Here is a 72089-nt window from a genome sequence, read left to right as displayed (position 1 = left end):
TCTATGCTGAACAAGTTTCTGTTTAAACTACGCTTGGCTCTATTGTTGGCTTTTATAACAGATCAATCGCAGTACATAGCTAAAATCAACTATAAATGAAAAAGGATCAGTCGAGAATGTTAAGCAGTCAGGAATTTTCCTTTTTTGCCAAGATTTAGGCTAATCTGAAGTTACTGAATACCACTGCTGCTATGGTTGCATCTACACACATCACACAGTCTTCAAGACAGCGAATAGTGAAGTTGAAAGAGTGCTATAGAAAAAAAATAAAGAAACAGAGGATTAAGGTACAACTAAAACTAAGCTAAATTTGTATATACTTTTCTGTCTTGGCCTTCTTTAGTAAACCATCTGTACCACTTGCTATTTTGAGTAAAATAACAGTGGAGGCCTAATCTTAATGGTTGCATACAAAAAGTATGTCAAAATTGTAAAGGATAAAAAACCACAATGGTTTAATAGCCTAAAAAGATGACATATTTTTAGTTGAGAGCACAAATGTTTCTATTAGGGCTTAAAGTACCCAAAAGCTATTAACCCAGTGAATTTTACAATAAATTAAGATATATAGAAATGACAACTAATAATATTTTTATACAATAGCATTTACTTGTATCAAAATTTGCCAATATTTAGCAAAGACAACTTTCAATATGACTGATGCCAACCACATCATGAGTGGTACTAATAATACCTGCTAATAAGTGGCATTAGTGGTCCAATCTAAACCACTCATTTCGTGATACTAAGGCGCGGAATGACCTCTTGTATCAATATTTGCCAGCGTTCAGCAAAGACAACTGTCATGTGAGAAAAATAAAAATGATAATAATATCATATATTTATATATTTAAATAATATAAAATATCTTAATATGTACAAATATTTTTTTGATATAACGTATTTCTAAATTACTTGTAGTGTGGTGCAAAGCTACAGCTTTGTCACTGGAGAAAATTTAATAATATTTTATAAATATGTATATAATTATTTAAACTAAATGAAAGTTTCAAAATTTAATAAAATGTAACTTATAAATGCAATCGTGTTTTTGTGTTGTTCTATATAATGTTGTGTAAGGTAGCACTCCTGACTGATTTTCTCACGTAACAAATAAATTTTTCGAACTGGCAAAGTGGCTCTTGCTGCCAGGCAAATAAATGTTTTCTATATCAATCAACTGTCAAATCAATTCTGCGAATTTGTGTATGATCTGTTACCGTATTTGCAATTCTGACACAAGTTGTCTTCTCCTGAATATTTTATACTTATCTGCCAGCTCAGTAGTTGTTTTGCCTCGCTTGGGCACCAATGTATGTTTCTCTGTAGAATGAATGTTAGCCACTGTTGTTTTATCAGTATATAGCCTCTCTCGGGCGTCAATTTCAAATGCTGGTTGCAACCTCAAATATCGTTGTTGTATCAATATTAGATTGGCCTATCTCAGGCTTCGATATAAAGTATATTTATCAATAACAAGCTTCACTTGGGCATAAAACAAATGAAGAAAATCGTTCAAATAGTTCGTAATATAATAAATGTATATCTCGTCAAAATGAGCGATAAAAAGAGTGTCCTCAGAAACGTACAAGTATATTATCGTAGTATTCAACCAAATGGTTTTATCTCCTCGAGGTAAAACAGTAGTAAAAGGGGTATACAATTTCACCCACTTGGCCTCCCTGGCCCGCTCTCTCTGGCCTGTCCTGGCCTATCCTCTCTCTCTCCTCTGTCCTGTCTTAATCACTTTCAGAGGCTCCTTATATACAAGCCGTCTGAGAATAACAACTTTTAATTGGCTTCTAGTCAGCATTTTGCAAACTTTGTGCAATCGCTGACTGTGCATATCGCAACAGATCAGCTGTGGTGGAGCGTCTGAGCTCATCTTTCTGGGAAGACCATGATGTTTAAAAAACTTAGCCAATTTTCTAAGTATGGAATTTATAAAATTGTCCCTATATCTTTTGTTTTTAGCTTTGAAAATCTAGAAAAATTCTGGAGTATGTATTTTGCTCTAATCTTTCCATTACTATAAATGTCATATTTTTAAAAACATTCTGGCTGTGAAATTTATTAAAGCTTATTTTTTGAGGCTCTGCTTGCTGCTAGAAGCCAGCTCATTGGGAAATTCCATGATTAAATGGAATCCCATGGAGATATAGTTGAAAGGACTGTTTTTCAGGAGTTTGATAGTTTCTGAGGACTGCTTTGACATTGCTAGTGTATAATAAAACAAAAATTAGCTTAAAACAAAAAATTTAAAACTAACATAAAGTAAAAGCATAAAATACAAAGATTAAAGTGTAAGCTCAAATCCTGCAGTTATTGTTTATGTAAAATGCTCAATATTTTGTTGTAGTTCGAGGATGTACGCATGGAGGCTCTCTTCTACTCTGTACACGCTCTTTATAGAATTGGATGGCTGCTCAGCTCTAACGTATCTCCTTCCAATGTTTATGCAATATTTTGATGAGTTGCGTTGAACCTGAATAAGTATATAAATAAATGTATATATTATGGTGAGATACAGTGATTTGTGGTTTTCCCCGTCCAGTTAGCATCTGACATCCTGGGGTGGTTAGATGAATAGGTGATTAAATTTCCTTTCTGCGTGTATTGTTGTTTTCATAGGTCATAGTAGTTGCTGGTTTCCTTGGCAAAATAGGTTCTCCTGTTTTCTTCCAGAACTCATATCTGACACAACTTTCAATTGGACTGATGCCAACCAGAGATGTCCATGTACCTAAACAGTGTGGTGCTCATATTTAGGACATCAAACAAAATAGAGTTTCGCAGTTGAAAAAAACTATATTTTATTATTTGAATCAAAATATCAACTTGAAAATTTTTTGAATATATTAAACTACTTGAATGTGCAGAGGGGATTACACTTTGCTATCAATGTAGCAAATTGAAGCTTCAAAAATGCTTGCTTATTTAATTTGTACTGTTGATACACATTGATATGTATTCATGAGTTAGGTTTGTAGCAGAGTTCTAGACTAAGATATTCTGACATTAAAACGAAAAATATAATGTGGAAAAGCTGAAATCTACAAGAATGTATTTGGTAAACACAGCAGATGTGCTTGACATATTAATTACACATTTTTCCATACAATACATACATTGCATTACATTACATACATAAATTCCATACATTGTTTCACACATTGTTGGATACTATTGTTCCTCCGTGTCAAGTTTGAATGAGATTGAACATGGACTAGAGCCAATGCTGTTGTGCGTGAGGCAGCACAGGCTAGTTACTTTCAACTTTCCTTTTGGCGTTCACAAATCTTTGGAAGGTCTCTGAGTCAGCTTTTTTTATTTCACCAGTAAAGTTGGACTACATAAAAATAACAAGCAATTAAAAGTATAAAAAAATATACAGTGAAACCTCGGTTCTCGAACATAATCCGTTCCAGAAAGTTCTTCAAAAACTGAGTTGTTTGAGATCCGAGACAATGATTCCCAAGGGTTCGCTAAAGGGTTAAAAATAATGTATGTAAATTTTAATCTGTTCTAAGCATAGATATCAACTTCGGCAAAGTATTTTTTAACATTTTACACCATAAATTGTACTGTATACTACATACTATAAACAAAAACGGGTAGATATAAATCATGTTTAACTTTAATAAAAGATCTTCTATCTATGATGATGAAAACAGAAAACAAAAAGTAAACATTTTGTATGTTTTGCTCTTGAAACATTGAAAACATTCTAGATTAAAACACAATACCAAAAATTGCAAAAGTTGATAACAAAACAGCAAAAAACACAACAGATCAGTTACATCAAAAATTGTGAAAAAAGAGCATATAAACAGCAATGTCACGTTAGCTTCACGTCTTTGAAGGAAAACTTTCCTCCAAAAAAATTTAGGGTAATTCGACTGGAATAGTTGTCGCTCTAGCAAATCTTTTCGGTAGAGGGACATCGTCCTAGATTGTTCCTTCTTTTTTGTAAACAATTTATGAAGCGTAACTTGCTTCTCCCTTTGTTACCAAATGTTTCCATGCTGTTTCCGGAGCTGTTCCAAAAGTTCAATTCTTATGAGCATGCTCCGATTTGGTGGAGAACCGAATTTATGTTCAAGATCTGAGACGAACAAATCTAAATTTTTTTGGTCGAAAACCAAATTGGTCAAAACCCGAAGTGTTCGAGAACTGAGGTCCCATTGTAATAAAAAAATTAAATGGTTTAAAATGACTTTTTCAGCATAAAAAGACGAGTCATAGAGAGATGACTCATGGAGAAAGTTTACAAATAAACGAAATTTTAGAATATTGCAATGAAAAAAATGTGTTTTGGATTGTTCTAATTAACCATCTATAATCACAAAGTAACAAAAACCTATTTAGTGGCTGTGATCTGCAGTAAATGTAACATCATTATGTACTGAACGGACAGATTTTAGCGGTTAACGAGGGTCTTAGAGAAGCTTGATGGCAACACATTCGGCGCGCTAGATTTTTGTGATGCTAACATGACAAAAACTTTTTATTTAGCTTATATAAACTTAACTTTTTAAACCCATGCATAAAAATAAGTTTTATTATCACACTAAACCTAATTCTAACTTGGTCTTTTTAATAGCATATAATCTCATCACAACTTGGAGCAAACTGCCCCAATATATATCTTATCTACATGTACATGTAGCTTTGCAACTTTTGCTATAATGTATTTTTAAGGCTGATGAAACCCATATCTTCATTTTCAGCCAACAAGTGGAGGATGCCAGATATATTATGATTAGAGATAAAGCTAGCATCCATTTCCAGAATTCCTTCTCTAACAATTGCCTGTGTTCATTTGATTCTCAGTATTTATTTTTTGTCTGAACTGCATATTTGTAGAGAAGGCACGTCTGGTGATCATACTCAGCCATGTTTCAGAGAGCTCCAACACTGTGTTATGAACTGCTCGCCTATATAGAGTATTATATTCCTATTCTGTTTATCTTTCATTGATACAAGATTTTTTTAACAAATGAAACAAATTTATGTGTAGGGTGACAGTCATCTTGCTATTTACTGTGTACATCTAAACAATCCAAATGGAGTTCTGTTATCATTGATGGTTTTCTGCTATATATGTATTTCATAGCTTTCCCTGACCAGTTTTTGGAAAAACTCTCATGAACTAATCAGTTTACATTGTGGAAGGTTGCCACAGTTGTTTAGTTTCAGGAAATTTCAAAATACACTTTTCAATCTCTTTGCTGGATTTTTTATTATATTGGTTTGAGCACCATCAGCAACTTGTGATTTTCAATGCGTTTGTATAACCATGTGAAATAATAAATTTTTGTTTCAGAAGTGTAAAATTTCCTTAATGAAAGGTCAGCTAAGTTCAAAGATAGTTTTGACTCTTGAAATGAATCAGATTAGAAAAAAATGTTGATTTCCAACAGATTTATTTACTTGATAGATACTTTAAATAGATATGAGGTTTCACGAACAACTGCAATTTGCACCGGGACACTCATCCCAACTAATTTCGGGTTCAAAAAACAATGAAGAGAACATAAGACTTCTCAGCAAACCAGTAGAGTGCACACATATCTGTTACCAGTACCTATAACATTTAAAGACAAGCAGGCTGGTAATTTTGCATGTTATCGACCTTTATACTGTTTTTAGTGTAAGCCGTCGCAATGCACTAATGAAATAACATTACCTTAGGTCTGAGCTAGTGTTTGAAGGCTGTGATTACCAACTACCTGAAGTATAAAAGACAGACACACTGATTGAACGTCAAAATATTTTCATAAGATTTTCCAACAGGACACCATTTACTTAATAGGATTGCTGTTATGTCTGAGAAAATGTCATTTTAATAGCATATGTTTTTTAGACATTGTACTTTGGGAACTCCACCTAGCTGGTTGGCCACTTTTTTCTAGCCATTTACTAGTATGGCGGCTTCAAATTCGTTAAAAAATCAAAAAGAGAGAGACAAAAAATGCTCTTTTGCACTACTTTTTTGTCACAGGGCAGTTTTATTGCACTGATGAAAGAAACACAACTCAGTCAGTAACAATTAACTTAACTTGTTTAAGATTGAAACAATTGTATAGCAGACTACGGGCTACGGCATCAAAGCCTCAACGTTTTTTGCCTACGTACAGCATTTTCCACACAATAAAACAGCTTTTTTGACAGATTAGTTTAAAGTAGTAAAGGTTTTAATAAAGTTCTTTTAAAGTTATAATGACCGCAAGACAAAAAGCCCCAAACCAGTTACAGATAATAAAAAGTTGAAATAATAAAATTTAAGTAAGTTTCCTACTAGAATCTAACTTCACTTGTTGAATATTGAAATGGTTGCATAGCGGACTACAGGCTATGGAATTAAAGCATCTAAGTAAGTTTCCTACTAGAATCTAACTTCACTTGTTGAATATTGAAATGATTGCATAGCGGACTACAGGCTATGGAATTAAAGCATTTAAGTAAGTTTCCTACAAATATTACAAACTAGCTTCATGTTTTGTTTAGTAAACTAGATTCATTTGGGTTAAGTTAAAAACTTCTGTTAAATTCCGTCACAAAGGTTTACTGTACCGAATGCATGGTTGTCAAGTCTTTCTCACACCGCTGTTAGCCTATGTCTCTTTTGAAGCTAGGAAATTCCTACAGTACTGTACATAGTAATGTTACATTTTATACGGATTGTAACCACGGAATATATAACTATAGTTACTAAAATACTTTGTTAATGACTTTTGATATGTACAGTACGCTTATATCAAGTTTTGATGCGCTTTGCATTAGATAATTGCTATAGATTCCTGTGCCCCTCCATATGACACGTGGGTTCTCTATATTATTGATCGAAATATTGCTGCTAACTTATGGTATAAAATAACGCTGAAAAAATAAAAGCTATTGTGAGGTCTATGCTCAATAGGTCTCGGCTTATTGTTTGCTTTTATATCAATAGCAGTATATACTGTAGCTAAGAGTAAGTATAGATGGAAAGGAACAAACAGTTAGAATGGTTAAGCAGTTGGGAATTCCCCTTTTTGCCTATTAGAGAGTTATTGATCACAAGTGTTGCTATGGCTAGCTCCAAACATAACGGAGTGTTCAAAAGAGCAATTATAGCGCAGTTGAATGTGTGATGTGAGAAAGGAGACTTGGAAACAGAAGAATAAGGTATGACTAAGCGCTGCTTTTTGATAAGTCAGCTTTTACTAACAGACAATAAAGCTAATTGAGTAATGCTCTAATTCAGGTTATAGTGCATTACATTTATTTGCAACCAAAATTGTCAAAAACCTCATTGTTTTTGTTTTATTGTTGAAACTAGAATTGGTTTTTATGTTGCAGACTGAAAAAAAAACACTATGGGATTGCAAGAAGATTTCCAAAGTTTCGAGTATATCAGCGTTTACATGATTGTTGGCACATTCTTGGACATCTGCTGTGGATGTATTCTTTTTATTCTGGAGTGGATTAAAGATGAACAGGTCGAGCACGGGTTCATGCAGGCATTTAGTATCATCAGTGCAGTTGTCGTGCTTGCAAGCTATTTTAATGTTTACAACAAATTAGAAGAGCAGCAAGCACTGGTGTTATACTCTTTGAAGGGATCAAGTTCAACTGCCTACATACAGATGACAATAAACATTCTGGCGCAGTTTGTTTTCGAGGATGTAGTCCCATCACTTGGTTTAACAGATAAAGACTTCAATCCAATCTCTAGTGGATTTCGGCACCTTGGAGTGTATATTCACTGTTTTAAATGCTTTGGTCATATCTGCAGCATTTTTTATCGATTCAACTACCAATTTGGTTATCGAACTCTCTGTGATATTTTTTGTTTTGTGTTTGGAATTTTATCAATCTGTGTGTGCTTCACTCAAAATACTTTTGTGTTTTTTAAGTTATTTCAGCTTCTTGAGGATGTACGTTTCTATTTAGTGTCTTCCACATGAAATCTTTTTCTTTTCATTTTGGAAGCTGTTGATGTCAGCAACCAAACTAATTTTTTTCAGCAAAGCAAGAACTTGTATCTGTATCCATTATTACTACTTTTCACCAAGCGAAAGAGAACTTCAAGGAATCCAGACAAATCATGGATGCTGAGCACAATTACTAGTTTTACAATAGTAGTAATGATTTAATTGTAATTACGAAAGCTAGAAATTAGTCGTTTCTTAAATAAACAAAAATATTTGAAAAGATTTGTAAATAAGAAAATGCACATTGGCAACAAAGCTATTGGTGCGATGGCGCAATTGCTTCCCCTTGTATAGCTGTTATTAATACGCTAAATGTTCAAGTTTCATTTACCAACAGCAACTATTTACTGTGATCATTCAGCAAATGTGCATAGTTCAACAGACGTACATGACTCAGCAAATGTACATAGTTCAACAGACGTACATGATTTAGCAAATGTACATAGTTCAACAGACGTACATGATTTAGCAAATGTACATAGTTCAACAGACGTACATGATTTAGCAAATGTACATAGTTCAACAGACGTACATGATTTAGCAAATGTACATAGTTCAACAGACGTACATGATTTAGCAAATGATGCACTATCATTAAAAGGAAAACAGCAAAGTTTAATTCATACTGTCAATTGGTCTACTAGATTAGCAGAGAGTTAGACTTGTGAAAAAAAGTGTTTAAACATGTTCAAATGTACTTATTCATGACGAGATTCACAATGAGCAGTTTTCTTATTAATGGCTAGCTGCATTATCTGCGTTCGGGCACAGATTTACGTAAAGCGATAGTTTTATTGAGAGATGTCTTTCATAGTGTAAAACAACTCCAAATATGCAATCTAATAAAAATTTTTTGCCACTCAGACTGCATACACATATGCAGTCGTACATGTCAATAATGTTAGAGAGAACAATGGAGATATGCAATGTGTTTTACAGCTAGTCTACAATTCATCAGTCTCGAACCACTCAAATCGGAGTTGTCCTAATTTTGTACAAAGAACTGATAATGAAATTAAGATTGCTAGGCAAACTGAAGTTCTTCAAACTGGCAGTATTGAAAAGTTTTGCATATGTTAAGAAATTCTAGAAAATATTTTGCTATTGCACTGCTAAGCTATTGCCAGCACTTATTGAATTGAGACTTTTACATGCTTAAAACACTAATCATGACTCACCAGTGTTTCGTCTATAGCCCGTGTTTTGACATGGTATATACAAACTGTGCAGCAGTAATGTGGTTGTGTTGATAAAATTTATTATCAATAAAATCTACTATATAAACTACATATATGGCCTCTCGCCTTTCCAATGTAAGGCATTAAATCTGGGGCATTTTTGGACATTCATCCCATAGAAAAATTTGGCCCTATACTGCGTTGCAGGACTGTAGTCAAGTGCGAATTTTTCTGCCCATACACGGCGCCTGGTAGCAGCTGCTGTAGTTAATGCATCTTGCTCTTGTCGCCGTTTCATCTGCTCTGAAAGTTCAGCTCGCCGAGCAGCTGTTGTGGCTAGTGCATCATGTTCTTGTCACCGCTGCATCTGCTCGAAGGATTCTGCACGCCTGGCCGCTGTAGCGGCTGCTCTGAGCAGTTTGAGTCGCTGCTGGGTCGGCTCAGCAGTATCTGCACTTCTAGCAGCTGTAGCATCTATTCTGGCCTGCTCTCGATGTAGCTGTGTTTGTTCAGCGGTTTCTGCTCTTCTAGCAGCTGCTATTCTGTTTCGTTGTAGGCGTAGCTGTGTTTGCTCTGTAATTTCTGCACTTCTAGCAGCTGCAGTAGCAGTTCTGTTTTGTTGTGGGCGTAGCTGTGTTTGCTCTGCAGTTTCTGCTCGTCTAGCCGCTGCTTTGTGAATTCAGTCTCTTTCTCTACGGGAATCAATCTGTTCTTGCGTTTGGGCAGTAGGCTTTTTGGGAGGCAGTGTACTGCTTCAAGCGTTTCTAAAAGTGAATGAGATAGTGTGCTTTTTTGTACTTAATATACGCTGCTCATTTTCTTTTCACCGTTGCCTATCACAATGCTTGGAGTGCCCGTGCAAGTTCTGTAGTAGCTGTAGTTCTGTACTACTCGTAGCTAGAAGAAAAGTAAAAGCAAATCAGCTACGGAAAAAATGAACATGCTAACTATCACAAACAGTGGCAAATCCAATGTTTTCAACCCTTTCACTGAAGTAGACTCATTTATGCGTTTTCTATGGTTGACCGCGTAGACGCATTTTTGTGACTTTACCAGCAATTGCTAGGAACTAAATTTTATTATTTGTTGATAACATAACCAACGGTCTTTAGGACTTTTATGGTAGCGACAATGTTGTCATAAGTGTAGAAACCTTTGAAACACACCTATGTGCGTTGGTGGTGAATTCCATATGTTTATACCATTGGCCCATTGCGTTGGCCCGTTGCGTTGGCCCGTTGCGTATCCTGACGTTGATTGGGCTGTAAAGTGCACTCGCAGAGAAATTGACCAATCCGAGGACCCTTTTGGTGCTCTAGTTTATATTTCTTTAAATTCAAATAAGTCAGCCGATTTCAGAGACAGTTAATTGGAAGCCTTAGTACTGGAAACAGTTAATTTAGCAGCCTTAGTACTGGAAACAGTGTTTACTACAGAACAATGTTATTAAACAAAGGTTGTTAAAAGGAGACAAAGACTTCATGGTAGTCTAAATAAAACAAAGACTTGTAGTAAAACTTATTCCTTCTCCAACAACCTTAAGTAATTATAAGCAGGACGTAAAAGTCTCCACAGTGAAGTCTTTCCTAAAAGAAGGTAAAGAATAGCAAGCGAAGGCACGGCTACAAAATTATCTCAAGAGAAGACGATTGCTGTATGACCGCAACTCTGAGCACAAGAAGCAAAGGCACGGCTGCAGAATTATCTGAACAGAAGATTATTGCTGTATGAGCGCAACCCTGAGCACAAGAAGCAAAGGCACGGCTGCAGAATTATCTGATCAGAAGATTATTGCTGTATGACCGCAACCCTGAGCACAAGAAGCAAAAGCACGGCTGCAGAATTATCTGAACAGAATATTATTGCTGTATGACCGCAACCCTGAGCATAGCTCAAAAGCTAAGTAGCAGTTGACATCATTAAGTGGCAGCTTGTCAAATTACATTACATTTGTATGTAATAGCAAATGTAATGTAATCTTTCTTACACATTCTCACATGTTCACTAGTAACTGAGCGAACTGTATTAGGACAAGCGTACTTGTTTTCTACGCTTGATACACTTTGTCACAAAAACTCTGATAATTCATTAGCAATAGCCAGGTACGTGTTTTATTTCGACAGGTAGCTCACGCTGTATTTTCAATAGACTAGACTGGAATGTCAATTCATTATTAGTATTCAGTACATTTCTTATTTTTCAATAGAATCTTATTATACTTATACGCAAGTGTACATATCTTGAGTTTTGTCTTTTCAGTTATTCTAAAATTGTCTGCTTCCAAAATTGGCTGAAATTTAAAATCATTACTCAAGGTTCAAAAATATTTGCTACGCTAGAAATTAACTGGTATTGGCTTAACTCATTTGTGGTGCTGCTTGCGCGTTTGGTGCTGCGCCGGGATGGCCGATGCTGAGCTGAGTGAGGAAACGGTGGAGTCACGCACTGACACCTCATACACTGACAGCGAAGGTACACATTTGCAAAATCAATTTGAAACTGAAAAACTGAGCAGTTCGGATAGTGCCAGTAGTCATCAGCAAGCAAGTAATGCTGACAATAATGTAGATGTTGCGATAATTAGTGAAAGCACTGTTAGATGCTCTTCAAGATTGGCTGCATTAAGGAAGTCCAATGGCGCTATGCAGCTAATCAACATTATCGGCACAACAATTTTAGATCACCAGAATGTTACTGATATGGTTAGGAAAAACCTTGATGGTGTTGATGTTAGCATTGAAACGTTACAAATTGATGTGACAAAGCTAAATGAGTTTCGTAATCAATTTGATTCAATGTATGAGGAATTGCAAGTTATTTCTGATAATAAAGTTGATACAACTGTTACAAGCATGTACACTGATCATATCAGTGAGCTTCAAACAGTGGAGCAACACTTACAGCAAAAAAGAGAGCAATCAGAAGTTCAACAAGATGAAGAGAAAGAGCTGCAAGATGAAGAAGCAGCAATGCAAGAGATGGGGAAGCAGCTGGAGGAAAAAATGAGACTGTACAACAAGAGAAAGCGAAGCAGGCAAAGATTACCACATATTTCAGTTCTTTCATTACAATCTTCATACAGTTCAGTTACCAGTACACCAACAAAGCCTGAGAATCGCCTTACAATGGATATAACAGAAGGCACCACAAGAAAAAGACTAGAGCCTGGCAACGCACGTTCACCACAACCTCTGCTTTCCAAACGAGTTATTTCTAGCAGGACTGCAGTGCAGATCCATGATCTCACACTTCAACAACTACCTGGAAGGCGCAATATCTTCCAAAGATTGAGAACCGGCCAAAGTGGGAGACACCCCAATGAAATATCAAAGTGGGAGACCTGCTTGTCATGGTTGACAATAACGAACCTCGGAACTCCTGGAAAACTAGAGTAGTAGTGGCCGTCCATCAATGATCCGACGGCTTGGTAAGGAAGACCTCAATCATGATTGGTACAGCTGACCTGGATACCTCTGGCAAGCCTAGACACCCCAGAGTTCCTGTATATAGGCTCGTTCAAAAATTGATCAGAATTATGAGCGCTGAATGAAAATTAGATCATTTCACGCTTACCTATTACATTACGTATGTTACATTATATATTACAATAGCCTTGATTTATCCTGATATCAATTACAACATATTATTTACTGGTTGTAAATTTTTGCAAATTCAAGTGGGAGTGTAGAAACCTTTTAAACGCACCTATATGCGTTGGTGGTGAATTCCATGTTTTTACCGTTGGCCCGTTGCGTTGGCCCGTTGCGTTGGCCCGTTGCATGTCCTGACGTTGATTGGACTGTCAGGTGCACTCGCAGAGAAATTTACCAATTCGAGGACCCTTTTGGTGCTCTAGTTTATATTTCTTTTAATTCAATAAGTCCGCCGATTTCAGAGACAGTTAGTTGGAAGCCTTAGTACTGAAAACAGTTAATTTAGAAGCCTTAGTACTGAAAGCAGTGTTTACTACAGAACAATGTTATTAAACAAAGGTTGTTAAAAGGAGACAACGACTTCACGGTAGTCTAAATAAAACAAAGACTAGCAGTGAAACTTATTCCTTCTTCAAGCAACCCCAAGTAATTATAAGCGGGACGTAAAAGTTTCCACAATAAGATTTCTCAATAAAATTAGCCTCAAGTTTAATATTTTAATCTTTGTTTGGGATTTTCCAACTTAAAAACAAATATTTTGGTGTAAGTTCATCAAACGCGTCCGAGTTAGAAAACTAATAACTACTTATGTTGATGAATTTTAGCCGATTCGAATTTCTGTGATTACACAGATAATTAAAATAGCAATAGCAGCACTGACTCTGATGGCGGTGAAAGTAATGGTTTTGTAAGAGTAAGGAACATTGTAGAGGGTCATTTTGCTTTGTAGCTTTACATCCCTCTATCAATGCACAAAGTATAAATACAAGGAATTTTTTGCATAGCAGTGCTTGCTAACATGTTGACAAAATAAAATATATAACCAAAACAAACGTTGTAGATGTAGTTTAAAATTGAAAAACTATTGTATACATATGAAGCAGTATCGGCAAAATGGCTGACAGTAGGCCGATATCTGAATTTGTACACGGACACAAATGAAAAGGTTATGTAGTGGAAGTGTGGCAATTCATAGACAATACAACATTGAATGAGAAGTACTCACCTTTTTTTCACGTATAAATTTAGTAGGTGAGAACAGCGTTTTTCTAGTGGCCCCAAGAAACAAACGTTCACATGACCTCGATACACGTTGGTAGTAAATATTAATTACATTTAGATTACTACTCATTAATTTATTTTATTTAGTGAGTAGTACATTTGTATAGCTGTATAGGCACCTTTTTGTAGGCTGCACAACTCAGAACGGGGCTTTTTAACACGACAGCAACTTTGCTGTTTAAAACGGAACGGTGCCATTAGGCACTGTAAAGAGGCGCACTAACCGGAGGTTTCGGTTAATGCGCCTTAGTGGTGAGAGAAAAACAACAGAATCGCCGCACCGTCATATAAACCGCTTAGCTCAAATCATCAGAAAAAAGCAGCGGCTAATAGTCCCAAAGTATGGTATTTACTACTCATATTAATTCAATTGGCTTCGTACGACCAAATGGAAAAAGGAAGACCGCTCTATAATTTATTTACTGTTACTACTCATATTAATGCAGTTCGCTTCGTACGACCGAAATTCGTACGACAAAAAAAGGAAAGACCGCTCTATAAGGTGGATACACAGACAGACAACGATTGCCGTTTATATAGTAGATAAATACAGATAGAAGTTATGGGGGAATTCTATCAAAAAAGATGAGACTCCAGATGACAAAGTGCAAGTAAACTATCATTTTATTAGCCTACCGGCAATCAGTTCTCTTGGGCGGTATTATATCACAAAAGAAAGAGTGGGTAGTTGGGTTTGAAAGCTCTACCATTGCTCATGATTAATATTATAATTGTTACTTTAGATTACTAGCCTTTGTATTCTTTCCCTTCTTGTATTGTAAACTGAAACCTACAATAACTCCTAGCAGTGCTTCAAAATGATATTTGAATTGGGAGCTTCAAGCTATGTAAATTATTCTTTACCACACTCAATGCTTGGGTTATAAGATTATGGACCTTTTGTAGTGCATATCCCAGTATGTGAACACTATAATGGGACTTCTGAGGATGGCTCATACAAAGTCAGTGCCAGGGGCAGACGATTTCCTTCCTGTGTTCAGCTACAGTATGTTCTTATCATGGCTAATCCACCTAACCTGCTCTCATCTATACAAGTAAGGAACTGTTCAGTTAATTGGGTCAAGCATTAACTTTTATTACTCATTATAAATAAAAGGGCATGAAATAAATGTTGAAATTGATAAAGATATAACATGAAATAAAAAACTCACTGTAGTCATAGCCTTAGAGAAGCAGCAATTTGTTGTAGAACTTTGATGGTCTTTATGGTGAGAGGATGGAGAGCTAGGAAATGTACAACTGGACACAGCACAATACGACAGCCTCCTTTATCAAGAGTCACTTGGTCAGACGGAAAGGTTATTGGCATTATGCCAGATCTACATTGTGCTTTGCGTAGTGCAAACTGTATAGTTGTTCTTTGAGAAGTTAAACTAACTTTACCTTTGTTAGCACTAGTCATCATCTTGATTTAGTTGCAAGTATAGCTATACATTGACATACAAACATACTTAATGTGTTCTTTAATACGTCAATTCTCTATTACCTCAGATAAATCTTTCCTATATAGCTTAACTTAATACAAATTAATCAGCTCCCAATCTTTAAAGCAAATACCTGAAACATAATATTGCAACAAACATAAGTGATTTTCATTGTTATAATTCACTATATTTACACTCATAAAGTAACGAAGGCATATCTAGTAGTTATGGTGTCTCATAAAATGTTACCTTATTATTAACGGTAGACTAGGGAGTTTTTACCTTTGAGACAGTTTTTAGTGACTAATGGTGGTGCGACAGAGACTTGATGGCAACGCATTCGGTTCGCTACATTTTTATGACACTAACATGACATAAACTTTATATTTAACTCACCAAATATGGATTTAACTTTCTAAATACACACATAAAATAAATTTTATTCTCACACTAAACTTACAGTAATTATAATTCAAGTGTTTAGGTTTCATTGTTTAAGAGCATATAACAATTATCATTACGAGTTGGAGCAAGTTGCTACACTATATATCTTATCTAGCTTTGCAAATTTTGTATTTTGTACTTTTAGAGATGATGAAATGCATATCTTCATTGTCAGCCAACAAGTGGGGATGAAAAAAATCTTCATCAGGAGAAATTAGCAAGCATCTATTCCCACAATCCCTTCTCTAGCACTTCCTGTTTTCATTTGATTCTCAGTATTGATATTTTGTCTAAACTGAATATTTATAATGAAGGTATTTATGGTGGTCATACTCAGCCATGTTTCAAAGAGCTCCAACACTGTGTTATGAGCTGCTCTTCTAAATAGACTAATATATTCCTATCCTGTTTATATTTTATTAAATTCAAGTTTCCTGGAACAAATAAGACAAATAAATTTTTGTGTAGAGTATCAGTCACCCTGTTATTTGCTGTGTACATCTAAACAATCTAAGTAGTGTTCTGTGATCATTGTAGGTCTTCTGCTAAATACGCATTTCATACCTTCCTCTTACCAGTTTTTGAATATATTCTAGAACATTAATTATTTTACATTCAATTTGATTTAGCTACTAACTAGCGTTGCAGCAGATTTGTACAAAATCAAACAAGAGAAAGACCAAAAACATTCTTTTGCACTTTCTTTTTATCACATGATAATTTTATTGTACTGCTAAATAAGACACACAGTCCAGTCAATTGCATTTAACTTTTCTTGCTGACAATTGAAATATTTGTACAGTGTACTCCGTGCTATGGAGACAAAGCCTTACGGGTTTTTGCCTTGCGTTACGGCGTTTTCACCACAATACGATATCAGCCTCTCTCTATGTATTTAAGTTAAGTTAAAAGTTTCTAACACCTATCGCCCCAAAGGTTTAGTGTACTGAATGCATGGCTGTCAAGTCTTTCTCCCACCGTCATTAGGCTACATATGTTTTGAAGGTAAGAACTTCCTATAAAACTGTACACAGTAATGTTACATTTTATGCGGATTATAACAACTGAATAGGTAACTATAGTTACTAAGGCTACTATAGTATTTTGTTACTAGTTTTTGATATGGACAGTACATGTATAAAATTTAGATGCTTTTACAGATGGTTTGCATTGGATAACAACTATAGATTCCTGTGTCCCTCCATACGACATCCGGGTCGACTGTATTAATGGTTGCAATGATTGTGCTAACTTATGGTATAAAACATCTAGGAAAAATGAAAGATATTGTGAGGTCTATGCTCAATAGGTCTACGCTCATGGTTCATTTGGTTTCTGTTGTTGTCTTTTATAGCAGATCAATGGCAGTGTATATCTAAGAGCAGCTATAGATGAAAAGTCAACAATTACGATAGTTAGGCAATAGGGAATTCCCCTTTTCGCCTATGCAAAAGTTTGTGATTACAAGTGTTGCTATGGCTAGCTCAAAACATAACAGAGTTGTCCAACGAGTTTATAGTGCAGTTGAATGTGTGATGTGAAAGAGGAGACTCGGAAACAGAAGAATAAGGTATGACTAACGCTGCCTTTTAAATAAGTCAGCTTTTACTAACAGACAATAAATCTACATGTAACTGAGTAATGCTCCAATTAAGGTTATAGTGCATTACACTAATTTGTAACCAAAATTGTCAGAAAGCTCACAGTTTTTGTTTCATCTTTGAAGATAGAATTGGTTTCTACATTGTAGACTTGACTGGAAAAACAAACACTATGGGGTTGCAAGAAGACTTCCAGAGTTTTGGGAATGTTAGCTCTTACATGATTGTTTCCACATTCTTGGACATCTTATGTGGATGTATTCTTTTTCTTCTGGAGTTGATTGAAAATGGACAGATAGAGCACTGGTTCATGCAGATAATTGGTATCATCAGTACAGTTGCCGTGTTTGTTAGCTATTTAAAAGCTGGCAGCGAAGTAGATGAACAGCAAAGGCTGAGGTCATACTCAAAGGGATCAAGCTCATCTGTCTACATATGGATGACATTAAATCTCCTGGCGCAGTTTGTTTTCGAAGATGCAGTCCCAACACTTAGTTTAACAGACCAACACTTCAAATCAATCTCTAGTGGATTTCAACTCTTTGGAGTGTATTTTCATCGTGTGGAATGCTTTGGTCATATCTGCAGCATTTTTTATCGAATCAACTGCCACGACGGTTGTCATACTTTCTGTGATTTGTTTTGTTTGGTGATTGGAATTTTATCATTTGGTGTGTGCTTCACTCCAGATACTTCTGTGTTTTTTCAATAGGTGTTAAAAAGTTACATGCTGTCCAGCCACTATGTGTGTCATTCCTGATGCATTTAATATTCTGATTGCAACCCCTAAAGCAAAACTTCTGAACAATACTAAGTAAAGTTTTGGCACCAGCGTCAAAGAGAGACTGATACAAAGTGTTGTATCAGTGTCTTAGGTTCTCACTTTTAAATCTTAGTTCTCATTTATTTGCTCAAATGTAGGTGCAAGATCGCGAAAAGCCCTTATTTTGCTTTTTGGCAAATGTCCACAGTTTAACGTATTCATATATATATAATTGATATTGCTCTTTTTCAGTTGTACTATGTTTACTTCTGCGGTGTTTTTTGGTTGTTGCTTTGAGAAGTTGAACTATTTAAACTTTTCTTATAACTAGCCATCGGTTTGATTTGATTGCAGATGGAGGAATATCTCTAATGAACTCTTCTATATTCATTATTCTCTTTAATGAAAGTTTACTAGATTAACAAAATCTGTGCCTAAAAACCACTTCTTTTACTCCGAAGGTACAAAAGAGTTTTAATATTCTAATAAGCAATATTAAAAACTTTTCGTTAAACATTTTTGTGGATTGTGTGTTATTGAAGAAAAATAAATGAAGCTGAATGCGTTATTACTAGTTTCAGCAGCTAGATCAACCATTCAACTAACATTAGGTAAACTGAGCATACAAACAGCTTTGTTGAAGTGACTGTAGGCGATCCCTTACACACAAAATATGGTATCTGCTTTACTTGCTGAGGGCGGAGGCCACGTTTTTAAAAATACTAACGCCATTAGAGATGCTCAGATGTTCAGATAAAGCACAGGTAATAAGAATGTACACAGCAAATCTGAAATACTGCTAACTGGTCAGTTAGCATAGGCCAGCATGCCAAGTTTAACGTTTTTAAATCCCCCAAAATACAATATTTTTCTTGACCTTCTTCAGGCAGACAAATCAATAGGGCTCTCATTATAATGCAGATTGTTGCACAGCTAAATGGCTATAATTTTAGCTATTGACCATAATATGCTAGATTTCCATCATGCAGCAACACACATTATTTACTTTTGTTCAAATTTCGGTCTTAAATCAAGCTACTAGACTCACTAGCAGATTCTGTGCTGACCTTCAACCTCCATGTTTGATTTAATCTACCACTTTACTGAAATAGTTGTGAGCAGCCACTAATACCTCATTAGTTGTAGTCTTGTGTAGGTGTCTTTACCATAAAACAGCATTACAAATCTTAGTAAGTTGACCTAATAATCATATTACTTTGCAGTGCTAGCTTAATTGTGATTCTATGGCTGATGTAACGCAAATCTTTATTGATGCACCACAGGTAGAATGTCAAAAATCCTCATATTGGTAGATAAAGCTAGCATTCATTTCCACAAATTTTTCTAGCAACTTGCAGTTTGATTTGGTAATCACTGTTTATATTTTCGTCTGAACTAAATATTTATAATGAAGGAATCTTTGGTAATCGTTCTCTGTCATGTTTTAGAGAGCTCTTACGCTGTGTTATGAACTGCTCTCTTAAATTGAGTAATACATTCCATGTCTGCTCATCGTTCTCAAATTCCTTCTTTTCCATAACGAATAGAACAATTAATTTTCTCTATGGAATATCAGTCACCCTCCATTTTATTGTGTACCTCAACATTGCCCAAGTAATAGTTTATGATCATTGCGAGTTTTCTGCTAAATATTCCATATTTCTATCTTACTAATTTTAGGATATACTGTGGGGGATGGACTCAACCTGCAGCAAAGCCAAGCCAAAGCCAAGCCAAGCCAAAGGCAGTCAAGCCAAAGCCGAGCCAAGCCAAACCGAGTCAAGGCCAAGCCGGGCCTAGTCAAGTAAAATGAGAGGCAGGGCCTACCCGCTATATAAGCCTGAACATTTGTGCTAGAGAACAGAGCTGTTCTGGGCCTGTTCATTGCAAGTGTTTGACTATTCTTGTACTCTTATAAAGGAAGCAGAAAATATATGTGTAAACTCGTGCACCGAGTCCTGTACTTGTGGAGGAAAGTAAGGGTGGCCCAAAACCTTTAGAATACCGGAAAACCTCTAATTGAACGCCACCTCAATTTGAACGCCACTCTTCAATTGAACGCGACCCGAATTTGACTGCCACTTTGACATTAATTGATCTTTTTGAGCCCATAATATCAACTGATAAGTAGAAAAGTGTCTACAAAATTGTGTTAATAGTGAATCATTTGCATTAATAACAGTCAATTCTCTTGTTGTCCAACTCTAAAACTTTTCGCTTTCTTTCATTAAAACTTTGCAAGCAACCCCATAGAAATAATCAATAACGGTCTCAGGCTAGTAGCAGTTCTCTGTTGAACGTGGTCTTTCAACTTTGAAGTAGCCTACACACCAAAACTGGTGTAAATATATGATAGCAGATAAACTTTCAAAGCAATGTCATAGAAATAATTACCGTCTCAGGCTAATAGCGGTTCCTTGTTTAACACAGTCCTGATACTTCGAAGTACGTGTACATATATTAAAACCAGTTTAAATTTACGACGGTAGATGAACTTTAAAAGCAACGCCATACAAATAACTAATATCACAGGCTAATAGCAGTTTTTTGTTTAACGCGGTCCTAATACTCCGAAGGACATGCGTATAAAAACCGGTTCGCTAGTTTTGGACCAAAGGTTACGTTTACTAAGCAATCTTTTACACGTTGCATTAGTGCAAAATGCAGCACGTGAAAGTTTTGCTCTGCTAAAAATTGTTTAGACGCTAATATCGACTAGTTCAACTGTGCAAAAGAAGAGTTAAGGTCAGAAGATATTGTGGAAGGTATTGAACAACTAGAACATGTTCGCTCCACCAAAAGCAACAATCAGAACGCAGCTATCCAAGCAAATGAGGAAAATATTTTTGTTTTAAAAACATTAATTTTTGTTTCTGCATGTAATATAAATATGATTCATTTATGTCGCTTGTTTATACATGTAAATATATATTTGCATCATTTGATAGATTATTATTGTAGAACTTATAAATATGCAGGTTTATACCATGTTATTTAATAACATCCTTGTGGCTATCTTAACACGGCTTACAATGGATCGTTGCTCACAACATCACTTCTATTGCACATAAAAAGCTAGTTTTGGTTGCAAACTGTAGCAAGCATATCAAAAAGTAAAATAAGCTTTTACTCAACAATGTCAAATATAAATATAAAATAAAAGCATGTTTTCAAATTTTGAATAAAATAAAAATTGAAAACGCCAACAAATTGCGAAGGACACAGGCTATAATATCATTGCAGGTTCAATGCAAGCAATAGATGTCAACTGGTAGAAATATTTCTCGGTTTCTCAGTTTTTCGATGCACATTTATTAAAAGATCTTTGACAAGTTAGAGGTAAGTTAGCATATTTATTGCATCTTAAAGGTTTAATATTGCTCGACCGAATCAGAGAGCAAAACATAGGCGACATTTTCTTTGCCCGCAGTAGGGCTAAATTATCTTCAGAAAATTCTGGCAAGTCATTTGAAAAATAGGCTGCCAGCTTTTATGTGAACACCACCTCCTATTGACCGCCACTACAGACAGAAGGTTAAAAAATAGAGCGCCATGGTGTTCAGTTAAAGGTTTTACGGTAAGCTGAAGTATTACATATTTTACACTGTCACATCTGATGGCAGACCATGAATGTTGTTTAGCTGTTTTAAACTTCTAACAACAGATGCAGGTTTACTCAGTGCATCCTTAAAAAAGTTGTATTGCTTGACTTACTAGTAGTAAATTCTTCGTTGTTGTAAAAAATGGAACAAAACCGCATTTAATATGCGCAATTTTTATGTACATTTCAAAACTCGAAAACATGAAGAATGACCTCGTTTGATTCCAAACTTTTTATTTAAGAAGATGGCTGCCGATCGCAAAAAAAGTGTCTTTACATTGTACAAAATATGTTCCATATATTTTGTCTCATTTAAGTTCTGAGTTATCATTTTGTAGTGGACTAGCAGTGAATCTAATCATTAAGGTGTTACCTCAATTTTGTTGTAGCTAAAATCTCAAGAAAGAGTAAAATAAATGTTTCACGTCAAACTTAAATTTTTTTTGTTGAATTAGAAAGACAGATAACTGATTTTAAAATTATACTAATAACTTTCATTTTTAGTTTGTTGCAATTTGGTTCATAATTCTCAATTTATAGTAAAAAATGTAAGCTCAAATTGAAAATAGTAAATTGTAAAAAAATTTCATTAGGTCCCGATTAAGAAATATGTAGGAAAACAGTTATGAGTAAAATTAGGCATCCAAGCGGATCCAAGAGGAATTTTGCTGTAGCTAAACGTTAAAGCTTTTCAAAAAATAGTTTATACGTCTTAAAGCTGGTTCATATTACATCGTGTATGATGCCGTTTGTCTTTTGTCATTTTTTCATTGTCATTTGTCATTCCGTTTGTCTTTTAGTCAATTATGTAAACCATAAACCGATGGCATCAATGAAGCAACAGGGATACGGCGGGAAAATTTGCAGCTGTCAAACTTTCTTGATATTTCGCCGAGCATCGACGACCGCCTTTTCGATGTGAACCATTTCAACAATAGTAATTCTCGGCCGCAAATAGCAAAATTTATATATTTCTATTTATTATAGTTGCTGCAAGTTTAGTATTTGATTCAATCACTTGAATACGAAAAGGTTTATTCATGGAAATTCAAAAAGAAAAGGAGAACGCTATATCTCGGAGTATTAGCTGATGCCAATGCAGATGGGTTTGTGATAGGGTAAACACCGTTGTCAATGACAACTACCGAAGTATTGGGGCATCAGTGCCGAGATACAGAAATATAGTGTGAACCAGCTTTTACTAACCATAAAAGAAAATCTGTGATGAACGGCAACTCTTATTGACTTTATTAGAGTTACATCTTTGTATATAGCCAAAGAGGTTTTATGCGTTATTTAGTAATAAACTTCTTGTTTACAGCTCTAGTTTTAACTGACGTTCTCTTTTTGCTATGGAGACTTTATCAAATACCTTTATACATATTAGACCTTCATTGCAAAATCAATGGCCAGCAAAGCTGACACTTTTGATGCAACGACCATGTTAAAGAAAGATATGCATTGAAAGTAACATAAGGTGGAAAACGCCAAACTGTGTTCACAAAGTTGGTCCACAAGACATTTTCAGCTGAATGAGATTACTAGGCTACCTCTTGTTACAAAGAGATCTTTTAAAATTCCAACTCTTAAATTAACGGTATTATATTTTTATTGCTGACTTTCATAATTTACCTTAAGAACACAATAGGAGTATCAATTAAACAAAATGGATGATCAAAACAAATACAGTAGCTATGAATGCTTGAAGGTTCAAAATTAACTTTTTTGCTTGCTGATTATTGTACTAGAGTTAATGATTGCAATCGTCACAGCAATTTCTCCTAAACAGACACCAGAGTGTTCAAGTACAGTTATTATATTATGATGAAATGATAAGTACATTATATACGCTGTTACGGCTTCACTTTATGGTAGATATAACTCTATGGTAGATATTACTTTATGGTAGGTGTTACGGCTTCACCCCCAGATACTCGAAAGAATTTCAACTAATTTCCACTCATAAGATTTATCGAACTACGTGGAAACTCAAATAACATAAAGCGTACTATGAGTAGATATAATGAAAGGTTAAATTTCCTAATTTGCGCAATATGCTTTCTAGACATGAATATAAATGCACTGATAGTAACATGAGACCCAAGAATAGTAAATGGTAAAACACAAGAATAATAAATGAAATAAAAGTAATCATTTTTACCTTGAACGACCTGCTGGGGATTCTGTAATAACTTGATTCCAAATTTTGTATTTGATAAGTATAGAATATGTGTATGTAAAGTTAATAATTAAGCAGTAAATGCTGCTTAGCAGATATAAATATATATATATATATATATACATATGACAGGACAGTAGATATGTAGACAGGACAGATAGCGCAGTTGGTAAGGTATTGGGACTGTGATCATTAGGTCCTCGGTTCAAACCCCAACAACTGCACTTTTTTGGTGGTCCTTAGACAAGACCCTTGCTTGTATAACGTCTACAACCTCTATGATGAGTGCAATACCCAAAGCCATGCCGGCTCGGATGTCGCCCGGTCAAACAAGGTCCGCGCTGCCTGTAGCTGAACCAGGACAAGGCAGCGAAAAATGGGCTACTGGTTCAAAACGGATGAAATAGACTCGGACTGATAACACGGACTACTGCAGTACTACTTTATGAGTGAACCTCAAAAGTGGGGCTACATGGGAAGGATGCGTCAACTGTGGATAAACATGCGCCCTGAATTGCCACTAACCGCTAAGCAACTCAGAGGAGTAACATAATCAAGCGGCACCTCATATCAGAACTTGAGGTAGATGAAATTAGGGAACAGTTCACCCAAGTAACCGCGACCAATGAGGAGTGCAAATCAACACACACTGTCACACATACACGATCATGTGTTGACTCACGGGTTGAAGAAAACATGCACTTGGACCTTGACTCAAGGGTGAAAGAGCTTGCAGAAAATTTCATCAACAGCATGCCAGCTGCTAATGATTATGGAAGCAGGGTACCACTACGAAGAGTTAGCAAGGCCATACCTAAGAAGCTGTTAGAAGACATTAACTTGGCACTGGAGTCGATCTCAACTGGATCAATCAGTGAGACTAATGCTCTAATCTACAGTACAGCAACCGTCATATTGGAGGAGATGGGTATTAAGTCACTGCCAACAAGGCTTCAAGCCATTCTATCCTGGCAGCTGAGGCTACAAAATAAGATCAAGGACTTGCGTAAGAAAGTTAGTAGGCTCAGTGAAAGATCTAACCACGGTTTGGAGCGTCCAAAAAGGGAAGCCACAATAGAAGCTCTAGAATCTGCCAAACAGCAGCTAGTAGCACTCTCGGCACGACTGAAGCAGTACACCAAAGAGCGGGATAACAAGAGAATAAACAAACTGTTCATCAATAATCCATCTAGAGTGTATTCCCAGTTTAAAGGTGAACTGCAAAAGCCAATGTCTGAGCCTCCCCGATCTAGCACTTCAAAGTTCTGGAAGGACATCTGGGAGAAAGAGACTACTCATAACACCACTGCAAATTGGCTGAAGAGGCTTAAAGAGAGCTATCAACGCACTGTGGCTCAGCAAGGACTCACCATCAGCGAAGAAGACATCAAGTGCAGAGTGCAGCGTATGAAGAACTGGGCAGCACCTGGCCATGACATGATTCAAGCCTTCTGGTTAAAGAAATTGACATCACTTCACACTAGAATGGCTAAGCAGATGGAATGCCTAATAGAACAAGGTGACCATCCAGAATGGCTGACCAAAGGACGAACTGTACTTCTAATAAAAGATCCAAAGCAGGGGCCGATTCCCAAAAACTATCGACCAATAACGTGCTTGCCCACCACCTGGAAACTGCTCTCAGGAATAGTTGCAGACAAACTGGAAGAGCACATGAGTCACTATATGACCAGTGCTCAGAAAGGAATTGGGCGCAACACCCGAGGAGCCAAACATCCGTGACTGGTGGATCGGACGGTCTGTCAAGACAGCAGGAGAAGGCAAACCAATCTTGCCATGGCTTGGATTGACTACAAAAAGGCCTATGACTCAATTCCGCATAGTTGGATACTTGAGTGCCTCAGTATGTACAATGTTCACCCTGCTCTTGTGGCATTCATCAAGATGTCAATGACCAAATGGAAGGCGGAACTGGAGGCTCATGGCAAAAAGCTGGCGAGTGTAAAAATTAAGCGAGGCATCGATCAAGGTGACTCCTTATCACCGCTGCTCTTCTGCATATGTCTAAACCCTCTAAGCAATATGCTAGAGGAGACTCAATATGGGTACCAGTTTAAGAGTGGCATCAAGATAAACTACCTCTTCTACATGGATGACATCAAGCTGTACGCTAACAAAGAAAGGGACATTGATTCGCTAATACACCTCACTCAGGTATACAGCAAAGACATCGGAATGACCTTCGGTATTGAGAAATGTGGAAGGCTAATTCTTAAGAAAGGCCATTCTATGCTCACAGATGGCCTAAGAGTGCCAAATGGTACCATCAAAGATATAGAAGAAGGGTACAAGTACTTGAGGATTATGCAAAGTAACATCAACCACGAAGCCGAGGTACGTCACAAAGCCATTACCGAATACAAGAAACGCCTTCGGCAGGTCTTATGGAGCCAGCTCAATGCCAAGAACCAAGTCATGGCAATAAATACCTACGCACTGCCAGTAATAAGATATCCAGCAAACATAATAAAGTGGACCGAGGAAGCCATCAAAGAAACAGATATAGCAACTCGTAAACTGCTGACCATGCATGGAGCACTCTACCCAAAATCTGATACTACTAGATTGTATCTCGATAGGAAAGATGGCGGTAGGGAACTCAAAAGTGTACAGCAGACAGTGAAAGAGGAGGAGCAAGGCATCAAAGCATATGCAACCTCCATGGCCACTTCAGATAAGTTGCTAGCTGAATTTCAATTGGCTGCTCTTACAACGGACCTACGCCCTGATGATGAGGAAATTGACTGGCACATGAAACCTCTTCATGGTGCTTACCACCAACAAATATCTAAGGTTGGCGATCTTCACCAGACATATATGTGGCTGAACAAAGGAAACCTAACGGCCAATACAGAGTCGCTAATCATGGCAGCCCAGGAGCAAGTGCTCCCAACAAGGCAACTCCAAACAAAAATCATGTCGCAGGTCAAAATGCATACACTGAGCGGCATAATCATGTCGCAGGTGTTGTGTATAGAAGTCTATGTGATGAGTATGGCCTTAATAAACCACAACACTGGTGAGAAGCTCCTGGCAAGGTCAATGAAAATGACCGCGCAAAGATTCTCTGGGACTTCTACATCCGAACTGACAAGCATGTCCTAGCAAACCAACCAGATGTAGTGGTGGTAGACAAGGAGAACAAGAGGGCTACTATAATAGATATAGCAGTACCCAATGACTACGCTATAGCCAGCAAAGAAAAAGAAAAGGTAGAGAAATATCTCCCTCTTGGAGAAGAGATTGAAAAATGCTGGGATGTAAGAACAACTGTAATCTCAGTAGTCATTGGGGCACTGGGCGCAATAACACCGGCGCATAAAATGTGGCTTGCCCAAATACCAACAGCAATCAACTCAGGTGAGTTGCAGAAAAGTGCGCTACTGGGAACAGCTAAGATCTTGAGGTGAGTGCTCAAACTCTCAGATCTCTGGTAGGAGACCCGAGTTAGAGCAGCAACTACCACCCATACGGGTTAACCGGGGTGAGGAAACAATTTTTTATATATATATGTATGTATATATATATATATATATATGTATATATATATATATATATATATATATATATATATATATATATATATATATATATATATACAAGAGGTGTATATATATTTATATATTATATATATATATATATATACACCGAACTTTCTTAGTTGACAAAAGATACCGAAGATGGTAAGTACCGAGGATAACGACACTGGGTAAACCGATAAAAAAGTGTAAGGATATCCGATCCGGCACTAAATTAGATACCAGCCCAACACTAATCACTACCAACACTAAAGTCAAGTAATTGCCATTCTAAGAGTTTTAAGTTCAATTGCATAACCGTACGTTCGGAAAACCGCATTGGTTAAATAAATTCATGGATTTTTGTACAACGCACCCTCTATCCACGAAATGCTCTGTTCAAACTGTCAGCTTGTGAACGTTATAGTTGGGCGCTTTTATCAAATATCATACTTATAGATATAGCCCCTGTTTCTGCCTGTCTGTTTTATAACGCTTCACCACCGTTACTAAGCGCTTTCAAAACATAATTGACCGGATATTGCTAGTGCGCAGGGCTCCCCTGTAACTTCCGAGTTCGCGGACGGCAGCGTATTCACGGTAAATATCTCACTTTGGCGAATTTGATAGTGAGTATTATGTTTCATTGTGTGTTAAGCTGTGAGATTAAATTGTATGCATTTAGTGGAGCTTGTTTACCCAGTGGAGCGTGCATTAGGCTCATTTTGCGACATATATAATGTTTAATCAGCGTTAACGTAAGCCATTCCCTTACGAACACTTTTGCTCGCTGACAATGTAGGCGCACGCCTTGGCCCGAATCAAAAGGCACTTTTGAAAACAATGGTCTATTGGAGCCTTTTGTTTGATATTGTAACAAAATTTCAACCAAACTAATTATTATCAGGAACAGCAGATTGTGTCTGAAGCAATGACTAACTTTAATGAGCTCTGTCTGAAGTTATCCTAAATCGCTCGATTGCCTAATTTAATAGGCGATACTTGCGATGAATTGCCTGAGATCATAGAAATGTGGTTACTATCTGGGTAGAATATTGTTGACCACAAAAGGGCCACGAGGTGTGGATAGAAGTTTAATAAGATCTTTGTTATTACTTTTATTACATCACGATGCTAGAAGATGAGACAGACTTTTAAGCAAATCAATCAGTGATAATATCAAGTATAAACCATGTTATTAGCATAACTACCAGTCAGCTAAGCGACACTATAAACTCATGATAAATACAATTGTCTCTCAAAGCAAAACTTTGCACTACTAATGAGCCACTGCCTCTGATCTAGGTGTATATTACAGTATTATGTAGGAGAGGGTGAACAGAGAAGTGGAAACTTTATTTGAGCCTCATTTTAGAGACATTGATCAATTGGCACGTTTGAAAGCTATGGGATTCTTTGAGCCATAAACTTGGTTTTATCATGTGGTGAACCGATCATCAACTTCTTAACTGCTGAATGAAAAGTCATCACAGGGCTCTGCTTATTTTACAAATAAAAAAATTATTAAAAATTCAAAATTATTCAAAAGTTTTTTTTCAAAGTAAGATTATATTAAATGAGATAATAGGCTTTTTTTGACGCACTGTAATGTATGCAATGCCAAATAGTGCTCTTGTGTTTAAGCATTGGCTAGTCTACCACATGGATACTGTTATCACTTTACATTGTAAAAGTTAACTTGTAATTGTGTAGGTTAAAAAAAACTCCGAACTTTATTCGTATCACATATTTTTTATGATTTCATTGAAGCAATGGCTTCTGCACATCATGATATAAAGTGTGAATTTTGTGGGTTGAGGAATGAGAAGATAATTGATCCTAAACAATTGCCTTGTGGCCACATACACTGTATGCCGTGCCTCAGATCACACTATGAAAAGAACAAGATTTGCTGGTGCGGGCTTCAAAGCTGCAGGTAAGTAATATTTAACGGTAGTCTGATGCTAACATTGTAAATATTTAAAATATTAGGGAACAAGCTATTAAGAATTGTTCATCGATTGAGCCCTGCTATTGTTCTAGAAGGCCATGATTATTAAAATTGTCTCTCATATATTTTAAAGTTAGATGACGATTATATTAAGTCTATGTTATTACACCTTCATAATTGACCAATAAGAAATAACCCATTTAAATTTATTGAAGTAATTTGTGTACATTTCATTCATTGGAATGAGTAGTCATCATCATATCGACTACTTTCTCCATTGCACCTCTTGTCTGCAATCGATTTTAATTGGTATTCAGTTAAGGTCACTAACATATTCATAATTAATAATACGGGAATTATGAAGCAAAGCTAAATTTTCGAAGATGAAGAAGTGGATCATGTATGTCAGTAATTTTAGTATTAGGATAACATGTGCTTTAAATATGCAGGTTATCACAAAGTTATTTACACACATTTAATGACATGACTACAATTTTGGTCAATACATGGTTAAAATTTGTTTAATTCAGTTTCTTAGTCAGACTCTTTTACCAACAAACTACTCAATAATAATTGCGCTTATCTGATAATAAAGAGTGCTTTGTGTGAGATATGTCTATCTCGACATTGAAATATTGCGATATCTCATCTATATGACAGCTATTATTCCATTCAAAAGATTGTGTAACAGATCTACATATGTTTTATTAGTATTCATTTCTTAAGACACTCAATTACATAATAACTGCATTGATTCCACCATTTCACCTGGACACGATATTGTAAAGCACTCAGTTGCCATCTGTGTCAATGTTAACTTACATTGTCTGACCATTGTGCCTGCAACAAAATTATAATAGTATTATTTATTATGTGTGTCCTTTTTGTATCTTGTGCTTGGCTCATTATACGGTATTATTAATGACTATTATGCTACCAACACTATATAAACGAATGCTGACTTTTTTACTAGGATCATTGTTTGTCTTGTTAGCCTGTCAGAACTTATGGTAGTTTTGCTAATAAATGCCTATAAGACCCGAGTCTCTCTCTCTCTCTCGATCTCTCTCTCTCGATCTCTCTCTCTCGATCTCTCTCTCTCGATCTCTCTCTCTCGATCTCTCTCTCTCGATCTCTCTCTCGATCTCTCTCTCTCGATCTCTCTCGATCTCGATCTCTCTCTCTCGATCTCTCTCTCTCTCGATCTCTCGATCTCTCTCTCTCGATCTCTCTCTCTCGATCTCTCTCTCTCGATCTCGATCTCTCTCTCTCTCTCGATCTCTCTCGATCTCGATCTCTCTCTCTCTCGATCTCTCTCTCTCGATCTCTCTCTCTCGATCTCTCTCTCTCGATCTCGATCTCTCTCTCTCGATCTCTCTCTCTCGATCTCTCTCTCTCGATCTCTCTCGATCTCTCTCTCTCGATCTCTCTCTCTCGATCTCTCTCTCTCGATCTCTCTCTCTCGATCTCTCTCTCTCGATCTCTCGTTCTCTCTCTCTCGATCTCTCTCTCTCGATCTCTCGATCTCTCTCTCTCGATCTCTCTCGATCTCTCTCTCTCGATCTCTCTCTCTCGATCTCTCTCTCTCGATCTCTCGATCTCGATCTCTCGATCTCTCTCTCTCGATCTCTCTCGATCTCTCTCTCTCGATCTCTCTCTCTCGAAATCTTTAGGCTTTAGGAGTTAAAAGCCACCTTAGAGCAGCATAACGCGCTGTTACATTTGTGACAGAACAAGTTAACTGATAGATGGACAATTGCCAATAAAACTCTAGATAATTGAGAATATTTCATCATCTAAATTGAAAATAAATTTGCTACCCTGTATTATTTTATAAAGTTAGCATATTTATGTCAGCACTTACTATATATGGGAATACTAGACGGATGCCTGGTGTAATAGAAAGGTTGCATGGGTGATATAAAATTTTTGTGCAAAAAACTTACTTTTAAGCAACGTATTCAATATCAAGATTTTCCATTCTAACTTTTAAGTGAAAGTGTTGGTTTATTTCTGTGTATTGTGCTATTTCTGTAAACTTTATTTTATTTCTGTTTAATTCATACCGACTTCAATGCCTACTACAAATCTATACTGATCGAAATAGGTTTGTTGGCTCTATGCGTTTACGCATTTTCCTTCATTTATGAGATGCACTTTTCTTCTTGTATGGCTTCAGTAATTTTCTATTGGTCTGGCTTTACGCTTAACATTAGCTGCCATTTTTGATGTGAAGCCATGAAAGGTCGGCTTATTCTCAAAGTATCGGCCAAATCTATTTATTTGTGTACCCAGTTGGACAGTGTAGGGTATTGGATAAATGGATGCCTGCAGGCCTGGAGGTTGTGAGTTAAAATTCTGTTTGAAGCTGTTATCTTGTTCCTCAAGCTTTATCGCTATAGCTGGACAGAGTTAAGGATAGATGGACAGATACTGAGATTTATATATAGATAATAACATGACATGTAATCTAATTCTTTGATAATATTTATATGTAGCCTACATGTTATTATATTTTTCACGTTTATAAACTATGATTTTTAGGAAGGTGTATAAGATGTCACCTGAATCATTGGCCGACTTTGATTTTGATGCTGCAAGGCTCTGCAACACTTGTACCAAGAGAGGACAACACAAACGTCAAGCCATCTCTTACTGCACAGATCGTTGTAGAAATCTTTGTAAAGAGCACATGAAAGTATGTCAGACATATGGTTGATTTTGTTGTTACTGCTGCAATTCATAGCTTCAGAGTTCAGCTGGTCATTTGCAGGTTTATTTCACATGGCAGCATAGTTACTGCTGTTTCCCTCTGTTATTCATTAGATATAAATATGATAGTCCAGTTGTTTACTTGTATCAATCAGCTGCAATGCCTCTCTCTTCGAATATCTACATTTATATGGCATATATCTATTATGGTAATAGGGAGTGATGCTTGTGGCGGATCATCTAGCACTGAAACTTTGGAACGCAGGCTATGTAGTTTAAGCTTAATCATCCCATTGAATGCATGATAGTAGTATATAGAGAGCAGATCTACACACAAAAGTGACGGATCCAGCGGGGGGATAGAAAAAGGGGGTTGTGAATTAAATTGGCTAGGCGTGTAGATTGAATCGTGTGGAGTTGAATGAGATGTTGGGGTTTGGGGGGAAATTGTGGTGTAGAGTAGGGGGTTGAATTCGAGGGGTTACGGATCCGCTCCTGGCGTAATCGGCGGATTATCTGTGGATGAGTCATCCGATTAGCGGGGGATGAGTCATCCGATTAAACGCGGATTATCGCGGGATTAGTCGGGGGAATCGTCGCGGATTAGTCGGGCGAATCGTCGCCGATTATCGGTGGAATAGTGGGGGTGAATATCTGGGACATCGAGGGCTGGATGGTTTTCCGGAGTGGATCTCGCGGATTATCGAGGAGAGCGAGAGATTACCTACCGGATGAGTGAGGGGGTTAATATCTGGGACACCGAGGGGTTGATTTTCCGGAGATTGTTATATATTTGAAACATGGAATATATATGAGAAAGTGTTTATGTACAAAGTTATTTTTTTTGAAGATTTGATGTTTTTGTAATGTTGAAGCTCTTGAATGGTTAAGAATTTTAAGGATTTTTATTTTCGGTTTTTTTTTTATATATGTTGAATGAAAGATCAGTTTTATTACAAAATTATTCACTTTAAAAGATATATTTATATGTATTATTCATTATTTCCATCATCATTTCGTTTCAATAAAAATAAAATAGTTTATGTTTAACTTGAAATATATGAAATGTACAAGTAGATAAGTCACAATAAAGATAATATAGTATAAATGGCAAAACTAGGATTGTGCTAGGCCATGTTGATATACAAGTGAGCAATGATTATAAATGTATATATAATAATAAAATGTGAGTAAGATAAAAGCTAGGGTTGTGCTAGTCCATGTTAATATACAAGTGAGCAGTGATTATAAATGTATATATAATAATAAAATGTGAGTGAGATAAAAGCTACTGAAGATACAATAAACAAAGCTAGGATTGTGCTAGGCCGTGTTAATATACAAGTGAGCAGTGATTATAAATGTATATATAATATTAAAATGTGAGTAAGATAAAAGTTACTGAAGATACAATAAACAAAGCTAGGATTGAGCTAGTCTATGTTAATATACAAGTGAGCAATGATTATAAATGTATATATAATAAAATGTGAGTAAGATAAAAGCTACTGAAGATACAATAAACAAAGTTAGGATTGTGCTAGGCCATGTTAATATACAAGTGAGCAGTGATTATAAATGTATATATAATAATAAAATGTGAGTAAGATAAAATCTACTAAAGATACAATAAGCAAAACTAGGATTGTGCTAGGCCATGCTGATACACAAGTGAGCAATGATTATAAATGTATATATAATAATAAAATGTGAGTAAGATAAAAGCTACTGAAGATACAAACAAAGCTAGGATTGTACTAGTCCATGATGATATACAAGGGAGCAGTGATTATAAATATATATAATAATAAAATGTGAGTAAGATAAAAGCTACTGAAGATACAATAAACAAAAAACTAGGATTGTACTAGTCTATGTTGGTGTACAAGTGAGCAATGATTATAAATGTATATATAATAATAAAATGTGAGTAAGATAAAAGCTACTGAAGATACAATAAACAAAGCTAGGACTGTGCTAGTCCATGTTAATATACAAGTGAGCAGTGATTATAAATATATATAATAATAAAATGTATTATTATATATACTCACATTACTTACTCTCATTTTATTATTATATATATATTTATAATCACTGCTCCCTTGTATATCAACATGGACTAGCACAATCCTAGCTTTGTTTATTGTATCTTCAGTAGCTTTTATCTTACTCACATTTTATTATTATATATACATTTATAATCACTGCTCACTTGTATATTAACTCTTTCGCTACCACGTTAATTGTTGACCAAACGATTATTCTGCCCAAGTTAATTCAAACGGATTTTCTAAAAAATCCGATATACCGTTAGTATCTAAGCAATATCTCAAAAAATGAAAACATATATCGTTTTACTTTTAAATGTATCTTATTCAGAACAAAATTCTCCACAAGATAGGTGTAAAATTGTTTAGCAACTCTTACTCTCACAAAATTCCTGACGCTTTTCTTTGCGTTGAACAAACTCGGTGTGTTTCTTATTGTCATGACGATAACGGTCTGGTTTTACCGTTTTTGAAAAAATAATTAGAAATGGAATTGTTGAACCAAAAATTTAGTTGCACGTCATTGGCAACAAGGTTGTTTCATTGGAAACAAAATTTGATTGGCCTAGCTGATGTGTGGGATTTGTAATTAAAAGAAAAAGTGAAACCCTATTGATGAGTCGATACACCGTCTGATTGTCTGTATTTATATTACCGCGAATTGATGGAAATGCTCAACAAAAAAAAACAAAAAAAAAATTTTTTTTTTTTTATTGGTTACACCTGATTGGCACAAAGGTTGTTTTATTGGAAACAATTCTTTCAACAACATGTGGAGATTACTGTCTTCTCTTTGCAATATTTTGGAGCAGAGGATGTTCAATAGAAGATTTTCTAACAGTTATGCTAAAAATTTCTGAAACAGATACACGAGATCATGTAGTTCGAAAAACTATACTAGATAGATATGATTGGAATGAAAAAAAATTAGTAAAAGTCTTAATAACGAAGAAAATGAAGGTGTTGACAATGTACATATTCAAGGAACTTCCCAAATTGTTAAATTACTAGAAGATCTGACATAAATTTTTTTTTCTATATTTTACAATTGAATATACATATATACTTTATATCGAAATAAAGTTGGTAACAAATACAACCGATTATTATTTACTTTTTGATATAAGTTTTATATATTGATATACTCACACTGAGTTGGAGCTATCCTCAAAATAATCCACATATTAATCCATGTATGCCCCTTTACTAGTTCATCATCTTCATCTATTTACTGGTCGAGAGACTGTTATGGAATGGTTAAGCCAAACCAAACAGGAGAATTCCATAGGTAAACCTAGGAAAACAATCAGGTCGAATGCCAAGGCGCTTGTCCACACAACAGCCCCTGAAAACAGCGACACTCAACGAACTTAATCGCGAGTAGCCGGCTAACAGAATTCTAGCTGAAGCATACAAGCCTTATGGTATCAACACTCGATCGACCCAAATTCTCAAATATAAGTAGGCATCAAGAGATGGTTAATGAGGCAGAATATTCCATCAGATTATGCAACGCTTATATAGTGAATTGAAGAATGATGGGTGTGTCCAAAGGAATTAATGAAGCGAAAATAGTAAACAGATTTTCGCGAAATTGAATTTCGCGAAATTGAATTTCGCGAAAGTGAATTTCGCGAAATTACACATTATATATATTATATAGTCAACTTTCGCGAAAGTGAATTTCGCGAAATTACACATTATATATATTATATAGTCAACTTTCGCGAAATTACACATTATATATATTATATAGTCAACTTTCGCGAAATTGAATTTCGCGAAAGTGAATTTCGCGAAATTCAATTTCGCGAAATTACACATGATATATATTATATAGTCAACTTTCGCGAAATTGAATTTCGCGAAATTACACATTATATATATTATATAGTCAACTTTCGCGAAAGTGAATTTCGCGAAATTACACATTATATATATTATATAGTCAACTTTCGCGAAATTGAATTTCGCGAAATTCAATTTCGCGAAAGTTGACTATATAATATATATAATGTGTAATTTCGCGAAAGTTGACTATATAATATATATAATGTGTAATTTCGCGAAATTGATTTTCGCGAAATTCACTTTCGCGAAAGTTGACTATATAATATATATAATGTGTAATTTCGCGAAATTCAATTTCGCGAAATTCACTTTCGCGAAATTCAATTTCGCGAAAATCTGTTTACTATTTTCGCTTCATTAATTCCTTTGGACACACCCATCATTCTTCAATTCACTATATAAGCGTTGCATAATCTGATGGAATATTCTGCCTCATTAACCATCTCTTGATGCCTACTTATATTTGAGAATTTGGGTCGATCGAGTGTTGATACCATAAGGCTTGTATGCTTCAGCTAGAATTCTGTTAGCCGGCTACTCGCGATTAAGTTCGTTGAGTGTCGCTGTTTTCAGGGGCTGTTGTGTGGACAAGCGCCTTGGCATTCGACCTGATTGTTTTCCTAGGTTTACCTATGGAATTCTCCTGTTTGGTTTGGCTTAACCATTCCATAACAGTCTCGCGACCAGTAAATAGATGAAGATGATGAACTAGTAAAGGGGCATACATGGATTAATATGTGGATTATTTTGAGGATAGCTCCAACTCAGTGTGAGTATATCAATATATAAAACTTATATCAAAAAGTAAATAATATTCGGTTGTATTTGTTACCAACTTTATTTCGATATAAAGTATATATGTATATTCAATTGTAAAATATAGAAAAAAAAATTTGTGTCAGATCTTCTAGTAATTTAACAATTTGGGAAGTTCCTTGAATATGTACATTGTCAACACCTTCATTTTCTTCGTTATTAAGACTTTTACTAATTTTTTTTCATTCCAATCATATCTATCTAGTATAGTTTTTCGAACTACATGATCTCGTGTATCTGTTTCAGAAATTTTTAGCATAACTGTTAGAAAATCTTCTATTGAACATCCTCTGCTCCAAAATATTGCAAAGAGAAGACAGTAATCTCCACATGTTGTTGAAAGAATTGTTTCCAATAAAACAACATTTTTGCCAATCAGGTGTAACGAATAAAAAAAAAAAAATTTTTTTTTGTTTTTTTTTGTTGAGCATTTCCATCAATTCGCGGTAATATAAATACAGACAATCAGACGGTGTATCGACTCATCAATAGGGTTTCACTTTTTCTTTTAATTACAAATCCCACACATCAGCTAGGCCAATCAAATTTTGTTTCCAATGAAACAACCTTGTTGCCAATGACGTGCAACTAAATTTTTGGTTCAACAATTCCATTTCTAATTATTTTTTCAAAAACGGTAAAACCAGACCGTTATCGTTATGACAATAAGAAACACACCGAGTTTGTTCAACGCAAAGAAAAGCGTCAGGAATTTTGTGAGAGTAAGAGTTGCTAAACAATTTTACACCTATCTTGTGGAGAATTTTGTTCTGAATAAGATACATTTAAAAGTAAAACGATATATGTTTTCATTTTTTGAGATATTGCTTAAATACTAACGGTATATCGGATTTTTTAGAAAATCCGTTTGAATTAACTTGGGCAGAATAATCGTTTGGTCAACAATTAACGTGGTAGCGAAAGAGTTAATATACAAGTGAGCAGTGATTATAAATGTATATATAATAATAAAATGTGAGTAAGATAAAAGCTACTCAAGATACAATAAACAAAGCTAGGATTGTGCTAGTCCATGTTGATATACAAGGGAGCAGTGATTATAAATATATATATATATATATAATAAATCGTGAGTAAGATAAAAGCTACTGAAGATACAATAATCAAAGCAGGATTGTACTAGTCTATGTTGATGTACAAGTGGGCAATGATTATAAATGTATATATAATAATAAAATGTGAGTAAGATAAAAGCTACTGAAGATACAATAAACAAAGCTAGGACTGTGCTAGTCCATGTTAATATACAAGGGAGCAGTGATTATAAATATATATATAATAATAAAATGAGAGTAAGTAATGTGAGTATATATAATAATACATTTTATTATTATATATATTTATAATCACTGCTCACTTGTATATTAACATGGACTAGCACAGTCCTAGCTTTGTTTATTGTATCTTCAGTAGCTTTTATCTTACTCACATTTTATTATTATATATACATTTATAATCACTGCTCACTTGTATATTAACATGGCCTAGCACAATCCTAACTTTGTTTATTGTATCTTCAGTAGCTTTTATCTCACTCACATTTTATTATATATATATTTATAATCATTGCTCACTTGTATATCAACAGGGTCTAGCACAATCCTAGCTTTGTTTATTGTATCTTCAGTATCTTTTATCTTACTCACGTTTTATTATTATATATTCATTTATATTCGCTGCTCACTTGTATATTAACATAGACTAGCTCAATCCTAGCTTTGTTTATTGTATCTTCAGTAACTTTTATCGTACTCACATTTTAATATTATATATACATTTATAATCACTGCTCACTTGTATATTAACACGGCCTAGCACAATCCTAGCTTTGTTTATTGTATCTTCAGTAGCTTTTATCTCACTCACATTTTATTATTATATATACATTTATAATCACTGCTCACTTGTACATTAACATGGACTAGCACAACCCTAGCTTTTATCTTACTCACATTTTATTATTATATATGCATTTATAATCATTGCTCACTTGTATATCAACATGGCCTAGCACAATCCTAGTTTTGCCATTTATACTATATTATCTTTATTGTGACTTATCTACTTGTACATTTCATATATTTCAAGTTAAACATAAACTATTTTATTTTTATTGAAACGAAATGATGATGGAAATAATGAATAATACATATAAATATATCTTTTAAAGTGAATAATTTTGTAATAAAACTGATCTTTCATTCAACATATATAAAAAAAACCGAAAATAAAAATCCTTAAAATTCTTAACCATTCAAGAGCTTCAACATTACAAAAACATCAAATCTTCAAAAAAAAATAACTTTGTACATAAACACTTTCTCATATATATTCAACGTTCTCAAATATATAACATTCTCCACTTTGCACATAAACACTTTCTCATATATATTCCATGTTTCAAATATATAACAATCTCCGGAAAATCAACCCCTCGGTGTCCCAGATATTAACCCCCTCACTCATCCGGTAGGTAATCTCTCGCTCTCCTCGATAATCCGCGAGATCCACTCCGGAAAACCATCCAGCCCTCGATGTCCCAGATATTCACCCCCACTGTTCCACCGATAATCGGCGACGATTCGCCCGACTAATCCGCGACGATTCCTCCGACTAATCCCGCGATAATCCGCGTTTAATCGGATGACTCATCCCCCGCTAATCGGATGACTCATCCACAGATAATCCGCCGATTACGCCAGGAGCGGATCCGTAACCCCTCGAATTCAACCCCCTACTCTACACCACAATTTCCCCCCAAACCCCAACATCTCATTCAACTCTACACGATTCAATCTACACGCCTAGCCAATTTAATTCACAACCCCCTTTTTCTATCCCCCCGCTGGATCCGTCACTTTTGTGTGTAGATCTGCTCTCTATATACTACTCATGATCATTATTATTATTACTCACTGGGACTGTAACACTCGGGCCAAACTGTTCACACTCAGTTATGCTCTTAATTACATTAGGAAACAATTTGGAGCTTTTCATAGGTTTACTATGAATATTGCCTTTTCTTATTTCCTTGCCCTATATGTAAATCAGAGTGATTATTGTTGTCTGAGATTGCCTTGATCAGAGATATATTGCAGAGGATTCGCTAGTCATTGCATGTCACAGTATTCTCTGCAACTACAAGTATAACATATGGCCACTTGCCCAGTACGGTAAAAGGTCAATGTTTTCTAGTTCTGTTGAGCACTGTCATTTTCTATATGATGATCACTCTCTGTAGCAGTTTGGATATGCTATTACTTATAATTCTTCTTTCTATCAAGCCAACTTGCTCATCCTTGTGCTGCAATATTTTGCTGTATGCAATTACTGCCGGAATTTGGATGGTAATACTAGCACTATGACTTTTAAGAATGCAGCAACATTCACGCTGGTATCTATTTTACAAAAAAAAAACTTCAATTTGTTTATTACCTCATGGGATTCCCAATTACTTCCCTTCTACGTGTAGAATAACAAAAAGCCTATATACCACCCTTAGATGGTAAATTTTGAGAAGAAAGGCCTTTCCTTAAATTTTTATTTTTTGCATTGCCAGATCAACCATAAATGGGGCAGAGATTCTGTTGTAACTATAATTAGTTTTATTTTGAAATCTTACTGTAACTGTGTTTTACCTTTTTAGCGCCACGGTAATGTACTAGCTGATCATCATGCAATAACCATGACCCAGTATATGTCAGATGCTATACTATACAAGCTCATATCCGCTCTCAACTGACCATACCTGACTTGGTTGTTTTCTCATGTGGGACCCAACCTCTACCTTTATAAATATAAAAATTCTAAAAGCCCCCTTAACATCAACATATGGTAATCTACCATACCACAAGCCTGGCAGCATTCTCTTGAATCTTTTCACTCGTTTCACCAATTACTATGGCAGGAATTATATTTGAACCTTGTTGTCTTTCTTTCAGCAACATGATGTTCTGCTAGATAATCATCATACAGTCTCCATGACCCAATATATGTCAAATGAGAGCCAACATAAACCAGATATCTTTACAAAACATGATAATCAGCCACTAGTGTTGGGATGTGAGGTCTGCCATACCATCAGCTGTATGAAATGTGTAGTAGATTCATCTAAATGTGAGAAAGGTAAGTTTATTGACTAAACACGGTACTTACCTTAAAGGTTGACTTTCAATAAAATTCACATTTCAGTTATTTGGTATCAAAAGATTCACCATGTCTAAAGGCGTGGTCACACGAGCACCGAACCGACTTAGGATCGGTTCGAAGGCTAGTTCGGTTCGTGGAACATGTCACACGGCATCCGGAGTCACTTCGCTTACTAGATACCATACGTATAGAGACAGGACACGGTTTCATTAGTAGTTTTTATGTATTTGAGTTAAATGTTTCTATTGTAATCAAAAACCTTTGAGGAACAATTATAAATTACAATTACACAGCAGATTTATCTGATGATCGTTCAGGTGCTTAAAATAAATCACTCAATACAAAGACTGTGCTAACCCTTCCCATCAAGGTAATTATATTTGTTTGTTAACATATAAATGTTTTTCTACGCTGAGTACATAACAAACAAAAACAGTCTTTATCATAGTACTGTGGTTTTACATAAATAAATCAGTCAACGATACTTCATCAGGATGAACATGACAAATTACTTATACTACACACAAAAGAAAATCACAACCATTCTCTTACGTTTATGCAAAACTTAAGTGCAACATATCTTACATTTATGCAACACAATCATAAGTCCAGAGGTACCTTGTCGTAAATTGCTTCATGTTGTTTATTTAACAAAATAAAAGTATTGTCCCGTTTCTTTTTTAACTTTGCTCACACGCACATAAGGAGAAATGTGATGCGTGCTCAGTAGAATTTTAACCAGCCAATAAGAGCAAGGGTTCAGCCACAAAATTTCAGGCCGGATTGAAATGGTTCGTTTGGGCCGAACCTTTTACAGCTGACAGCGACGTCATTTTGCGTCATTTAGTTCGGTTCGGTGCACGTGTGACCACCCCTTTACTCTGTTGTGTTTCAAGTGCCAAATATGTGGAAATGTGATTACAAGCTGTTAAAAGCTAAAAAACAAACAATTAATCGCAGCCACACGAGACTGCCGTAGTTTGGATTCTTTTTCTAAAATGGCTCACATGTGACGTACTTGTGAGAGATGGTTTCTGTTTACACTTCCATGCAACCTCATTCGTCGAAATATTTTCACAAATATACTTCACGCATTCAATAAAACCATGTCAATTGTTCTTACGCGTTTGTTTTATCGGCATTGTAATGCTGCTACTTTTAGCACTGATATCTTATAACTTACCGTAAAAATTTGTGAAACTTTTTAACCTTACTTCGAAGGAGTATATATCATTGTCTGATAATCCTGACGAGCCTGTTGGTCACCTGTGATAATCGAAAAGTGCTGCAAAAATTATTTTCGAAGTATTGGTTCACACGATCAGATTACCACTTGACGATTAGATAATGCTGAAACAGAACTGTAAACTAGCGAGCATCTATATTTGATACAGGTTCTTCGGTAAAACCTTATTTATTTATTGGCCTTTCAATTCACGTGAGAACATCACGTGACAAGTCAATAACCAATTTTCGTGGCTACGTCATCGAAATAAAGAGATTCCATTCTACAGCGGCTTTTAGTTTTTGAGCTTTTAAGAGCTTATTCAAGAGCTCATCAACTTAGTCATGTTTGGCAGGCTGATCATCCAATAGATAATTCCAGATGAAGACATGAATTCATTTAATATAATACATTGTAATTCCTAATGAAATTATTTCACGATTAAAATTATTAAAAGTCTCAAAAATTTGCAAAGGTCTATGAAAATGTAGCAACATCAGGCAGGTGGGATGCTGAGTGCAGGTACTTTCCCTGATATAATGAGGATAGTAAGGGAAATGATTAAGTGCAAAGTGATTGTTGCTGACCAGTTTGTGCTATTCCAAAATTGTTTACGAGGTCTTTATGAAATCAAAATATTTCTCTTTTCTTTTGGCACCTTGTTTTATCTCATAGATAATCAGCAGTTCAAGGTCATAGCTCAATGTATACAATGTTACTTTAATACTTGGTTTTTGGTCTAAACATGCATATGGTTTGTATCAAATTCAAATTTGCAACAAACCCCTACTGATTCGTATCGTTGTATTAACAATTAAATATGATTGTACAGGTGTGTCACATGACTTCCATTTGCTGAAAGATCTGGCATCTTCCATGCTGAACACCATAATACCAGAAGAGACTACAACCAAAGATGAGGAATATGAAAAACTCTTTAAGGAAGTGTCTAAAGTACAAGCAGACTTTGATGATGAAACACAAGCCATGCTTCTAATTATTCACAAGACTAGAGATAGTCAGGTTTGTAATTATTGTTCATGTTGAAATACCCTTTCTGCCTTCTTTATTTTGTTCTACCTAACTAGTTGATGTGACGTAATGACATTTGCTGTAATACGAGAAAGAGGCTACATTTGATGTAATATAAAAAGAGATCACGTTGTCCTACTCCAGCTATTGTTTTTCCTAATTTTATATCCAAGTAGTTGCTATGACATTTAATTACTAGTTTTAGCAAGATAAAGAGATTACAACTTCTGAATGTAAGTTTGTCTAATATTTCCATTTACTCTACTATTTCCTGCTACAGCTAAATGAGATTAAACTTAAGTACGACACACTAGAGAAATATGTGCTGGAAAATCGACAGCAGTCACAGACTAAAATTGCTGACTTCATAGAAACGGAGCTGCTCAAGCGGTGGAATAGCCTGAGAATCAATAATGAGTTGCTAGAAACTGGGACTAAGAGCCATCCCCCGGTAAGCTATTGGCCAGGATTGTTACTCAGGAAATCAATAATGTTCAGAATTTCATGTATGTGAGTTTGTGAGAATATTGTGGATAGATGGGTATACATACCTGTGCGTGTACAAGTGCATGTGTCGTGTGTATGTTTTGTTATACATGTGGGTACTAGCGCTTGTGTAGTGTGTATATTTTGGTATACCAGTTTGTACTAGGGCTAGAGTTACGTATCTATTTTCGTTTACTACTGTGTACTGGTGATTTGGTATTGTATATATTGTTGTATACCTTTGCGTACTAATGGTGGTCTAGTGTATATTTTTGGTCTACCTTTTTGTACTAGTGTTTGTGTAGTGTATATATTTTGGTAAACCTTTGTGTACCAGTGCTTGCGCAGTGTATATATTTCCATATACCTTTCTGTAGTATTGTTTGCGTAGTGTGATTTTCTCATATGTTGGGGCACTCCTATTTAGAGATATGACTGTATACAATTACCATACCCTTAGATATTAGCACAACATACAAAATTTCATTGTCATTTTCCATGAGTTTCTCTATTAGGATCACTCTATGTGTAGGCTGCAATTGTGAGAGGATTCAAAGAGTTGAAGGCAGAATTGGACAGAATTGCTATAGAAGATTTACCAAAACTCAAACTCACAGACCAGCTACAGTTAAAGCAGACAGGTACGAATGATTATAAATGGATATGTTTTCTACCCTTATAAAGGGCTGGCTACACTGTGTGTCTCTGAAGCCTGGTTCCGTCATACGCCGCAAAGCACCGGTTGCAGCACCACAGGCTATCAGTGGCGAAATATGAACCCATGTGCCTGGTACCGCTGGTAGTTGCCGGCGGCAATGCACAAGTTTAACTCTGTTCAAGTTTTGTGAAGAGCCCCAGGCAAAACATTCTCAGAATGCATTTTACAGGTGAAGCTTGGCTTTACCAAAACCGCATGGCAAGCAAAAAATTGTCATGTGGTTATTAGTGATGCAGCTTTATGTGAACAGAGCCACCAAACCTAAGGTAGCGTTTTTTTGCACAAGTTACCGTCAGGGTCTCACAATTTATATGGGAACCAGGCTGTAACGATGCTGACACTGATTTAGTTAGCAGATGAAATGTAGATTCATCAATTCAATGTTTGCTGGAAGCTAAATGATTGTAAGGTTAGAGCTTTGATTGAAGGTAACTTTTTTTCAGATGGTTGTGATTTCCTATTGCTATCATTCCCTTGCTACCAGGAGATAATTAATCTTAAAACTTTTGGTCAATAGTGGCTAAGTAATGTGCCATTTGATTAAACTCCAGAGATTAGCTTACATCAAATGACATTCAGTGATGATATCATTTGAAGACTACCTAGGAAATGTCATCAAAATGAATCGCTTACATGACCAATGTGCTATGTTGGCAATGTGTACACGATGCCTTGTGAATGTGTTGTTTCGCAACAAATATATTGGTCACGATCGGTAGAGGAAAACTGGCATGTATGTAATTGAATGAAATAGTCAATTTTACCATATGGATTCTACTTCATTAATTTCTGATGCATGCGGGTTGCGTTCAGGATTGGCTTCTGATGGATGAAGGCAAAAGGGTTTCTTTGACACAAACAACTTTTCATATATGAACAAACCTATTTCCCTGTGTAAATATCTTCAGAGGTCATTAATATTAACTGGAAAAAGTCATTCAGAGTAATTCATTTGATAGAACCTTGTGTAAACATTTGATATAAATATTCCTTTGGCACCGTAAATCCTTGTGCAAATACCGCCACCATGTACAAGCCTCATACTAAACTTTGGAGGTTGTTTTTGATTACAGGAATTCAGCATATGATGTACATATAAGCCACACTCACCATTTTAACAGTCAATTAGCTTAACCTAACCACAATAATCATTTACCAAGTTTACTGTCTGTGTCCCTTTTTACACTTGTGCGTTGACTGACGAAGGGGCGATCAGCCAATGAGTGTTCTCACCTTAGCGTGGGTTTTGGTACTTTTTCAGCGTATTATAGATCAGCAAACAAGTACTACAGCAGCGAGCAAATGTTGTAACACATATCATCAAGAAGAAAAAATATCAAGTCATGCTTAAATTTAAAGCTTCAAACGTAAAATTGGAAATTACCAACGGAAATGCTGCTGCAATTCTTGCATTAATGAAAAGCAACCTAATGATTGTAGTCAAGCAGTGTGCTACATTGATAAAGAGAAAGTTTGTATCACTGCCTTACCGACATGTAAGATAGTTGTGATAAATTTCCTTGATTTTGCCATCTTGGCACCAATTCATAGAACAGTGTTAGTCAGTGGTTTCGCGTCATCAATTCCGAACCAATTCTGAACCCAGTCACAATTTAATGTTAATCTCTCATTGATCTCTAAAGGTTGGTTCACACTGTATCACAGTATGTCTGTGTTAATCCTACACACTATATGGCGATCATTAGTTGTAACGTCATTCACACTTTCTCTAGCACTTCAGTATTTACATCAACATGAATATTCCCTGACACGATGTTCACATTACACAATGTAGTGGCTGAAGTTATGAAATACTAGTCCTACAGCAACTATAGAGAATGCAGTGACTAATGTTTGAAATATAGATGACACAATCTGTGACAGTCAATTGCTGTTGCTGAAGTAGTGCCCATGCATCAGGCTGTCATGGATGCTTAGCAAAATACGAGGCAACGTTGACAGCTGCTGTGTTCCCTAAATATCCTTGTTGATGGCATCAGTCTACTATGTACATAGTCGACAAATGATCACTGAGATGACAGTGACTACATACAGTGGTATAGATTTTAGCTAACTGGCCTTTATGGATCTCTGTATTGTAGGCGTTGTATGCAATTTACTATACAAGTGTTCTCCCCTGTGCAATGAGGAACATGTACATGTACTTACATGTATGATAATTGTGAGAGTTTAGGAAGCAGTCTAAATGTTCTGAAGTGTTGAAGTTATGGTTCGTACTTAACAAAACTCTATTTAAAAGTTTGAGGTAATTTCTGTCCTATGATGGTCCTATAACATAACCTATGGGAAACAAGATCGATTACTGGGTATGATGAACCACTTCTTTAAGTCTGATATTTAAAGATTATTGGGTCATAAACCATATTAATAATTATTAACTCTGAGTATTGGTTGAAAATAGATGGAAAATTCAATTGGTTACTAAGACTGATCAGTTATACCTTTAGATCCAGTGTTTAAAATATATCTCATGTAGGAGTTGAATATTTGGTTGCGTCAACTAGGTCGATTTAATGAACTTGAGACCAATAAAAGGGTAAAACATCAGCTACAATTTGATGTCATTTTTGTCTTTGTAGACCAATCCTGTACAGAGATATATGTGTTTGAATGAGGTCCTTTTTTTTTAAAAGCTCACATTCCAGCGGGTGCTTCATTCGTGACGCTTGAGGTTTGCTTGGCTTTGCAATGGGCAACTTTTTTAGGCGTAAGGCCCCTCTTAAATAGTAATTTTATATAAGGCCACCATTATCAATGACCCATAATTTGAATGACCAGTATAGAGAAAAGAATGTTTACTTCTCTATATCACAATTTTTCAAAATGTCCGTGCTGAGAGCAAAAATTTTTAGACAATGCTCCACAATTACATTTTTTAGAAATTTACAGAAGTTGGAAGAAACTCGACTCTGATCAGTTATTGCAATCGCAGTTGTATTAATCACAATTGTATTTGTCATCTTTAATTCTCCTTGAATGCAAATAAACATGAATTAATATACATAAAAAGCAAAAGTAATATATAATTATCATGATAACAGAAGTTAATGTTTACACATGACTCCTTTAATGAGACGCTTGGCATTGAATGTCATCCAAGACTTGAGTGTACCATGCCAAAATGTTTGTGGAAAAGAGGTGAGCATCTTCGTTGATGTGCTCATCTGCTTGCCTTGTTCTGTGTTTATTTTCTACATAATGCAGTTGAGAGGAGAGTTTTTCACACCTGTAAGTGCTGCTGAGCGTTCTCATGATTCGCTCTGCAAATACCTTCAGTTGCGAATATTTCAGAAGGGGAGCCATAGGATACGCGTAGATGAGATGTTGGGCAGGGTTGAACAGCGTTGAGCAGACGACATCATGTTTTAGGGTCAATCATTTCTAGTTGAAAATGAGGTTGAATACCTTCTGCAATTAGCACTGCTGAGAACAGACAGAGCTCTATTTTTACATTATTGAAATCACAAATTCCGGGCTACAAGACTAAAACATCAGCTACAAGTTGATGCCATTTTTGTCTTGGTAGACCAACCCTGTCCAGAGATATATGTGTTTGAATGATGCCCTCTTTTAAAAAGCTCACGTTCCAGCGGGTGCTTCTTTCGTGACATCACAAGCAATATATCTGAATAGAAACCACGAGCGATAAATATGAGGTCGCTTCCTTAGCCAATCATCAGCGCAAATTTTTTATATTGGCTGTAATAAATGTTATCACTCGTAAAACGCGTTGTCTGTGATCTCAAATTTAGGGATTTTACTCTATTATTAAATCGCATGGACATCGATATTTACTAAATTAATTAACATCGTTACTTCAATGAATTACTTGATCGATACGTTTTATTGGCGAACAACATACATATAATTGTAAAATTGCTATAAAGTTACTGCGAAGATGACTCCGAGTTTTCTTGGCATCAGGTAGTTAAAGTTCTACGGAGGAAGCACGGATAATGGAGGTAAATTTATCTTTTACTTTGAGTCTCCTATAGAGTTTCCTGTTGAGTTTACATTCAGATTATATTTCCCTGTTTGAGACTAAAATGTAATTTCCTGCGCGTGTGAGATACGTATGTACAGTAAATTCTTGATGGCTTCTTTTTAATCTTTAGCATCTAGCAATACAATGGCTTAGATTGATGAATATACTAAATGTAATGTTTTAGTACTGATTAACACATGTACTAATTAATATATTTATAACTTTTTGCTATCACCAATCATCTTTTTGTAATTTTTATCGTTTAATCGAGCTATATTTGCTTCAAACTTTCTGTGGCAGTTTTATCTAGTAAATTAGATTTATGATTTGACTTTAGATGTTCACTTCTCACTTGTAGAAAGTGAAGAAAATTCATTGATCAATGCCAATTTTTAACTTCCAGAACCAAAGGTTTGAACCGTTGGCTTGGCGTACTCATGCTTTTGTTAAACATTCATTTATTTTTAAAATTACACTCGCGATCTATCTAACTCCCAATCGGAAAGCTTTCATTAGATACACATTAAAATGACATATCTGTGAAGGACATATATTTATTGCAATTGTTTTACTGATTACAGGATGTTTATGTGGTCCCGCCAGCCGAAGCAGCTTTGTCAGTGTAGAAACTGCCATAAATGGGAAAGAGAGATTTGAATGTGTGCTGCATAAACCATGATGTTTTGTTTGAGTTTGTTGCAGTAGATGAGTTTGTCATATTGTGTCAGCTGAAATTATGTGTGTGGCCACGGCTGGATGGATATTTTTTAACAAAAGCTTTATGCCGAGATCAAATTTGTTTTACTTGTGAAATTTTATAATATGTAATAAAGTATTATTGTTGAAGATAATGCAAAACATGATTAGCAGAACATTGAATATATCATAGCCCCGTTGACACCTGTGCTGAAATCTTTTCTGATAGATGGATTTATGAAGTGCAATCAGAGTTGCATGGCCAGGCACTTTTGCATAGCTCAAACATTGGTTTAGTAATTGAATCAACTAATCGAATGTGACCAGTGAATTTTTTTCTACACGTTGATACCAATAATGATTTCATAATGTTGACAGTCGACTATACAATGTACATGACCTTTTTGGATGTAGCTGGTTTTGCCACATATTATTTTGAAAGACGCAGCTTGCTTACCCTATTTTACTTACGGTAGTAGGAAACTTGGTTTTTGGTGTGGGCAATCATATACAGCCCTACACCCAGGATAAGCAAAGGGTAAAATGTTGGCTGGATTCTTTGGGAGGCTGTATATCTATATATGTGTGGGTAGCGGTGAAACTGTGCCGATATACTGTTACGCTGAAAATGTTATTCTACATAGTTTGATTGGCAGAATTATCGTTGACCGATAGAATTGGTAGTTAGTACTAAGATGTTCGCACAGCATTTAGAAGAGGCTAAAATAACATTTTTTTAATTTTCTTTGTTTGAGGTCTTTGAGACATTGGTAATGTAATGTATCTGTAGCTGGATTTAAAACTTTGTTTTAGCCAACACAAGCAAATACAAGATGAAATATATGCCAATAGAGCCGCGTAGGACTAGACTTTTATCGCAATAGCCAATGTGAATACGAGATAGAGACAGAATGTATCACATGTTACATCACTTTTGGCAAGTCTGGGCATGTTTTTAAGGCCTTAGCGTTTTACCGCGATCAAATTTTTTCGATTTTAATCTTCAAATATCTTGACAATGAGATTGCCTAACACAACAAACAACATATCAATTGATAGACAAAGTAAAATACTTTCTTTTAAAATCAACTCAAATTTGACACAACCACATTTTTAACTGAGTTTGGTGGTTTTATTGTCAATATAATGTGCAGTTTCAGTATATGTTATACTTCATGCTGCCAACCAGGTCCTACTGTATGAGCTGCCACCAACATATTCGCAACATAATTATCATTGTTATATCAAATGAGAGAGCACCTTTAGTCGTATCAAAAGTTAAATTTTTGCTTACGAAACTTGTCAAAGCCCTTCAAACGAGCATTTTCTCAGCATACGAATCCCGAAAATTCCTGAAATTATTTAGTCTTTGATAGAAATTTGTAAAAATATATTATTTATTGAAAAAACAGCATTGATATTTAAAACCAGTGTCTTGATAACTTTTTGTAGGCTTTGTACTACTGTATTGAGGCTATAAATGATGCCTAATTTGCATGTGCAACAATTTGCATAATATGCAGTAGTATGCATATTATGCATAACATGCAATATTACGCAATATTCAAAATTATCGGCGATGAAACAGGGAGTATTTAGAGATTTCAAAGAGGAGCCGACTTTAAACCAAAATAATTACATTTTGCTGACAGTTTGGCAAGAGTAAAAGATTGAATTGTTAAACGGGTAGGTGCTTTTTATTATTCAAAGCTTTTTATAACATCGGTCATTGTGTAAATCTTATATTTAACGAAACCAATAAATATGACCTTCAAAAACATTGTGATACGTCAGAACCTGATGATGGTAAATATGTTAGGTGAGTAATTGATTTAGTTTTGCATATAGGTATTCTCAAAAAGCCTAATCTGTTGTCTAACCCGTCCACAATTCTTTATTATCTACACTGATTTTTAATAAATTTAGAAATTGCAAGAAAAATAGAAGCAAATTTACTTTTTACTCCGCATTTTGCTGACAATTTTGAACAGCCTGCTGGCAATAAATTGATCAAGTTTGAATATATTTTTGCCATGATATGTGACTGGTTATATTATGTTTAGTTGTATCGTAAATTTATATATATGAATAAAAGCTTGCAGGCTTAGAGGAAAGGACAGCTCAGCTTCAGACAGTATATTCCATCTAACAGATATAGATTTAGAACAAAGTTATTTGCTCTCCGCGAAGCTGTCTCTGGATATGTGCACAAGTTGTCTGTATACATCAGTGATGAGCGAGAGCGAGCTGAAGATTGAGTGGAGTCACTTATGGAGTATCTTTGTGCAAGTCTTGTATAGATACTTGCCATGTTAACCAGATTTATTTACAAACTTTATTTAATTTAGTTTTGACAAATGCTTCATTGCTTCATATTGCTAGCTTGTACATTGTTACATTTGCTGAACTGTCATAAACTATTGTATTTGTTGTGCATTGGTGTGTTGTATTTGTTGCCGTCCTCATGGCACACACCTGATCAAAGAGTTCAGTTCTTATATGGTTTTGCAATCGGGCAGTCCATGATTACCTGTTTCTGCTCATAATAAATGTTGCTTCCCGTCTTTTGTTGCTGCACAAAATGTGTGAATACAGGCTCACATCTCAATTCTTATTGTACACAACTGGTTAATCTTTGCTGCAGCACACATGAATCCGTGCAATGAGTTTATATACAAAATTGTTACTTAAATCTGTAGTTTCAAGAAATACATACGATTCTGACAGCAAAGAATCATAACTGTGAATATATAGGTCTCAAGTTGCAGTCTTTGCAAGCTGCCTGGAAGAAAAAATCTCAAACTTGTTGGAAAATATCTCAGCTTTCAGATTCATGATCATTTGCAGCTTTATACCAAATGACATGATAGTTTGAGCAGCCATGTCGGGTAACTTTCTTGCACTGCTTAACGACATGGTGTCATGAGCATTTCGAAAGTCTGCACCCGCAATGCACAGGAGCTCTTAACTCTACTTTTGATGCACCTGGACAGCCAATTTTATTTTCAAACTTTTGCAAATGTATATGAAACCGTGCAAATGCTTACCATAAACCATTTTCACCGAGTTGTTGCTGCTAAAAATGTATTTGTTATCAATATTTTACGATGGAAAGGTGATAACTTCGACAAATCAGAAATTTGACCGAAATATTCTCAGACGATTTGCTTGGAATAAATGTATGCCTGTTGAAAATTGCTTAGCTTTCCAATGCATATTCATTTAATTGGCTCCATGCCAATTTGCATGTAACTTATAGCGATCTTTAGGTGACCATGTCAGGCCTCCATTTTTCCCTGGTCATTTGGGTCACGCACTGAGAATTTTGAGTGGCACTCCCGTAATGCATCAAAGCTCATAACTCCACTTTCAATGCTATTCGACGACCAATATATTTTGCAACTTGTTGTGAGCCTATGAATCCTTGCAGGTAGTATTAGTACAACATTGTCAGTTACTTTTATCAATTACAAAAACGCAATGAGAAACATCGCATAAGAATAAAAAAATAACCTTTTCAACACATTGAGACTTCCTGGAAAGCATTTGCAAGCTGTTTGCATAGAGAAAATTTAAGCTTGTAGAGAAATTTCTCAACTTTCTTATGCATGTTAATTCATGTAACTACCATAATTGTGGTGTAATTTACTGCAGTTTCTATGCAGTCATGTCGAAGGTTCAAATTGCCTTAGTAATTGCCTCCAAATGCTCGTATTTTCCCCGGCCGTAAGCAAGGCGTAGCTAAAGGGTTAACATTCTGGTGTTTAGGTGAGAAAAAGCTAGGTAAAAGTAACCAGGCTGCCATGACTCCATGTTATCATTATAACAATGCTTAATATTGGACACTACTGTTAGCAGTTGAAATTAGTAGGCCTATTACATAACTAGTTATTAGTTTATTGTTGTACATCATTGTATGGCAGCGCTGTCATATTGGCTGAACTCTGAGTGTTTATATTGTATAAAATAATTGATTTTTGGTGCTCGCCCATCGCACAGAAAATAAAGGTATTCTTAAAGAAAATGAACTAAGTGTTGCTTACGTAACAGAAGAATGTGAAGATAGTGATAAAACAGGAATCCTAACTGCTATGAGCTAATATCTTTCTTTCAAGTAAAATACTGTTGTGTAAAATATTTAATAACTGTTGCTACTCACATGTACACTTTATATTCTACAGGTGAGAGAAGAGATATTGAAGTAGAAGTTATCTTCTCTCGTGATATTACTGTTGAAGAGCAGAAAGCTCCGGCTGCTCAACTCCCTAACTCCCTCATCAGACTGTCCAGCGTACAACTGCCATCCCGCCCCTTCTCCATATGTCACTATAAGGGTAACACTTATATTGGACTAGAGGATAAGACAGTCAGCAGAGTAGACCTTGATAATAACGTCACCAACGAGTTTATCTCCACTCCCGGTTCAGTAGAGTCTGTCACTTGCTACAAGAACAGGTTCTACATTCTGTCATGTACCAGTCCTTATACAGTTGGTGTCTACAGCATGGAAGGGGAACTCATCACTAGCTGGAAGCATCCTGATCATCACTACTGCTCTGACATGCTGGTGATAATTAAAGACAAGGTTTTTATAGCTGATCCACCCAACAGCAGGATCACTACCTATTCTCTAGATGGTCAAGTTTTACAGAATATTCCTTGTCTTCCTCTCACTGATAGCAGCTGGGTCACCATGAGCGCCCCTGATAACTCATCTCTCATCTTGTCATCCTACAAACATTCCCAAGTCTTTAAAATAGACACGACCACCCTTGACGTCCTGTGGACCCTCACTAAAGTGGAGAACCCTGGAGGGCTGGTCTGCTATGGGAGAAATGTTCTACTGGCTGGATACAACAACAAAACTATCTACATCATTAATTCTATGACAGGTTAGTTACTAGCATGATTCAGGGTTATTAGAACTTGTATTGCTATTATTCAGGAATACATTATAGTTAAATTGTGTACAAGGTTATAAGGAAGCATGCCAAATATTTGTGCAGTTTAAATATGACTAGCGATACTGGCTGGTACACTGAGCTTTTACGAAAAAAGAGCTGCCTTACATCAGTGCCTATGTAGAGCTAATATTTGTAAGTTAAAGTCTGACTGTGTATTTATTATTATATGTTGTAGGGAATATAGTCTCTCAGATGGCACATGATGATATAGCTGGAGATAGTGTGTACTCCTGGGAGGTATCAGGCTCCACTCTACTCGTACCTAAATGTAGCAGCCAGGAGGTCATCATCTACAATATGGATTAACATCACAGAATGCAGTCAGTGTCATGAAAATTAACCTCGCTGTGTAAAGACATGTGGAGAAACATTATTACAAATGAATAGCAGCTGGGTCATCATCTTCCACTTCTGTAACCCGTCGCGCTTCTTGGCAGTGCAGCCAAAATTCGTGGAGAGATCCAGTTTTTCCACTGAACCACCATCTACTACCAAGTAGTTCTGTGCTCAGCAGCACGCAGGAGACAGAAAGTGAAAGAAAAATTAAACAGTAAAAAAGAAAAACTCTATGTAGCATATAATGTTAGTTGTGTTCTTAGGCCTTCCTTACATTTTGCTTTAGAAATATCATATATTTGAATAATAAAAGCAATGGATTCGCCTGCCACGTGTTGACTAGCCTTTATTTTGTTGTTTTCATAAACGAGCACTCTATAATGACCCTCAAAATGAGCCTATGCTGGCAACCTTACATATCAACAATATGACTGGTTGCATGATTGTCATCATTCTAATTTGGCTTGAGATGAAAAAGACAGCTTCACCATAAGCTGTGGTTGATATTGCAGTTTCAGTTTTACATATTCTTACAATGAAATTCAGAAACATAGTCTGGGGCATACATAAACTAATTTGAGAATTTCTAGCCAATTAGGATGATTGTGTTTGAAATATTAGAATTTGTCTCCCTTGTCACACAGCCTATTTTATTATTTAGTGGGCACCATTTAAAAGGGAATTTGCAACGTTTGTAATATAATAAAATGTTTAATATACGTTTTTTTACAAATTAGTCAAGAGTTGCCTAATCAAGGGTGTCATATCTCTCCGTTTTAATGTTGTATCCCACTTGAAGTTTCAACAGGTCCAAAAATACATTTTTGCTTGGGCTGCATGTAGGGGCAACTGCCTAGCTTAATTATACCTAATATATAAATCTCTATCAGTGGACAGAACAGTACAAACTAGACCTACAGACTGGTTCCCATAAAAGCCGCTAGCACCGGTGACAGTACTGGTCTTGGTACGGTAAGCTTGTCCTATAGCCTGGTTCCTAAATACGCCGCAAACACTGGTTTCAGTACCGCAGGGTTATCAGCGGTGAAATTTGATCCTACCCACCGAGCAGCGGCGGTAGTTGCTGGTAGTAAAAGCAACAGTTCATCCCTGTGCAACTTTCGTGATGAGCCGCAGGCAAATCCTTCCTGAAAAGCACTGTACACGTGAAGGTCAGCAAGTCCAAAACAGTATGGCTAGTGAACATTTTTATGCAATTATTAGCCATGCAGTTTATGTGAAAAGAAGCCGCTTAGTGTCGCCCGTGTTTTTTTGCACAATATAACCCCATGGTCTCGCATCCATTATAGAAACAAAGCTTTTCCTCCTGTAGCAGTGTAGAATTTCACAGCTGTGGTTGTCTCAAAGGTTTCAAGGAATGCTCATGGATTTCGGTCGTGTGGAGGCTAAATCATCATTATGAGACTTTTTGTTTAGTTTCTACTTGATCGTCAGGATAATAATTGAACTACTTTTATTGAGTAAAAATGTAAAAAAAAACAAATGCTTCAAGTATTTAATTACTGAAAAAGGTTACCTGAGTTGCTCTATAAGCCCTTTGAATTTCTAGTAGGAGCTTTCACATATTTAAAATAAGTAGTTGGTTGTTTGAAACAATCTTTTCAGCAGCATTTGAAAACCACTCATGAAGGCTATATAATAAAATTATTCAAGATAGTTTTAATAACCTATTCAGAGTTGATCGTATATTAACTATTAATAATCAAGGTGCACAGAAAATAATAGAGCTCTTAAATATTTCTTGTCCATTACCAACTACATAACAATAATATGAGTGTTTCAAGCAGTTGAAAGAAATGTTTCAAGTTACAGATTTTAGCTTTGACCAGCACAGACTTCATCAGTCGTACCTGGTTAGTGATTGACAGGTCAATGAGAGTACTATATTATTCTGTTCATTTATTTAATGCTAGTACAATGACTGTATGAAGTGTTGCTCATCAATAAAAGGTGATGATATATGACAAGATCAATAATAAACAGTAACAAATGAAGTTATTATTAATATGCTGCGTGATGAAAACTTTTTACAATGTTATAGTCTGCGTAAGTCTAGGAATATTCTGTCTAGGTAAAATAGCATGAACATTGAGAATGAGGGCAAGTTGATGAATATAGGTAAATAACCTGTGATATGTATAGTCAAAGTTACTGGGCATCAGTTCGGGAGCTTTAACAACTAACAAGATAACAACTATCAAGCTAACAACTAACAAGCAAACAACTAACAAGCATACAACTAACAAGCTAACAACTAACAAGCAAACAACTAACAAGCATACAACTAACAAGCAAACAACTAACAATAATCAAATAAACAATCAAACTAATCAGTAATTCAAATAAAGAAGTGCTTATAGACTAATCAACTACTAATAAAAAGAAGATGAGGTCATAAAATAGAGCAATATTATTGTATACTGACTTGAACTGTGACCTTGAAAGTAGAACAGGTCATGTGACTCAATTGAAATAAATGTTCAGCATAATTATTTACACCAATAGATGTATTCACTGACAGCCATAATTGCTCCGAGCCGTATTAGTCAGCCAAAAAATTGGAGTCAGTGGCAGTGTCCCATTATGAAGGGGTACAAAAACTGTTATCTTCAACAGGAAGTGCTGTAGCTTTTATCACTTCTCAAGTGAGTGGTCTGAAATGCTCAATGGGGTTAAGTTGAATGAGTTAACTAATAAATTCATCACATCAGCTCTTTGCTTAAATCTGAAAGTTTAAATAGCAGCAATCATATTTTAAGTAGAAAATTGTTAAACTGCTATAACCATCAATTAACTCTGTAATCTTTAATAATAAAACATTTCAAAGTGACCAAAAAACAATTTAAATCATCAGTTCTGAAAGGTTAAAATATGTCTCAAAAAGATTTTTGTTTTAATACTATTCAATGATGTTGAGTGTTTCAACAGTTTATACTTAAAATTCTTCTCTCACAGGGTGCTATTGATCATATTTAAAATTAATTAAATCAATACTCTTGCCATTTCATGAAGTAATTTAAATTTGGTTTTCAACTTACCGAATATTGACCAAAGTCCATAATCAAAACAAGTCTCATAATTATTAATCTTAAAATAACTCTTTGGAATCTTAAAATATTTATAATTGCATAAACGGATTAAACCTAGGACACTAAAGAAATGTCAACAACAATTTAAACTTGATTAAGGAACTGGTGCTGAACCAAGTCTGAGAATTTGTTTTTTCTTTGCGTAAATAAAAGGTGTCTCCAACTGTTTGACTAAAAAAGTGACTGGTGACTTGGGTTTCCTACACTTGTACATATTCGGTCACATGTGTACATAATAGAAACTTTGTGGATTGCCTAGAGGCTTCTAAATATCTACGTAAATTTATACGTACATTTACAAACTGGCGTCTGAGGTCATATCATCTAAAGGAAGCTCTCAAAAAGTATTGGTGGCTATTTTTATATGACTTATGTTTCTTCTTACTTTCCAAATACTAAAATTAGGGTGCCTATAATTGGTGCAGTAATAGGAAAAGCACCCAATAAAATTGAACACGTAGTATACCAGCTATGCTGTCTTTGTTACATAACCAAAGTTAACAAGAAGTAATACAGACTGGTGCCATGATAAAAAATGCCTAAATCATGCCCACAAAACTAGTCTAAATAATAGAATACATGTAAAAAGAAGACCTGACAGATCTTTTGCTTGACCAAAGGCTTGGAACCTACAGAAACTGCAGATAGATGAGTAAGAAAATTGTTACGATAGAGTGGGCCCCCGTGATATGTGGTTAGGAGCTCGCCGCTTATTCATACACTCGCTAAATCACCTATAACTCAGTATTCAATCAATTCTTCTTGCAATAATCATAAAGTTTAAGGTGGCATCTGAATGACTCTGTGGCTTGATGTCGGCTGAATCTGAGAAGTTCCCAACGACACTTTTTTTGTTTTGCTGGCAAGCTACAATTTGATAGTGACCTTGCCACTGCATTAGTTTCCTGAACAAGAGTTGTCGCTAAATGTTCAAGTTTTGTTTTCTATTATTGTTAGATTATTTTCAATCCAGCTGAAGGTTTTGCACTACTTGGTTGAATTGAAAATCAACAATGATTAGTACTCAGGCATTTTAGAAATTCTCCATCATCAGTTGATATTTGTGATATGTAGTGATAATTTTTGATTTAGTAAAATTTTGAATGTTTAATAAAGGATGTCTCCTAGTTACGCAATCAAACTTAAAACAACATCACTATACCCTCTTGTTAATACAAGATCTCAGACGTTAACTTTGAAATAAACATAAACTGCAGTTACATATTTTAGCTGTTCCCCTATAAAATATTTTTCTGTCGCGAAACACTTTCTAAATTAAAAGGTGGTGTGGCTAACAAGAGTTTTGAAAAGTGTTTTAAATAACAAGACATTCCTGACATTTTATAGAATACAAACCTTTGGATCCCTGGCAAACTAAAACCAGCTTCATGAGTTTTAGCTACTGAAATAAATCATTCTTTTTTTATAAAACTAGTTCAATTTATAACAAAAAACTTGAGATTTCTTCTAAAATTGCACAAAATATATATAAAAAATATTATATACAGCTCGACTTTGTGAAAGCTGAACCCTCCAATTGTCAATGGATACCTCTGACAAAACATCACAAAAAAGTCTGTTGCAATTTGCCATACACAATATTTATTTATTTAGTAGGACGCGTATCAACAAACTAGGAATTAACTTCTATACCATTAGTTTTAGTTTTATGCTACTGAAACACTATCAAGGCTTATTTTTCCTTGAAAACTGGTGCTAAGAACTCAGCAAACCCCTAACCAGTTTCTTATAAGGCAGGTTTACAGCCATTATAGACTAAAACATTAAATTATTCATAAAGTTCTCAGATTAATGTTAGTGCTGATGCTTAACCATTTTACTGTTGTCAACGGATACCCCTTAACTCAGATTTATCCAAAAAAGATTAAAGTTACTTTAGTTCTCCTAGAAATGTGAGTGGGGAAAGAACTGAAAATAATTAAATAATTAATAATTGAATAATAATTAAATAATTAAATAAACAGTGTCTGTGAAGACAGACTATAAAAACTTACAAATGATAGTTGGAACTTGGATTGGTTGTGTTTAATCACAGTATATATAACGTTTGAGTTGTTAATTATATTGGTTTGGGACCTTAAGTTTGATTTGATCAGTTAGTGGTTAAATCTTTTGAACAGCAACTGCAGAATCTAGTCACTCTAGCACTGTTGGTAGCTAGTTTCTGGCAATGTTTCTGGCTACGGGCATAGTAATGAACTTATTTGCAGAACCAAACAATTTGGTATGAAAATTTCAGCGAAATGACAACTCCAAAGGTTGAATAACCACCATGTAACAAACAAGAGACTTGATCATGTAGTTGGTTACTATCACTGAACCCTATGTTACTAGGGTACATAAAAAGCTTGATACAAATTATTAATTCAATTCAGCAGTAAAAGCTTATTGGCATATATAGCAAGTAGTACCTCCATAGCTTGTCTATGCAATTAGTTAGGTACACCTATATAATTTTTTTACAAATTTGACAATTGGCACCGACATAGTCTAGACAGTCATACTTCAACTTACGAGCTTAATGCGTTCCGAGACTGAGCTCGTATGTCAATTTACTCGTATGTTGGTGCAATTTATTTATATATAGAACAATTAAATATATAGTTATTGGTTTCCATACTCTGTAAATGCAAATAAAACACTCAAAACAATATATTGCAACAGAAAGAACATGTTGATTATTGTCCTAACTTACTACTTGCTTTCAAAAAGCAACAAATAAAAAAGAATGCAAGGAAATGTGTTAAATTAAAATGTAAAATTAAAGACATACAATAGCAGCTAACGCTAGCATTTGCCAGAGAGAGATATATAAGTTATCCTTCATTAAAACAGTTGACTTTGATAAATTTGGATTTTATCAAAGTCTTAAAAGACAAACTTAGAAGCAAATCTAAAAGCAAACTTTCATTTTTAACTTAACGTAATTAAAATTTCTTCGGCGTTCATAGTTTGAAGTTTCTCACGAGTTTGCTAATTTTTCCTTTGTTTCGCTTTCACGACTAGCCGGCCATTTTAAGATGAACCTATCTAATTACGTTTGCCTTTGTCACCCTTTCAACATGTCGCGATTAGGACGAACACAGGTGTCGTCACAAAGGTTTAATGCCCGACCACTAGCCAAGTTGTCCAAATGTCTATTTTTATAGTTTTGATAGATAGCAACGACCTTTTCAGATAGCGTTGTTTCAGTTACTCTGTCACCGGCCAATTGTTTATCTTATATCCAATGCCTGAGCGGTCTCTCCATCAGCGGTGGTGAAGATTGCCGCGCCGTTTAGAAACTACTGTTAATACTTTTGCGAGCTAAATGCCATGATTATAATCCTTCTGTTTGATAAATGTGGATGTAATTCTGTCATATTGCTGAGTTAGCTCAATCATGCATACACATTTCGCATATTTTTCAATAATTTTCCGTTTAATATCAATTTGCTTTTTCTTTGCATTATTTTTCATTTTACTGGCAAACTTTCGGTCTACGCAGAGTACTTTTAATTCACATAATTCTGCACTGAAAAGCGTGCACAAAAACATGGTACAAAAGTATAACCTGTGCAGTTGAAAAATACAGATTGATGCTGTTGTCACGAAACACCGCCGGCATACTTGGCAACTGACTCACAGGCTCGTATCTCAAATATGGCTCATATGTTAGTGCTAAAACTTGCTTAAAAGCTGGCTCGTATCTCAAGTTTCTTGTATGTTGGAGCACTCGTAAGTTGAAGTATTACTGTATATATTTTGTGATTGCCCTCCTATAGTTCATCATGTTTGTCTAGTAGCGCGTGTAAAGAGTGTCTGCGCGTCTTATTACTGACACTTGCCAAAGTCAGCAACATATAACTAGTGATACCTGCCAAGCTTTCTGTGCATCAAAGTAGTGAGTGCAGCTGGTACAAAGTTGTAATTTAGTATACTCCGGCAGTCTAGTAAACTTTGTGTGTTCTAATTGCGTGACCTGTGATGTTTTCCCAACTATGTGTATGCAATGTGTGTGTATGTGTATGTTTTTCCCCACTCAATTACTTTATCTCACTAGTGAGTACAGCCGGTACAATATTTACTCAATTAACAACACTTTGGTAGTCTAGTGCACTGTGAAAGACTGTCTGGTTTTTATAACTTTAAGTAGAATTATTTTAAGATGCTGGACAGTGAACTGGGACATGTGTTAGCAGTTTGGTCTGTCAAACTGAAGGTGATTATTTCAAATCTTGTAACCTGTATTTTTTTCAGCTTTCAACTCTGGCTCTACAAAGATAGACACTGATTTTATTATTATGAGGACTAGCTCCCTGGTAGCCTGGTGTGCCATGCGATATCCTCAAGTGTAATAACTAAATGATAAACTATTATATAACGTGGTAAGGTAGTCGATTGTCATAGGTCAACCAAGCCAGAATTTGAGAGTGCAAATACCATAGAAAGTAATATTTTTTCTCTAAACTTCCAAGCATAGCATTGTACAAACAGAAAAAAACTCTTGCTTCATCAAAAATTGCAAAAAGTCCATGCGCCAAAATAGCAAAAAACGATATGTTAATACAAAAAATGAATGTGCGACTCTGTGAAGCTATAGAGCTCTGCACAGTCAGAGTTGTATAACTCTACAAAGTCTCGCAACAAAAACCAAAAACAGAAACGCTTGTTTCTGAACAAACCCTATAGACCTACGGATATCCAATGGAATATTCATTCATTGCTTTCAACACTCTTTTTTTTTTGCTTTTACTTGACGTTTTCACCAAAAAAATTTGTTAGAATATTTTTGTAGAGTATTCTGTCGTTTTCAAATAATGTATGATACAACACTCAAATTAGCAGCAACTGCTAATGGGAGTAATTTTTGTTCGTTAATGTTGCGGCCTCTTCGATATAACTTATATATATATATATAAAGAGTGGGCATGGATTGTTTGTTTCAAAACCAGTGAGCTTCCATATACACATCAGTTAGTCACAGACCTCTGTGAAACTCTACGACACTGATTCACTGACGGTAGCGTACAAATCGCGATTATTTTACTTATGACTATTAGTAGTATAGTGAGAGCAGATCTACACATTTATGCACTTAAAGTTGGATTTTGGGTACATTTTAGCCCGAGAACCTCGGAGAATGGTGTTGTCTGATGGAAAGTTTGGGGGGGGGGGGTAGGTGTGTGAGTGTTGGGAGCTAAGGTTATGAAGTTTGAGAGGAATTGTGGGAAGGATGCGGTGCTGGTCGAGAGGAATTGTGGGAAGGATGAGGTGAAGAGGGCGATGGTTTCGGGTTTCGATGCGATGGGTTTGGGGTTCGGGTGTCGACGAGTTGAGCGATCGATCGTCGAATGGTTGGGGATGGGTTGGCGACCGGTGGGGTGAACGGTGTTATGTCGTTTCGGTTGAATGAACGCTATTCTCAGTACTTTATTAACACACCTGATGATCTCTTACTACACTTTATAATAATTGTACACATACTTATTATCTGTACTTTGTTAACACACCTGGTGATCTCTTACAGCACTTTATAATAATTGTACACATACTTATTCTCTGTACTTTATTAACACTCTTGATGATCTCTTACTACACTTTATAACAACTGTACACATACTTATTATCTGTACTTTGTTAACACACCTGGTGATCTCTTACAGCACTTTATAATAATTGTACATATACTTATTCTCTGTACTTTATTAACACCCCTAATGATCTCTTACAGCACTTTATAATAATTGTACATATACTTATTCTCTGTACTTTATTAACACTCCTGATGATCTCTTACAGCACTTTATAATAATTGTACATATACTTAATATCTGTACTTTATTAACACTCTTGATGAACTCTTACAGCACTTTATAATAATTGTACATATACTTATTATCTGTACTTTAATAACACTCCTGATGATCTCTTACTACACTTTATAATAATTGTACATATACTTATTCTCTGTACTTTATTAACACTCCTGATGATCTCTGACAGCACTTTATAATAATTGTACATATACTTATTCTCTGTACTTTATTAACACTCTTGATGATCTTTTACAGCACTTTATAATAATTGTACATATACTTATTCTCTGTACTTTATTAATACTCCTGATGATCTCTTACAGCACTTTATAATAATTGTACACATACTTATTCTCAGTACTTTATTAACACTCCTGATGATCTTTTACAGCACTTTAGAATAATTGTACACATACTTATTCTCTGTACTTTATTAACACTCTTGATGATCTCTTACTACACTTTATAATAATTGTACACATACTTATTCTCTGTATTTTATTAACACTCTTGATGGACTTTTACTACACTTTATAATAATTGTACACATACTTATTCTCTGTACTTTTTTACCACACCTGATGATCTCTTACAGCACTTTATAATAATTGTACATATACTTATTCTCAGTACTTTATTAACACTCTTGATGATCTCTTACAGCACTTTATAATAATTGTACATATACTTATTCTCAGTACTTTATTAACACTCTTGATGATCTCTTACAGTACTTTATAATAATTGTACACATACTTATTCTCAGTACTTTATTAACACTCCTAATGATCTCTTACAGTACTTTATAATAATTGTACATATACTTATTATCTGAACTTTATTAACACTCCTGATGATCTCTTACAGCACTTTATAATAATTGTACACATACTTATTCTCAGTACTTTATTAACACTCCTGATGATCTCTTAATACACTTTATAATAATTGTACATATACTTATTCTCTGTACTTTATTAACACTCTTGATGATCTCTTACTACACTTTATAATAATTGTACATATATTTATTCTCAGTACTTTATTAACACTCCTGATGATCTCTTACAGCACTTTATAATAATTGTACATATACTTATTCTCAGTACTTTATTAACACACCTGATGATCTCTTACAGCACTTTATAATAATTGTACATATACTTATTATCTGTACTTTGTTAACACACCTGATGATCTCTTACAGCACTTTATAATAATTGTACATATACTTATTCTCTGTACTTTATTAACACTCTTGATGATCTCTTACAGCACTTTATAATAATTGTACATATACTTAATATCTGTACTTTATTAACACTCTTGATGAACTCTTACAGCACTTTATAATAATTGTACATATACTTATTCTGAAGATTCAAATTTATAAACCCTTCTCCGAAAAGGTCTATATTTAGTTCGCTGATACCCAGGATCCTACAATTGCAATGATTATAGTCAGAGTAGAATACGCAGACAAATTAAAACACAGTCAGGTCTTACTTTGAATTTCAATTCCAACACCTTTTGTTTTAAAGTGAAGTTATACAAATATTAATTACTGTTTTCACAGACTGTTACTCATTTTAATATTCCTACATACCAATTGGAGTGAATTTTGTTGAATGTATTTGATCTTTAGTTACATGTTTTATCATTATACAACGATATTAGACGAAATAAATATAATGTAATACTTACTTTTAAAGTCAATGTAACATCGAAGTTACAAAATAATTCTTCTCTTTGTCGCTGCATGACCAATGATTTCTACAATAATTTCCAAATTACTTTGTATAATTTAATTGTTTCATTTAAGCAAACCCTATAATTCGAAATATATTTAATATGTAGTTTATATTCTCAAGTTTCCTTTAATCAAAAATATAATTTAGTAAAATATTATAATGTAATACTTACTTTCTTTTGAAGCTTGATCTTGTTTCGAAAAGCCTTCTGTTTTTCAGGATCTACCTCTCTACCCCAAGGGCAGTAGCCCCATATCTCCACACACGTGTCGATGCAATTTGTCTGAGTTAGGAGTCTATCCACGTTTTTGTCTCGAGCACACATTGTAAACTATTATAAATAAAATGAGATGAAAAACTTACTCTTTCTCGTTGCTTATATAGTAAGTAGAAGCAATGTTATGGTTCATTAAATTTGTGTAATTTATGTTCACGAAATTGTAAAATCAGCTAAACAGTTTTCGCGAAATTCACTTTCGCGAAATTCAATTTCGCGAAAGTTGACTATATAATATATATGTGTAATTTCGCGAAATACAATTTCGCGAAATCCAATTTCGCGAAATCCAATTTCGCGAAATTCACTTTCGCGAAATTCAATTTCGCGAAAGTTGACTATATAATATATATAATGTGTAATTTCGCGAAATTCACTTTCGCGAAATTCAATTTCGCGAAAGATGACTATATAATATATATATATAATGTGTAATTTCGCGAAATTCACTTTCGCGAAATTCAATTTCGCGAAAATCTGTTTACTATTTTCGCTTCATTGATTCTGTTGGATACGCCACTATTCTTCAATACTCTGTATAAGAAGCTTGCTCAGTGTAATTTTCCTTTTCATCACTTAGTCCTGCTCCTGATGCCTACTTATATACAGATTGAGATTTTGGGGCAATCGAGCGTTGATACCATAAGGCTTGTATGCTTCAGCTAGAATTCTGTTAGCCGGCTACTCGCGATTAAGTTCGTTGAGTGTCGCTGTGTTCAGGCTGTCGTGTGGACAAGCGCCTTGGCAATCGACCTGAGTGTTTTCCTAGGCTTGCCTATGGAATTCTCCTGTTTGGTTTGGCTTAACCATTCCATAACAGTCTCTTGCCCAGTAAATAGAGGGATGAGCAAAAAAAAAAGAAGGCCCAATGGACAGATGGAGGAATTGTACTAAGGTAGGTATAGGTAAGTATTCGTTTTGAAGAGAATATAAAGAAAATGAATATATGTATTGTTTTGAATAAATGTAGTATGTATCATTTATTCTCTCAAAGATTGATGAATGATAACAGGGTTCTCTTTACCAAAAGTATTTTGTCATGATTTTATCGAAAGATTGTGTATTATATATCACTTCACAGTCTTTTCCATATTTTGAAGATATCAGTTAGAATGTGATGCTAGCAAGTCTACTAGTTTAATTTAATTAAAGGATCCATGGGTGCTTTACCGCTTCATGGAATAATTCTCAATATACTGATTACTCATGATGATCTCTCACAGTGCAATCAGGAGTGTTAATAAAGTACTGAGAATAAGTATATGTACAATTATTATAAAGTGTAGTAAGAGATCATCAGGTGTGTTAATAAAGTACAGAGAATAAGTATGTGTACAATTATTATAAAGTGTAGTAAGAGATCATCAGGAGTGTTAATAAAGTACTGATAATAAGTATGTGTACAATTATTATAAAGTGCTGTAAGAGATCATCAGGAGTGTTAATAAAGTACAGAGAATAAGTATATGTACAATTATTATAAAGTGCTGTAAGAGATCATCAAGAGTGTTAATAAAGTACAGAGAATAAGCATATGTACAATTATTATAAAGTACTGTAAGAGATCATCAGGAGTGTTAATAAAGTACTGAGAATAAGTATATGTACAATTATTATAAAGAACTGTAAGAGATCATTAGGAGTGTTAATAAATTACTGAGAATAAGTATATGTACAATTATTATAAAGTACTGTAAGAGATCATTAGGAGTGTTAATAAAGTACAGAGAATAAGCATATGTACAATTATTATAAAGTACTGTAAGAGATCATCAGGAGTGTTAATAAAGTACTGAGAATAAGTATATGTACAATTATTATAAAGTACTGTAAGAGATCATCAGGAGTGTTAATAAAGTACTGAGAATAAGTATATGTACAATTATTATAAAGTGCTGTAAGAGATCATCAGGTGTGTTAATAAAGTAAAGAGAATAAGTATATGTACAATTATTATAAAGTGTAGTAAGAGATCATTAGGAGTGTTAATAAAGTACTGAGAATAAGTATATGTACAATTATTATAAAGTGTAGTAAGAGATGATCAGGAGTGTTAATAAAGTACTGAGAATAAGTATATGTACAATTATTATAAAGAACTGTAAGAGATCATTAGGAGTGTTAATAAATTACTGAGAATAAGTATATGTACAATTATTATAAAGTACTGTAAGAGATCATTAGGAGTGTTAATAAAGTACAGAGAATAAGCATATGTACAATTATTATAAAGTACTGTAAGAGATCATCAGGAGTGTTAATAAAGTACTGAGAATAAGTATATGTACAATTATTATAAAGTACTGTAAGAGATCATCAGGAGTGTTAATAAAGTACTGAAAATAAGTATATGTACAATTATTATAAAGTGCTGTAAGAGATCATCAGGTGTGTTAATAAAGTAAAGAGAATAAGTATATGTACAATTATTATAAAGTGTAGTAAGAGATCATTAGGAGTGTTAATAAAGTACTGAGAATAAGTATATGTACAATTATTATAAAGTGTAGTAAGAGATGATCAGGAGTGTTAATAAAGTACTGAGAATAAGTATATGTACAATTATTATAAAGTGCTGTAAGAGATCATCAAGAGTGTTAATAAAGTACTGAGAATAAGTATATGTACAATTATTATAAAGTGCTGTAAGAGATCATCAAGAGTGTTAATAAAGTACTGAGAATAAGTATATGTACAATTATTATAAAGTGCTGTAAGAGATCATCAAGAGTGTTAATAAAGTACTGAGAATAAGTATATGTACAATTATTATAAAGTGCTGTAAGAGATCATCAGGTGTGGTAAAAAAGTACAGAGAATAAGTATTTGTACAATTATTATAAAGTGTAGTAAAAGACCATCAAGAGTGTTAATAAAATACAGAGAATAAGTATGTGTACAATTATTATAAAGTGTAGTAAGAGATGATCAGGAGTGTTAATAAAGTACTGAGAATAAGTATATGTACAATTATTATAAAGTGCTGTAAGAGATCATCAGGAGTGTTAATAAAGTACTGAGAATAAGTATATGTACAATTATTATAAAGTGCTGTAAGAGATCATCAGGAGTGTTAATAAAGTACTGAGAATAAGTATATGTACAATTATTATAAAGTGCTGTAAGAGATCATCAGGAGTGTTAATAAAGTACTGAGAATAAGTATATGTACAATTATTATAAAGTGCTGTAAGAGATCATCAAGAGTGTTAATAAAGTACTGAGAACAAGTATATGTACAATTATTATAAAGTGCTGTAAGAGATCATCAAGAGTGTTAATAAAGTACTGAGAATAAGTATATGTACAATTATTATAAAGTGCTGTAAGAGATCATTAGGAGTGTTAATAAAGTACTGAGAATAAGTATATGTACAATTATTATAAAGTGTAGTAAGAGATGATCAGGAGTGTTAATAAAGTACTGAGAATAAGTATATGTACAATTATTATAAAGTGCTGTAAGAGATCATCAGGAGTGTTAATAAAGTACTGAGAATAAGTATATGTACAATTATTATAAAGTGCTGTAAGAGATCATCAAGAGTGTTAATAAAGTACTGAGAATAAGTATATGTACAATTATTATAAAGTGCTGTAAGAGATCATCAAGAGTGTTAATAAAGTACAGAGAATAAGTATATGTACAATTATTATAAAGTGCTGTAAGAGATCATCAGGTGTGGTAAAAAAGTACAGAGAATAAGTATGTGTACAATTATTATAAAGTGTAGTAAAAGACCATCAAGAGTGTTAATAAAATACAGAGAATAAGTATGTGTACAATTATTATAAAGTGTAGTAAGAGATCATCAAGAGTGTTAATAAAGTACAGAGAACAAGTATGTGTACAATTATTCTAAAGTGCTGTAAAAGATCATCAGGAGTGTTAATAAAGTACTGAGAATAAGTATGTGTACAATTATTATAAAGTGCTGTAAGAGAACATCAGGAGTATTAATAAAGTACAGAGAATAAGTATATGTACAATTATTATAAAGTGCTGTAAGAGATCATCAAGAGTGTTAATAAAGTACAGAGAATAAGTATATGTACAATTATTATAAAGTGCTGTCAGAGATCATCAGGAGTGTTAATAAAGTACAGAGAATAAGTATATGTACAATTATTATAAAGTGTAGTAAGAGATCATCAGGAGTGTTATTAAAGTACAGATAATAAGTATATGTACAATTATTATAAAGTGCTGTAAGAGTTCATCAAGAGTGTTAATAAAGTACAGATATTAAGTATATGTACAATTATTATAAAGTGCTGTAAGAGATCATCAAGAGTGTTAATAAAGTACAGAGAATAAGTATATGTACAATTATTATAAAGTGCTGTCAGAGATCATCAAGAGTGTTAATAAAGTACAGAGAATAAGTATATGTACAATTATTATAAAGTGCTGTAAGAGATCATCAGGTGTGTTAACAAAGTACAGATAATAAGTATATGTACAATTATTATAAAGTGCTGTAAGAGTTCATCAAGAGTGTTAATAAAGTACAGATATTAAGTATATGTACAATTATTATAAAGTGCTGTAAGAGATCATCAGGTGTGTTAACAAAGTACAGATAATAAGTATGTGTACAATTATTATAAAGTGTAGTAAGAGATCATCAAGAGTGTTAATAAAGTACAGAGAATAAGTATGTGTACAATTATTCTAAATTGCTGTAAGAGATCATCAGGAGTGTTAATAAAGTACTGAGAATAAGTATATGTACAATTATTATAAAGTGCTGTAAGAGATCATCAGGTGTGTTAATAAAGTACAGAGAATAAGTATATGTACAATTATTATAAAGTACTGTAAAAGATCATTAGGAGTGTTAATAAAGTACTGAGAATAAGTAGATGTACAATTATTATAAAGTGTAGTAAGAGATGATCAGGAGGGTTAATAAAGTACAGAGAATAAGTATATGTACAATTATTATAGAGTGCTGTAAGAGATCATCAGGAGTGTTAATAAAGTACTGAGAATAAGTATATGTACAATTATTATAAAGTGCTGTAAGAGAACATCAAGAGTGTTAATAAATTACTGAGAATAAGTATATGTACAATTATTATAAAGTGCTGTAAGAGATCATCAGGAGTGTTAATAAAGTACAGAGAATAAGTATATGTACAACTATTATAAAGTGCTGTAAGAGATCATCAAGAGTGTTAATAAAGTACAGAGAATAAGTATATGTACAATTATTATAAAGTGCTGTAAGAGTTCATCAAGAGTGTTAATAAAGTACAGATATTAAGTATATGTACAATTATTATAAAGTGCTGTAAGAGATCATCAAGAGTGTTAATAAAGTACAGAGAATAAGTATATGTACAATTATTATAAAGTGCTGTAAGAGATCATCAGGTGTCTTAACAAAGTACAGATAATAAGTATATGTACAATTATTATAAAGTGCTGTAAGAGTTCATCAAGAGTGTTAATAAAGTACAGAGAATAAGTATATGTACAACTATTATAAAGTGCTGTAAGAGATCATCAAGAGTGTTAATAAAGTACAGAGAATAAGTATATGTACAATTATTATAAAGTGCTGTAAGAGTTCATCAAGAGTGTTAATAAAGTACAGAGAATAAGTATATGTACAATTATTATAAAGTGCTGTAAGAGATCATCAGGTGTCTTAACAAAGTACAGATAATAAGTATATGTACAATTATTATAAAGTGCTGTAAGAGTTCATCAAGAGTGTTAATAAAGTACAGAGAATAAGTATATGTACAACTATTATAAAGTGCTGTAAGAGATCATCAAGAGTGTTAATAAAGTACAGAGAATAAGTATATGTACAATTATTCTAAAGTGCTGTAAGAGTTCATCAAGAGTGTTAATAAAGTACAGATATTAAGTATATGTACAATTATTATAAAATGCTGTAAGAGATCATCAAGAGTGTTAATAAAGTACAGAGAATAAGTATATGTACAATTATTATAAAGTGCTGTAAGAGATCATCAGGTGTGTTAATAAAGTAAAGAGAATAAGTATATGTACAATTATTATAAAGTACTGTAAAAGATCATTAGGAGTGTTAATAAAGTACTGAGAATAAGTAGATGTACAATTATTATAAAGTGCTGTAAGAGATCATCAGGAGTGTTAATAAAGTACTGAGAATAAGTATATGTACAATTATTATAAAGTGCTGTAAGAGATCATCAGGTGTGGTAAAAAAGTACAGAGAATAAGTATGTGTACAATTATTATAAAGTGTAGTAAAAGACCATCAAGAGTGTTAATAAAATACAGAGAATAAGTATGTGTACAATTATTATAAAGTGTAGTAAGAGATCATCAAGAGTGTTAATAAAGTACAGAGAACAAGTATGTGTACAATTATTCTAAAGTGCTGTAAAAGATCATCAGGAGTGTTAATAAAGTACTGAGAATAAGTATGTGTACAATTATTATAAAGTGCTGTAAGAGAACATCAGGAGTATTAATAAAGTACAGAGAATAAGTATATGTACAATTATTATAAAGTGCTGTAAGAGATCATCAAGAGTGTTAATAAAGTACAGAGAATAAGTATATGTACAATTATTATAAAGTGCTGTCAGAGATCATCAGGAGTGTTAATAAAGTACAGAGAATAAGTATATGTACAATTATTATAAAGTGTAGTAAGAGATCATCAGGA

At 34.7% G+C, this 72089-nt stretch overlaps 1 protein-coding gene and 1 long non-coding RNA gene across 2 annotated transcripts; both read right to left on the bottom strand.

Annotated features, from left to right (window-relative positions):
- Positions 1 to 30400: 30400 nt before the first annotated feature.
- On the bottom strand, positions 30401 to 40793 carry LOC137397981 (octapeptide-repeat protein T2-like). The gene is made up of 3 exons (XM_068084081.1): positions 40695 to 40793; positions 39763 to 39882; positions 30401 to 31069 (listed from the first exon to the last, which is right to left on the bottom strand). Exons 1-3 carry the CDS (start codon positions 40791 to 40793, stop codon positions 30401 to 30403), a joined length of 888 nt encoding a protein of 295 aa, XP_067940182.1.
- A 23967-nt stretch (positions 40794 to 64760) lies between these two features.
- Positions 64761 to 65463, bottom strand: LOC137398943 (uncharacterized). The gene is made up of 3 exons (XR_010979072.1): positions 65311 to 65463; positions 65092 to 65160; positions 64761 to 64827 (listed from the first exon to the last, which is right to left on the bottom strand). It is a non-coding gene; the product is annotated as an uncharacterized lncRNA (long non-coding RNA).
- Between the last annotated feature and the right edge of the window lie 6626 nt (positions 65464 to 72089).

The sequence above is a fragment of the Watersipora subatra genome, chromosome 6, assembly GCF_963576615.1.
Source record: "Watersipora subatra chromosome 6, tzWatSuba1.1, whole genome shotgun sequence".
NCBI classification, from domain to species: domain Eukaryota; kingdom Metazoa; phylum Bryozoa; class Gymnolaemata; order Cheilostomatida; family Watersiporidae; genus Watersipora; species Watersipora subatra.
Note: the sequence above shows the minus strand (reverse complement) of the source record. Positions and strands in the feature narration are given on the sequence as shown.

Excerpts from the sequence above, each read along its gene's own strand:
- LOC137397981 (XM_068084081.1), bottom strand. The coding sequence starts at position 40,793 with ATGTTGCTGAAAGAAAGACAACAAGGTTCAAATATAATTCCTGCCATA. Across the intron at positions 39,883-40,694 it reads AGAATGCTGCCAGGCTTGTG|GGCAAGGAAATAAGAAAAGG; the intron begins GTATGGTAGATT and ends ATTTACATATAG. Across the intron at positions 31,070-39,762 it reads GCCCGAGTGTTACAGTCCCA|CCTAAAGATTTCGAGAGAGA; the intron begins GTGAGTAATAAT and ends TAACTCCTAAAG.